The sequence below is a fragment of the Podarcis pityusensis genome, assembly GCF_964106645.2.
Source record: "Podarcis pityusensis genome assembly, chromosome: 11".
In the NCBI taxonomy this organism is placed as follows: Eukaryota; Metazoa; Chordata; class Lepidosauria; order Squamata; family Lacertidae; genus Podarcis; species Podarcis pityusensis.
In genome coordinates, this window is record NC_138036.1 from 59,020,072 (window position 1) to 59,092,160 (window position 72,089).

The 72,089-nt window shown below is 42.0% G+C and overlaps 1 long non-coding RNA gene across 1 annotated transcript; it reads left to right on the forward strand.

Annotated features, from left to right (window-relative positions):
* Nucleotides 1–10,893: 10,893 nt before the first annotated feature.
* LOC308458562 lies at nucleotides 10,894–34,755 on the forward strand. The gene is made up of 3 exons (XR_013977559.1): nucleotides 10,894–10,915; nucleotides 30,388–30,561; nucleotides 34,571–34,755. It is a non-coding gene; the product is annotated as an uncharacterized lncRNA (long non-coding RNA).
* Nucleotides 34,756–72,089: the final 37,334 nt, after the last annotated feature.

Below are 72,089 nucleotides of genomic sequence, written 5' to 3' on the forward strand. Positions count from 1 at the left end.
CAGCTGCAAAAGGAGGGAGAAGAGGAGGCAAAGTGGGCTGGGTTGTCTCCTCATGTTGGGAACGAGCACAAGGCAAAGCTCCCTGTATTTATTATATGGCTCTTCTGCTGGCTTGTCACAATTAGTTAGAAGTTGGTGTATCAGTCTTGCTTCTCTGAACAAATTCCATGCAGTTCAAGATGGTGTCCACCTTGAATCATCTTCCACACCTTTCTTCATGGATCTCAGGATTAGCAGTTTCTTGAATCATTCCACTGGCTCCTCTAGATGTACTACAAATGAATATAAGGTGCTTCTCTTATTCTTTGCTTGCATGAAACCCAATTGTTCCGTGAATGAGTATGTCCAAAAGCAAATCTGTCAAAGGCTACACAAGCAATTTTCTCCCAAGGACATTCTAATAATAAAGAAGGTACAAATGCTGTAGAACTATATTAACTCATATACCTGAACTGGATTGGGTTCACTGTAATCTAATGATTCACACGGAATAGGTCCAATGGGAGCTGATACCTATGGCCAAAATGTCACAAGGCTAAAAGCAATATTTTGATCTGATCAACTGCTCTGCTCTGCCTATTTGAAATCATGAATACTTGAATCTTTGCCCACTATAAAATGGTATCCTATCCACATCGTGATAGATATGTACTAGGTGTGTCAATATCTCCATGAGAAATATCTCTCTATTGATTCCCCCATTCTGGGAAGATTAGCACAAGGTCACAAATATATATTCTAGGTATCTTTCAGAGTGGATTTTTCAAGAATAACATGTATTCTTGTAAGAAGGCATGACTGTGTGTTGTCACCATCTTAAAACTGCCAACCTCAGTAAAGCATCACCTGGTCATTACTGTCACTTAAAAAAAAGGGGGGGTTCAGAGAAAGTGCTAGGGGCAGGACATTGCTACAACAAATGTCAATACTGGTTGCTGCATAACAGGGCTGAGGAACTGGTGGCACTCCAGATGGTTCTGGACTACAAATCCCATCATCCCTGACTATGATGGAGTCCAATAACATCTGAAATTTTCTCACCCCTGTTGTAAGAGTATTCCATTATACAAAAGACCTGTTCATTGTCCCATATAAGTTATTTGCTCATTGCCCAAAATACTTTGTTCTTGTCCAAAATAGTTGGTAAGCTGGTATATACATCTAAGAATATCTAAACTTCATAGCACCCTTCCTTTTTGAAGTTTCGTTTATGGAAACCTACACAGATGTAATGAAACAGCCTGTAGCACCTTCTCTTGTTCCAAAGTCCTTCTTTATTATTAAGAAGCAAGGAGACACCTTATTGCTTGCTCCTACATATTGTAATCAAATCCCCATGGTGCCATCAACCAGCAGCCTATTGTTGGAATCCAACCTTTATATTAAAAAAGCTAGAGATTATAATATGAAATTTGACTGATTTTCCTGGGAAGAAATCCTATGTCATAAAAAATGTCCTTTCTCTAATCAAAATATCACCTGAATGAAGTCATCATGTTTAGCCTGATTACATTTTCCCCCTCCATATATGTGCAGCTGCATTTGCCTCTCCATAAATGTCATTTGATTATGAGAAAATAAACAGGAAGGGACTCCGAGGGAGTCAGTACAGGCCCTGCTTGTTTACCTGCTGCAGCTTTCTTAGCTGAAGAACAAATGTCATGCAAATGGTGCACTAGCAATCAGCTGCCAATCACAGAGGCTTGGCATTCTTGATGATTTGCTAAATCATTTAAAGAGACATGCTTTACTAAATGAAAAAATATCAGCAGCAAGGGCCTGTGTTTAAACACAGGGCTGAGTTATTATCCCAGTAGGCTGGAATGAAATGAAGACATCTTCCAATTAAAGCTTGCAGATGAACCCAGACACCCCCTCTCCCCCCCCCCCCCATAAAGACAGGCAGACTATGATTGGGAGAGAATAGCGACAGAGGCTTTCATTACAAGCTGATTATGGTGATATAATTCCCAGCGCTGTGTGTCTGCGGGCCCAACTTCACATTTGAAGGTTTTTAATATAATTTCCTTAGGGTGAAATGCTGAAGATTTATTAAACTTTATGAAGGGCTTACAGATCCAATTTAAGAGGACATATCATAGGGCAAAACTGACAGATGATAAAATACATTCCAAGGGCTTTTTAAAAATATATTTTTTAAAAAAGCAAGGAAGGGAAGTTTCAGTTGGAAACTGTTCTTGGGAGAATTTCTTATTTTATTGATTTTTTTTTCAAAGGATTGGTGAATTTGGAGATTAAAAAACTAATCATTTGCCAAAACATTTAGAAAGGGCTTCTTACACTGGTGCAGGTCTACAGCTTATTAAAAAAGTACAGGTATTTGAGAACTCAACTTATTTTATTTAAAATGAGACAGAAATAAGGCAGGGAAGAACCTGTTCCTATACCCCTCATCTTTACCATCAGAATTATTGTCATATGTTGTACACTGTTCTAAATTATGAATTATTGTTATGGATTCAAATAATTTAGTTTGCAGTCTTATGCATGCTTTCTCTCTTTTTCACGTGAATAGGTGCATCTTAATTCAATGAGACATACTAGAAAGTAAACAGCATTTGGCCTACATTTGCATGGTTTCTTTTGACTGCAAAGTCATTGAGATGTTATAAACCCTGCATGTGATAAATACATTTCAGTGAACGTCCACAGTTTGGCGAGTGTTGACATTCATATGAATGCTGACACTCTCAAAGGAATTTTTTGAATGTCAGAAAACATATATCTATTTCTCCATTTCTCAGACATACAACAGTGAACGCTGACAAACGGCAATCATATTTAGGTGACTGTCAACATTCATCAATGCATTTCTAAGTTCTTAGAAATTTATAAAAAAATTGTCCAGAATGTAGCATTCATATATGAATAGCTACATTCAACAGATTACAGCTATTCACTATACCGTGCATCCTTATTAATATACACCATCATTAATAAATTTGTTTTAGAGCAAGCTGGATCCGAAGGACTTTCCTTTGATGCAGGAGCTTTGATGGAAGTCCCTCTAGATTCAACCTAGTGTGTTCTTATGGCTAATCCACATTAAGAGGAGCTGACAATAGCATGAAAAAGACAGATTACTTGATAGCTAGCATACACTTTATGTAGGGCTGCCCTTATATCTGGTGCAGAAGCTGCAACTAGCGCAGAATGCAGAGAGCTGGTTGTTGGCAACATGATATTCCTTTGTTGAAAGAACTGCACTGGTTGTCAATTTGCTGCTGGCTCAGGTTCAGGGTTATTGTGTTAATTCACAAAGCCCTAAACAACTTGGGTCAAAATTATCTTAAGGGCCATCTGATTCCTCATGGCCCTACTTGATCAGTGAGATCCTCTGGCAGGACACTTCTGGTGGTTCCCCATGCCCCTGAACTTTGATTTGCCTTTACTAGCAACCGAGCTTTAAATGTGGCGGGATCTGCCCTGTGGAACTGTCTACCAGGAGAGATTTGGCAGGAATCATTTCTGCCTTCTTTTTAGACATCTCCTAAAAATTATGTTATTCAGACAGGCCTTTGCACTGTGCATTCCTTTTCATCAACCTGTATTTTGTATGCTACATACTGCCTTGGTGCATTGTTATGGACGTGTGGTGTTTAAATATTTAAATAAATTCAACAGAAGTTGGAGACACACTAAATAAGTTCAGCTTGTACTAGTAGTCAAGGTGGGTTTTTTCCCCCTAGGGCAGGGGAAAATAAAGTGAAGAAAGGGCACCAGCCACTCAAAATACTCAAAATGAAAGGAAACATCCCAACAGATCTGTGGATAGGTTGCAGTGGTAAATTTCTATACAAAGATGTCAAATACAAACTCTAACTGTAATCACACTATATATTGATTCCAAGCACACAATCTCTGTTAACCCATCTCAACAGCCCAGTGTGAAAAAAATAAAATAGCCTACATATTTTATCTATGTATCATGCCCATAAGAAGTGCTAAGGTGCCCTGTTAAAAGATCGGTCCTGATTTTAAAAAGTCCTGCTGGAGATGTGATCAAATGAAAACACATTTTCATATATGGTGAAACATATGAAACACCATATTCCTATATGGTGGCATTGCCTGTTTGAGCAAACATATTCTGGCCTTGGAGCACCAAGGATGGACAGTCACAGATGTTTCCACAGCTGTATTGAGGAGGCCTTTGTGTTCGGACCTTCTACTTCTCCATCTCCACAGGCAGAGGAGGAAATCTGCAGAATCTTGTGATACCCCTCCCCTTGGAGACACCCCCCCCCAAGGATCATGGGATTGAAGCTTAACCTGTCTAATTCTTTTACATTTTTTAATTGGTCTTGTTCATATTTCTCCATCCATTCATCCATCCATCTACACACTATCTGAACTCTTCTTGATCAGAATTGCACTAAAATTTCTGCTTGGGAGATTCAGGTCATGCAACAGAGTTAAATTTCCCTCCTGCACCTGTATCATAAATTTGGGAACAGTTAGTGCCCCAAACCGGAACAGAGCCTCCTTCCAAGTTTTAGTTCTAAAGTTTTAGTCATTCTTATTTAATTCTTGGTGCTGTTTGAAGTTATACAGAGCTGCATTTATTCTACAGCAAAGTCAAAAGGGCTCACTCTTTTGGCAATGCTGAAATGCCCATTATGATGTTTCTTTCAATAATTCCTTTAAAATGGTCATTTCCATTGTTCTGAATTGTCATAATTCTGAACTGGCTTTGTTTCGATCAATGGCATCCATGTTAAGCCAAATTCAATTGCATATATAAACCTTATAAGGCTGTGAAGTTATTGATATACTGATGTGGTGTCATTAATTGAGTAGGATCATCTAAGTGAATAAAACAGAAATTAAAAAAGTAATGACACTGAATAGGATTTTTTTAAGGTGAATATTTTTGCAACTCCTGCTCATACAACCAATCTGGGTAGACTGGCAGGGTGGAGAGAAGCAAACTTTAAGTGTATTTAATCAGTTTCATAAACCTCAACCTTTTGTGTGTTCAGTTAGCTGTGTGTATTGACTCTACCCTATAGCTCTGTGTAAGGTCCAAAATTGCACTGAAATGGCTACGTGTACAATTTGTACACAGTTTGTTCACATGGCAAATCAAATGTAGGGATTGAAGCTTGCTATACGGTCAGTCCCCCTGCCTCCCCCATGTGTATTCAGACCGGCCATATGAACTATGAAAGTATTCTGGGGAAATGGTGTTTACCTCATCAAATAGCTATTTCTGGCAAGAAACAGAAATAGAGAATATTCATGCAGACCTAACAGATGCTTTCCAGGAAAGCAAATCTATGCAGTTCACAATGCACTCATCTGAACAGGATCTTTTTAAAGCACATTTGCCTCTTCTGAATGAGCCTATATGTTGTATTACCCTTAATAACAGATTAACCAATTTAAGATTTGGCCAACACACTTTTAATAATCAGTCATAAATGTCATGCTGGGGTGACCCTTGGTTATATGCCACCCTTTGCGAGGCTATTTGACACCCCCTCACCAGCCCTCACAGCACCATCTTAAGCCTGCCTTTGGGAAGGAGGGGCAAAGCTCTGGCAGGGTCCTAGAGCCCTCCTACCTCCTTCTCAAAGCCGGGCAAGTGCTTGCCAGGATTTGAGAAGGCACCACTCTTGTGCGTCCAGTGTGACTACACCACTCACACTACCCTAAATCCGCCCCTGTGCCTTGCCTTTTCTGCACAGGACACCACAGATTCCATAATACACTAGGTGGAATGCAGAGAACCAATCTAGACACCAAAATCTGGGTTAAAATGTATATGCCACTGTATTTACTTTTTTCTGGGGGTGTGCACATGCCCCAATATTCTTCTTGTATCTGTATCTATGCACATTTCTTAAAAAAATACAATCTGTTTTGGAGTCACTTTGTGCCTTCTCCAATTTGATCTGTGTTACAGCCTCTGAACTGTCCCTTGCAGGCCTCCTACAAGGTAAAGCTGTCCAAAATGCTACCTGAATAAAAAATTAAAAAAGGTTGTTCTAGGTATAAGCTTTGATGTGCATGCACAAAAGAAGTGTGCATGCACATGAAAGCTTATACCTAGAGCAACTTTAGTTGGTCTCTAATGTGCTACTGGACTATTTTTTAATTTTTTATTTTGACTGCATCAGACCAACATGGCTACCTACCTGAATCCAAAATGCTACCTGTGGAGCTCTGAAGAGCTGGGGTATGTCTTTTATTAAGGCAGAGTAACATAGGATTTCTTTTTCCAAAAAAAACTTAAATGAAGGAAAGGTGGAGCCTCATGGCACCAGCAGAAATCTTTGCAAGGGCTTCTGCTAGCAGAAGTAGTTAGAGTTGAATAGTGCCCAAGATGTGTCTATCAGCACATCTGCTCTTTTGAAATCAAACTGAGTGCAAGGCTCCAAGACCAACTATTGTCTCACAAAAACAAAAAACTAACAAAAAATAGAGTAGCAGCTGGAATTATGATTTCCAGGTGTACAAAAAGAGGATGGTTGTACTATTCTCAACGTTGTGGGTGCTCAACAATAATTGGATTTGTTTTGGTACTGATTGGAAAGTCGCACAAGAGTTTCAGGCTCTCAATTCCTAAGTGGTAGAGTGCTGTCTTGACTGAAATAGGAAGTAGAGTCAGGGTGGTGTAATGGTTCTAGGGGTTGCTCATGCGTAAGCCGGTGCTTATCTCCCCGGCTGGGTGCAAACACCTGGCTGGGTTGCCTAAGTGAACCTTTTCTGTCCGGACAGCCACTCACCCGTGGCTGACTCAATCACTGGCAGAATCCGTCAGTGGGCGTTTCTTAAACTTCTTCCAGCAAAGAAGCTCTTTGACGCCTAGTCTCCTCCTACTCTCTCTGCGCGAAAACCTTCTGCGCAAGGAGGGCGTGGGCAATGGAGGACCTCTACTCTCCCCACTGGTCCCCGGCAAGGAGTCATGGGACCGCCTCGCCGCTTCCCCCATCTGCCCCCCTTCTCCACTGGTGCTACGCTGATTCTCTTCCCCAGAAGATGGGCTGCTTCTCCCAATCCCTGGACGCTCTCTGGAATCCCTCGGGCTTTTGCTCTCTCCCTCCGGCACTGATGGCAGTTCCCTGACAGGTGGCTCATCCCATTTCTCCACAGGAGGCGAAATAGGAAGATGCCATCCTCATGGCTTTCTGCTGCTGCCCTTGCTGCCTCTGCTGAAGCCATGATTACCAGGTCACATGGTTGTGGTGACTGGGTTCTGGAGAGACCTCACAGAGGCCTCTGGAAGCTTCACACAGCTATCCTGATACCCTGGAAAGCAAGATCTCTTGAGGGACCTTGCTAAAACCCAGAAGCCATCACAACTGGTTCTCCTTGCTTGCAGAGGGATCTTGCTTGCTTGCAGAGGGATTGCTTGCATTCGGCTGACCCTGCTGACTGTTCCCAGGCCAGGAACCTGTACTTCATATCAATAAAGGGTGATGATGGAAACTACAAATAAGGTTGTAATCTTATGCACATTTACCTGAAGTTAAGTACATGCTCAACCTACTGCTGCTTTTATATGCTTACAAATGTGTGTTTCAGCCACTATAGCATTTCTGTTTCTCATCATCATATTTTATTGAATTAGGTAAAAAAAAATTGCCCATAACACAAAAACCTAATAACCAATAATCATCACAAGTGGGTTGAAAAATACAAACAAGCCAAGGAGAGGGCAACAAAGACTGCAGAAGACAGCATTTCCAGGAGGAGTCATGTGAGATCCTCATCATCTCACACCTCTCACTTGTCTGCTTATATACTGCCAATTTTCCAGCAACCCCTTAAAATAATAGACATTTAAATTTGCAACTTTTGTGTGTGTTCCCTGTGGGGTTGCAATTGGTATAATAAAACTACTTAAGTTGTCTTGGGAAGAAAATGTTAGAATGCAGTACCAGGATTAAACAGAATTGATTTTCCTATGGTGTAAATATATGATACAAGAGAACGAGGCTGTTCGAGTGAGTATTCAAATGCTGGCAAACGATCGTGATTGTAATCTTGCTCCAGTTCATCCAGCAGGCTCGTTAAGAAAAATGGCAAATTAGAAACAATATAGCTAATCTGGCAAAAAAAATAAAAAATTCCAGCTGCTCCAAGTTTATATACCTTTGTAGAAATATTTTGGCATGGTATTATTAATCTGCGGGACTCGTGCTCGATATGATTAGCAAATTCAGGAGGGTGCCTGAATATTTCTCCAAATATTCTGTAAAAGGGAGCATAGTTGGCAAGGAAAAAGAAGCCTTGAAGGAGTAGTGGTTCGTTAGTTGCTGTCTTTCCTATTAGGACTTCTATTGAATTTTTCTGTATGCTACAGATCACAATATAGTGAGCCTTTAGATTTAATGTGGACGTTACTAAGTCAAACTAGTGGTCTATCGAGACCAGTGCTGTTGACTTTATTTGCAAGTTCTTCACAATAGACTTTCCTAACCACGCTGCTATCTAAGAGTCTTTTGGCTGCGTACAGAAATAAACCCCTCTGGAAATCAGTGTGCATTTTCTTATTTCCTTTCCCTGTAGGCTTTTGGGTTTTTGGTTTTGGTTTTTTTAAAGATTTTTTCTCTAAAATGATATTTATTAAAGTTTCAGAAAAGATTACAAAAATAAGAAGAAAAAAAAAGGAAAAAAGAAAATACAAAATACAGAAAAATAAAAACAATTAAAAACAAATCAATCTTTCCATGTCTTGTCTTTCATTTACTTGTTTCCCTGACCTCCTCACACCTCCTTTTTTTGTATTCCAGTTCAGTTAGTTAATTCAGCAAATCCTTTCCCTCTTTGTTTTTATCTTAATCCTTTATCTTAATATATTATAACTTTAGATTCTGACCTATTAACAATCCATTTTTACATACTCCTTTGTAACATTGCTGCTAAAACCACTTAACTTCATTCCGACATCATTCTAACATTCATTAATTTTGCAATATTTCTGTAAATAGTCTTTAAATTTCTTCCAGTCTTCTTCCACCGACTCTTCTCCCTGGTCTCGGATTCTGCCAGTCATTTCCGCCAGTTCCATATAGTCCATCAATGTTTTTTTTAAAAGATTTTTTCAGGTGGCCTTCAGTTATTTTAAAGTTTATTCAGCACTTTCAAAACAATATTTAAAGCATTGTTTTGTGCAGGAGGAATGACTTCATGATTGCCACAGATGCAGGCCAATCAGCACTTTGGACAGGTGACTGGAGAGAAGGGAGGAACATGGATTTGTGATTGTCACCAGAGCTAGCCAATCAGTGTCCTGCACAGCTGATTTCTACCAGAATAGGAAGATTATGTTTGTTTCTGAGCCTGAGTCACCTCCTTGATTTGGAAGCTCATCTGTAAGTCCAAAAATAGGCGACTGCAGATACACTTGCTACACCATATACATAGATCAGTAATAAATACAGTGTTACCTTGGTTTGCAACCATTTTGGATTACAACTGTTTTGGATTACAACCATGTCAAACCCGGAAGTGTGTGTCCCTATTTTTGGATTACAACTTCCTCCCCTTTTTTGGGAGGCCCCATTGGCGAAAGCGAGCCTTGGCTTACAACCTGTTTTGGTCTACAACTGGACCTCCGGAATGGATTATGGTTGTAAACCAAGGTACCACTGTACTGGAGATGGTGCATATTGAATGCTCTGAATCCAAAGCATACCACTGAGCTATGCAGGAACAGCTCACCAGATGGGGTGGAGCTGCTATGTTAGCTTCCCAGCAGGTGGGTCAGGGGCAAGATGACCAGGAGGCCAATGTTCTGCATCAGCATTGGCAGAGCCAGTGCTACCAGTCTTTGCATTCCACTGACCTCCCAGCCATCTCCCCAGTGATCCACCTGCCAGGAAGCTAGGGAAAAGCAAAGGGTCAGCAGCTAGGGTACTATTTGAGGTAAGATTAACAGTACACACTTAAGAAGAATGTACTGCCAAGAAGAAGGTGGTATTTGTCTACATATTCGCCATGCAGCTATTGTTCAAAATTTGCACTCAAATTTTGCAATGCAGTTCCCAAAACTCATACAACAATGCATGTATCGGGGTAAATTGTGCATAAAAATGCATATAGTAGTAAAAATAACATATAAAGCTCCATTATATTATGGATAAGTGCTTACAAAAATGTGTGTTGAGTTACATACGCTTCAGGTTACAGACTCCGCTAACCCAGAAATAGTACCTCGGGTTAAGAACTTTGCTTCAGGATGAGAACACAAATCATGCTCCGGCAGCGCAGCGGCAGCAGGAGGCCCCATTAGCTAAAGTGGTGCTTCAGGTTAAGAACAGTTTCAGGTTAAGAATGGACCTCCAGAAAGAATTAAGTACATAACCAGAGGTACCACTGTAATGTATGCCTTCTCTCATACTTACTCTGTGTATTATCCCTGATCCCTTGCTTGACTTGTTAATTATTGAAACATGCCTCTTCTTCTTCACAGAGATTTCACTGTGAACTCACTTGTTTATTACCCTGCCATTTTGGTTGGGATGGTTAGCTTGGCTTGATCTCTGGTTCCTGACCTCGTAGTCCTTACAAATTCTGTGCACTGTGCACTTTGGTCGGCTTTTTTTTTCTCTACAAGACCTCGTTCTGCCAGTGTTCACTGCCAACCCCTGATCCTGCCACGCCTATTCACACCTGGTGCCTGAAAAGGCAGCGAGACAAAGCAAACAGGAGTCTGACACTGCAGGGCGTATCCGATTGCCAGCCCAAAAGAAAAGAAAAGAAATGTATTCCAACTGAAAATGCTGCACAGCTTAGGCGCAGTAAAAACTTTCCTGCATGCCTCTGATAAGTGCAACATTGCCTGTTTTGTATTGCAAAATCATGCTGCACAAGATTTCTCTTCTTTTCCACCCACACTCAAAGAGCTCCAGCTGGGCACAAGATTCTCCAGAGCTTTCAGAAGGTAAGTGGAGCTACAGATGGAACTCCTCATGACCAGAAGTGCCTTCCACACACACACAGTGGGACCTCTGGATCCAGGCCTACGGACGCTGCACAGAGAATAATGTATTGCCCTATTCAGCTAACAAGTTTCTGTATGATCTCTGCAGCTTCAGCTTTATCAGTGACCATAGACAGAACCCAATCAGAGAAACTTTGCATAGAAGATACGCAGGGAGCACAGTGCTCGTATAAGTTGCCTGATGATGATTGCCCTGTGACTGAGACTGGCTGTCAAATGAGAAGTAATTTACTTTTAGCATTAGGAAGGCTGGCAGTGAAACTGAGATCACAAGAACTGTTCACAGGCTCTTAGTCACAGCAGCTTAGTTTCATCTTTCACAGTCTTTGGAAAGTATGAAAAATGATAAATCTAAGCCCCAATGGTCTGATCTACAGATATAGATATATTGTGTGGGTAGGGGCGGGGGCAGGCAGATTTAAAATGGATTTCTGCTCCCAAGGTTATAAATTTTAAAGCTGCGATGCTACGTTCAGACCATGAATAGCTTTGGTTTAAGGCTAAAGCTCTGATATGATGATTCTGAGTTATCTGTAAGACTAAATTATTAAGGACTTACTTTTTGCTCTGGGCAAAGATAGCAGAACTGAGTAAAACAATGTGTGCATCTCATACCAAAGAAGACATGTTTCCCAATCTGAAGACCAGGAAAAAGAAGAATCCTGGTATTATTCATGGCTCCACTCCTCAACGACACCCTTTCCCTCCAGGCCAGGCCATCTTTCATCAAGCATAGGCCCAGCACAAACTCTCACAAGCTTCTGCCAAAATGTTCCAAAATTCATTTCCATGTATAAAGTGTGACACATGATGTGCACCAACCATTTATTTTTGTGCACCACGTAGTTCACCAGCCAATTAGTAGAGGTTTGTTTCTTTGTTTTAATATCCAATGATGAGATAAAATCAGAGGGTGCAAGCTCATAAGAGTTAAGCACATTTTGTTCCTATCAATTTCAAAGGATTGAGTGTGTGCTGAAATTAGAGGGACTTCAAAGGAACCTAATTGTGGCAGGATTGTGCCCATAGTTATCTGGAAAGGAATCTCTTTCTGGACATTGGTAGTGGATAACTGGACATGCCACCTTCCTTTGTCACTCTGTGTAATACAGTCTCTGTACTTGTAAGAGTCTATCACCCTGAATATAGTAAGATTTTTGGAGGGGTTTTTTTTTTGCAGACACTGAATAAAATGTCTTACCCTCTACCAATTCAATTGACAAGCCACTGCTTAATCTAGTCAAGCAGCTCACCTTCCTAGTGTATTTAGCTATCGTCTTATGGATTAGCCCCCTATAACGCACTGTATCCAAAAGCATTTTCTAAAATCCAGCTAAAATATGTCCCCAGCTTTTCTTCACTCAAGCCTTCTAGATACTTACTCAAACAGTTATTTTGGATATGTTAAACATGACCATGGTGTCTGAATTCACGTGGATTTATGTTTAATTAAATCAAATGCTTTGTGGTATGCCCTCAGACTCTCCTCCTTATCAGTTCTTTTTAAAAGCCTTAAAAAAAATAAAAATAAGACCTCATTGTATTTGTGGGGAAAATGGATTATCACATAGCTAGGTTTAGATGAGGGATCTTCTCAATCAAAAATACATTAGTGTCAAAATGGTTGAATTTTTCTTTAGGGTTACACTGTATCACTTTTAACATCATAAGAAAAATAAGTATTTGCAGTTCTGAGTAAGGCCAATACATTTTGCTGACTAAGGTGAAGGGCAAGGTGAGCTGACTGAACTTTAAGTTGAATCTTACACAGGCAAAGGGACAGTAAGCAGAGCACACAATATGGTACACATATAGTAGCTCTTTCCTCCAAACAGTGGGAAATAGCTTGGAAGTTCCAGAGGAATGGCCAAAGGTTTCTGGTTCTGCTCCCAGAATCCTGACATGGCCACACTCCCCTCCTTAATGGCAGGACCTGTGCTGGTTCTGAGGCATGTCACCTTAGAAAGTAATAAACCATGGCTTAGTGCAAATACGTGAACTTGCTGGCTTCTGAGGAGGATATTACAACACCTTTGTTCCTTTCGAGACTTTTAAAGTCAGGGCACCACAGCAGCTAAGCTCAGGCACGGCTTAGCATGTGATCCAAACCTGGGATCACGGTTAAGGCCTCTTAAGTGTGGCCTTATCCTTATGGATCATCCTTATCCATGATCTGTAGTCAAGCTTATTTTTAGGGGAGAAATATGATGAACATCTCTTCCCAAAATATTTCTTGCTTGAGGGAAATAATAATGAGAAAAAATTACACTGCAGTCTTATATAAGTTTACTTACTTTCTGCTTACATGTCTGCTCAGCAGTAAGTTTAACTGAGTTCAACTAGACTTCTTCCTGTCAGGTAAGCGTGTTTAGGATTGCAGCCTTAACTCATCAATTTTAGGATGCATCCTTCTATCTGCCCATCAGCCTTGTATGTTTGTAATATATTACTGAAGGGAAACATCTGTTAAGAAGCATTTATATTATCAAAAGGATAAGACTTTTGCTCAATGAAACACTTGATTTATATCAAAATAAAAAAATCCTTCCAGTAGCACCTTTAAGACCAACTAAGTTAGTTCTTGGTATGAGCTTTCGTGTGCAAGCACACTTCTTCAGATACCTGAAGAAGTGTGCTTGCACACGAAAGCTCATACCAAGAACTAACTTAGTTGGTCTTAAAGGTGCTACTGGAAGGATTTTTTTATTTTGATTATGGCAGACCAACACGGCTACCTATCTGCAACTTGATTTATATCATTCACTTTGTTTGCATCAGTTCATGCCTGAAACTTCACCTGTTATATTTTACAGTTTCTGTAGCTAATGCCGGCATGTAACAGTTTGTTGCAACAGAATTTGACTAACTCCTCCCTTTATTAAACCCAGTTCATTATATTCTTGATCTGGTTGTTGCATTTTTATGGCAAGATAAAAGACATCCTAGAAAGGAACTATGTGTGCCTGAAAAGTTGTATTTATTTATTTTTAAAGAATTATGCACTGCCTTTTAGGGTAGCTGTTATCCCCAAAAGATTCAATACAGTCTGTAGAATAATAACAACCTAAGTTCCAAACCATTACAAAATAATAATAATAATAATAATAATAATAATAATGTGTGTGTGTGTGAGAGAGAGAGATGAGAAATAAAGGTAATAAAAACCAAAACAAGAAACCTAAATAATCTAGCATAATCAAACCATTTTAAAACCAGTGAATCAATCAATCAATCAATCAATCAATCAATCAATCAATATTGCATTCAAAGACCAAACAACAGAATTAACAGCAACACATCTGCACCAAGGGGTGGGGGAAGCAGTAGACAAAACTGAAAATTCCCTATAAACTTATTTACATTAAAAATAGCACTCCTTCAGCTAAAATCTATGATCCAGAGTTTAAAATCAGTATTCGTTCACCGTCCATCGCTGTCACTGCAGCCTGTCTTGTCCTCGTTGCCTTAAAGCAGAATTTCGCAACAGGCCTGGTGAGATTCAAAACTTTGTCAGAAAGAAGGTATTTAACATAAGTTTCCTCTAAGCAGCCTGGTAGTTTCCTTAATAACGGTTGAATTAGCTCTCTTCAGGTATCATGATAAAGCAGGCAATATAGAAGAACGTGCCGAATGGATTCAAACCAATTTAAAACCAGCTTTACATTTTTAACCCTCTAAGAACACCTTTCTGCTGGGGACACTGTAGAGGAAATGTGGGGACTCTGTGGTATTCCAGATTCTGCTGGCCTCCAGCTCCCACAAGTCCAGACAGCATAGCCACCTACTAGACTCAGCCAATTTGCTCTGAACTAATTTTAAGATGTACTTTAACTAACTGATTGCCTGTTCTTATGTTCTTTGTATACTGTCTTAGTTTCATGACGTTAGCCGCCCCGAGCCCAGCTCTGGCCGGGGAGGGCAAGGTACAAATAAAAAAAAAATTTATTTATTTATTTATTTGGCTAGTTCAAATTAGTCAGGGGGGACATAATTCAGATACGCATGGCTGGTCAGACAGATGCAAGCTCCTGGTCCACATCTTCAGGCCACATTAGCTGAAACTGGTTCCATAAAACTGGACCAGATGGCGTATCAAACACCTCATATGGATTAACAGAATATCAAAAGAGCAGCATAGAAGTACTGTGCAGCCTTTATAAAATGGGATATAATCAACAGAAGGTGAGGAAGAAGAGAGGCTCACAGCTGCGGTTCCCACTCTGAGCCTCTACACATTGATCAGGCCAAAGAATGACAGCCGGGTTTAAAAGGTAAGGTAAAGGTATCCCTGACCATTAAATTCAGTCGCGGATGACTCTGGGGTTGCGGCGCTCATCTCGCTCTATAGGCCGAGGGAGCCGGCATTTGTCCGCAGACAGCTTCCAGATCACTAATTCATAAAAGTATTTGAATACCACAATTTCAGTTTAAAAAATCAAAGTGGTTTACAACATGTATTATAAAAACCACACAAAAATTAAATCACCAGCTGACTATTACGGAATATGTTTTTCTTAATTGTCTGCATAAGTCGGGCATCAAATGAAAGTTTTCAGCAAACATCTGGAGGTTAATATAGAGAGCACCTGGTAAATCTCTATTGAAAGAACATTCTGCAGGAGTTGGCCAATACCGCTGAGGGAGCAGTTTCAAGTTGAAGTCAGATGAGCCTCACCAACTTGGAAGACAGCCAAGGAAGCTCCTATACAGTGCTCCCCCCCCCCAGAAATATAGATGCCAGTACTCACCATGAAGTTGTTAAAGTAAGTGCCACACGTTTTAACAACAGCAAAAAGATGTGCTGGTACTGAGTACCCCTGAGTACCCCTGAAGAAAACACTGCCCCTACAGATGATCTCAGTGAATGAGATGGGGTATAAGGGTTCAGGCCATCCCTAAGGTATCTTGGACCTAAATTGTCCAAGGACCTTGAACCTGGCTTGGTAGTAGTCCGTTGAGGGAAAGGAAGTGGCAGAAATGGTTGAAAATCTGAGGCCTGGTCCCCTCCAGTTTTGCAGCTAAATTATTGTAGAGGAAATTAAAATGCGCCTTAAAATGTTTATGAAGTGTGCTGTGAGGTAGGAGAAGTTTCCATCGGTCTCATTGTACACAGTACATTCTCTTTGGAAATGTGAGTGCTGTACACGACTCTAATCCAATCTTATGTGCATAGTCCACTGTCAGAAAACGAGCAAATTCACCAGCCGTTTGATTTATGGATAGAAAAGAATGGGAAATACAAATTCCAGGCTCCCAAGCTGCTTGTGGGTATGAGAGACAGGGTCTTTTCAGTTGTAACACCTTGCTGTGAGAAGCAATCCAGAGGGAAGCTCACCATGGTCTGATTAGTGCTTTGTGTGTTTGTTTGTTTTTGCATAGTATGTGGTTTTACAGAAGGATTTTGATGGTTGCTGTAGTTCTGTTGTGTTTTGTTATTGTTGTGCTTATGTAATCCAATTTATTTGTAATGAAGCAGTCCAACTAAGACTCAAAAGAGACCTGTTGAAATGGATGGACTTAAATGTGAGATATATCCAGCCTCATGGTGTAATGGTTAAGAGTGTGGTGTAGTGGTTAAGAGCAGTGGGCTCATAATCTGGGGAACCGGGTTCGCGTCTCCGCTCCTCCACATGCAGCTGCTGGGTGAACTTGGGCCAGTCACACTTCTCTGAAGTCTCTCAGCCCCACTCACGTCACAGAGTGTTTGTTGTGGGGGAGGAAGGGAAAGGAGAATGTTAGCCGCTTTGAGACTCCTTAAGGGGAGTAAAAGGCGGGATATCAAGTCCAAACTCCTCCTCCTTCATGCAACCAACATGCTTAACTCTAAATGATTCATGAAGGCTGCCCTGCCTGGCTTAGATAGGTCATACCCCTTCACTTGGGGAGAAAATGTTACCAAACTCTTTGTTCTCTCCTTTCTTTCCACCATGTGAACCAATTAGTAAGAATGTCTAAGCTAGATGCACTAAACTTAGATCATGTGCCTTTAGCAAGCCATCTTTGTTTTCATTTTAATTATATTTATTGAAATTTTCAGGTATACATTTCCATCATTGAATGTCCACCAAAATTATCATACATCCATCAACTTCCCTTTCCCCCCTTCCATGGTTCTTTAAATTTTCCCATAGTTTCTGCATATTCTAGGGGAAAAAATCCAAAATCCATTAAATTTAACCCCCCTCCCAATTATCTCTCTCTATAGAATGTTATACTGTTGAATTTACTTTAATCCTGCTAGCGTTTTCACTTGCTTACAGTTATTTTCCAAATATTTCCAAAGCCATCTGTGTTTCTATACATTTTTGAAAATAAGTTGTATTGCCTGTTTATTCTTGCTGCTGTGTGCACATGAATCTGAACTTTGAAGAGTTTGTAAGTAAACCATTTTAACTTGTCAAACATGTGGTCTCTTTATATGCTAAAGGGGAAGTGGGAAGCTTTGGGAGAAACTTGGAAGACAAAATTTTAAAGACTAACAGCCTACATTTCCATGCTTTACTTTGCTGTATGTTTATATAAATTCAAATCTGATTTGTTTTAATAATTCAGATGTTTCAGCTACAGTTTTAGGGTGGCAGCCTCCCAAAATTTCTCCATCCTGTTAGCATATGTCAAAATAGGGACAGGGTAAAATAGGAACCCACCAACTATTGGGGAAGAATTCTCCAACCATTTTGGGATGGCTGAGAAAGAAAAGTCTGAGAAAATTTAGCTTTGTTAATACTGACTGAAGCTACAATTAGTATTCTCCAGATTGTGTGTGTTAGTGTGAAATTATTCAACAGTTTCGAGAGATCTCCCCAAATATTTTTTTACACCCCCCCCCCAATACTTTCATTATAAAATTCAATCCAGCCCCAAATTTTCAGCAAATTCTTTTGTGGCTTTGTTTGTTTTTTTAACTTACCTTAAGAAATGCTTTTAATCTTTCAGCAGTACAGTAAAGAAGTGGTTCAGGTTTTTCCTTTTGCTGATAGTGTTATTAAGGAGAATTCAGATAATGTGCACGCAATCTCATTTAACTACAGAGATTGTTCTAAAAAGATACCTCTTTGAATTAGTTGCTGTTACAGGTGCAATGTGATGCTAATTCTCTTCAACAAAACAGAACTGTGTAAGGGGTCTTTTAAAGTTCTGTCTCATTCAAAGCACTGAGGTAACATCCAAAGTGTACCAGTTATTGCTGGCCTCATCAAGTGCAGTTTATATAATCCATATCTTTGTGACAGGAATGTTGTTGAGAGAGAAAGTGGAGTAGCCAGTAGGAGGAGAAAATGCAGAACAAAGAAAGGAAAGAAATTATTGGATGCACTATCCTATGGATGTTTTAGATTTAGAGTTGCTCATGGCAATCTGTCCTGAATATTATTTGTCTATCACTGTCACCTTGCTTGGTTCATCTAGACCAGAAATTTCCAACTTCAGCAATTCAGATAAGAATATAAAAAGAGACCTTCTGACCAAAGGTTCTTCTAGCCCAGCCTTCCTTAACCTGGTGCCCCCTCCACCCTGGTTTAGGATTACAGTTTACATCAGCCACAGGTAGCATGAATAATAGTCAGGGATGATAGGGGTTGTGATCCAACAAATTCTGGAAGACACTAGGACGATCTAGTCCAAAATTATTGGAAGGATGATCCAGTCCAAAATTATTTTTATTATTGCAATTCTCTATCCATCATCTCCAAAGGCAGCACCTCCACATAGAGAGCATTTCAGAAATCCAATCTGCAAACTACCAGAATATGGAGTACAGTGACCAAATCAACTCTGTCCAACAGGGGCTATAGCTAGTGAACCACCAGTCAAAGATGATCAAAGGCACCCCTGGACACTGAGGTGAGCAGAGCCTCCAGGAATAGTGTTGAATCTAGGACCCCAGACCTGCTCCTTCCAGGGGAGAGCAATTCCATCATCTCCCCACCTCCCAGACATGAGAACCTTGGACACGTAACATCTCTGTCTTTTCAGGATTCAGCTTCAGTTTATTGGGCCTCATCCAACCCTACACCACCTCCAAGCGCTTATCAGGCACCTCTCCTGATTCTGTTGGAACAGAGACAGAGCTGGGTGTCATTTGCATATAGATGATACTTCACTTCAGATCTCCAAATGACAACTCACAGGGGCTTCATATAGATGTTATGAAGACTTAGGTTACATTCAGACAAGCATCATTTCATGCAATTGGCTATTCACAAACAAAGAAGTGGTGCACTCGAAACTGTGTTCTGACACCATAGCTCCTGCTTCAGACTCCAGTTCTCCATTCAAGAGGAGCAGCGTGGTTGATCTGAGCACCAATCTTACTCTGAATCCTGTTGCTTGTCACCGTCTCATCCCTTCTTCTTTCACTATTGGAACATTGGAGCATTTTCTTTTCTTTTGTTGTACTTACATTTGCATGATGCACCCAGGCACAAATTCATCACAGAAATCTTGCTAATCTCTTCTGTTCAGGTAGAAGAGCACAGAATCAGAAACAGAACAGTTTGTCGGTAAAATCCAAGGACTACTAGAGGGAAATGGGATGATTAATCATTAGCATTTTCAATGATTGAACTTTCAGTAAAAAAGAGAGCAGGCAGAAGCAAATGGGCTGCACTGATTTTAACATCACTTTCCTTTCCAAAAGGAATGCCAAGCGACAGAAAACAATCGCCTGAGTTGTTTCCCTGGAACAATTCAGGTGATTTAAGTTCCAAATGTAGCTAAGTGCTTTGCGGGATTAATGTGTTAGTGAATGAAAGAGCTAACATCTGGTGTAGTGCCTCAGCAGTGTGCCATTGTATAGTCCTGGAGTAGGTTTGGGATCCCTCCAGATGTATGCAATCAGGGGAAGAAATCAAGGGATTTCAGTTTAGTCTGTGTAGAGAAAGATTTTGGGAAGTGCTTAATTTGTTTTCTCAATAACAGAGCTTGCTGACAACTCAGAGCAATTAGAGAAGTGACCCGGAGGGTTCATATGCATAATCACTGATCATTAATGCAGGACAAGCATATCCTGGTGCAGAGAGCGGGTCCAGCCTGGATGATTTTCAGAAGGCATTAAGTATAACAATATGGCTTAGTCTGGTTAAAGGCCCAGGGCACTCCTCTGTTGGGGCCAGATGGAAACTTTTAAGCAAAAATAGTCCCTGTGCAGACATCAAAGGCCTTACCTTGAGAAATGAAAGTCAGATTGTGTAAGTGTAGCCAAAATGTTCGGGGGGACACATGGCCGGTAAGATGGAATGCATCTTATAAAGGGAGAAGCAGGCATAAAATGGCAATAAAATGAAGTCACATAATATCACCTTCAAGTGCTTCTTTTGTATTTAAGGAATACCACTAGGAAACCTTAGATCCAGATCCAAAGATGTAGATTTTAAATCCCCTACCTATGCACACACACACACACACACACACACACACACACAGAGCAAGAGAGAGGGGGCGTGTTGAGTTGAATTAATATGCTGGATTGGACTGTGCAAACCCTGCCCGCACCTTATTGCATCCCTTTGGACAATAGAACTGGTGTCACTCTTTAGAGTAGTAAATAGTTAAGCCTTTAAACTCCCACCCCACCCCCACACTAATATTTCTAACAATTCCAGTGGTGGAGGACCATTTTAGGCTGTTACACTCTAAAGAAGTCTGAGGGGGTCACAGTTACTGGACTATAAGAGCAAATCTCATCCAAGGTAATTCAGCCAAATGTTGACTTTATTCCATACAAATGTGTCAAAGAAACAGCTCCTAACATTTGTGTCACTCATCACCATTCAGGTGGCCAATTCAAAATCAAACATGTCTGAATTTCAGTCGCATTGTGAGATAATGTTGTTGTTTTTCCAGGTGGAGAATTCAAGATCAAAACAATTTATTTTAACAGTATCTCCACTTTCCTAGACAATGTGCAAAGATTCATAGTAGCTCCCTTTGCTTGTTACTCACCCAACAAAGGCTCCACGTACAGACGCAGAATCAGCAGGGCTGTGCTGGCCCTGCCCAAGGTCAGGAAACTTCCCCCATGCCTGATATCCACACACTGAGCATGGATGTCTGCAAAGGGGAAGCCTGTGTACGTAGCTCTCGGCACATGCAGGCTTCCACAAAACTAGGGACCATACTTGCCAATAGAGTTCTCTGCACATGGGTTTCCCTTTTACAGTCCTCCATGCTCCACGTGTGAGTAATGCATGGGCAGGGGCTAATGACATACTGGAAGTGCCACTCTGGCTGGGCTCTAGACACATCAAAAATGTGATTCAGTTAAACAGATTGTAAACGTGTTTACAACTGGGAAATCCCATTGGCGAAAGACGGGACTCCACAGCACCATCAGGTACCACAGTGTTATAAAGCATATAAAGCGCTTTATCTTCATGAATGTAGCTGAGTCCTCAGGATGACAGCTTGGAAAAGAAGGAGCCAAATGACCAACCATCACCTGGTTCAATCCCTGTCATTTCCAGGTAGAGCTGAGAGATGCCTGAACCCTTGGAGAGTTTCTGCCAGTAAGTGTGGATGGAACTGAGCTAAGAGGACGCATGGTCTGGCTTTGTATAAGCAGCTTCCTCTGCTGGTATTTTTTGCAAATGCAATTGCTGCTCCCAGGGCATACCACATGGAATACTGGACTGTATCTTCCTTGTCTATACCATGATTTTCTGCCACATGCCATAAAAGGTAAAGGTAAATGGACCCCTGACCATTAGGTCCAGTCGTGGCCGACTCTGGGGTTGCGGCGCTCATCTCGCTTTATTGGCCGAGGGAGCCGGCGTACAGCTTCTGGGTCATGTGGCCAGCATGACTAAGCCACTTCTGGTGAACCAGAGCAGTGCATGGAAACGCTGTTTACCTTCCCGCTGGAACGGTACCTATTTATCTACTTGCACTTTGACATGCTTTCAAACTGCTAGGTTGGCAGGAGCTGGGACTGAGCAATAGGAGCTCACCCTGTCGCGGGGATTTGAACCGCCGACCTTCTGATCGGCAAGTCCTAGGCTCTATGGTTTAACCCACAGCGCCACCCGCATCCCTAGGCCACATGCCATAGGGAAGTACAATAATAAGTTGGGAGCACTTAAGTCACATGTTCTTTATTACACATATACTTCAGCGTGTTTCTTTATCACACAACTCTGTGCCAAATATCATTGTTGAAATTGTGTGGAATGTCACTTTTTGAAATCTCTGGCCAATACCTCTGACTCTGCATTAACACATGTGCTTCACCACATGGCCTTCATGTTCTGCTTATGGACTTCCTGCAGGCACCTGGCTACCCAACAGGTGAAGCAGGATGTTGGAGGAACTAGATGGCCTTTGGTTGACCCAACAGGGTTCTGACATCTTTATTTGCTAATGAAATGTACTGTGCTATCTCACTCTAAATTTAAATTGCATCTTCCAGAATCAAATTTTAGTTCTATTACACTGTGTCATAAAGCAACCTGTTTATCACTGCCATAGCCACGTTTCTCCAAAAATAAGAAGGTCCACTGTGGTATATTTTACCATCCATGATGTCCGTAATGGCTGACCTTTACTCATGATTCATTATTATTATTTTAATTGATACATCTTTAGGTAGAGTTGTTCATCTAAAAGCATCATCTCAAACTGCATTGCTTAAAAGTGGAAGTAGCTAGTATATTGAGTAGCAAACCTCCCAAACACTCCCCTTGTTGGATTTTAGTAACACATAAGGTGGGAGGCATTTTAAACATGTTTTTAAAAATTCTATACCCCATCCCTTAATATTTAATTATTGATAGACTGTAAAACTTTAAGATTTTAGCCAATTTAAGCTTTTCTTTGTGTGGAAATGGGCTCAGATGAACAAAGGACTGTAATGACCTTCTACAAAATGTCTATACTTTATTGGAATCAAATTCAGAGAAGACAGCACAGCACAATAAATCATCCCCATGTATTTTATTGGTTGGGGTGGGGGTGGGGGGTAGAGAGAAAGGCAAGATTTGCCTGGAATCAAGTAAATAGGTTTTAGCCAGTAAAAATTCACCTTGCCTGTATATTGTCCTAGGAGAGACAATCTCATTTACATTTATTAGAAGTAATGATGTAGTGTCCTGCAGATAATTAACACAATAAAATGCTGCTAATTTCACAGTGTCATTATAAAATTTGCCAGTTTAAATTAGAAAGTGATTAACCCTCTGAGTGAGGCAGTGACATTTCCATTCCCAGTCTGTGAATTAAATTCCCCCCTCAACCACCACTCTGAAAGTTCGCCTAGTTTATAGCCATTTCCAATGTCCTTTCATTTTACATGCTCTCTCTGACCGGTAAGATGGGGGGGGGGGTCTTAGCTGCAATAACAAAATCCGTGACTATTTCAGATATTAAGCCAGGTTCATACCCTGAAGCATGCACGACTCAGTTATCAGAGGATAAAGACATCTTTTTAGAAAGGAGAAATGGTAATCCCAGATAAGCAAAAGTTCACTAGGTAATGAACTTCTTGTTGGTGCATGTAAAACGAGAAGTTTTTCCTGTTAATGAGGTGGTTCCAAGGTGAGTTTCCGTAAGGACAGCAAATCCTTAACCTTTTTTGCCTGGCCACTACTTTATCCATTTATTGTCCCTATCTCTTCCCCAGCCAAGCTTAATTAATATCTTTTTAAAAAGGAATAAACTCATTAAAAGAATAGATTTATAGCATAGTAATTTAAAGAATCTAACTCAAGTGAAATCCTCTTCAAGAATGTTTAATGAGGGAATGATACCACAAAAGCCTGAGATAATGATAGAATAGTCCAACCTGTTAAAACAGCTATTAATTTAATGTCGCTAATGCACAGATTTACAATGCTGGCAAAAAACTATTCTTAACTACTCTTCTCCCTTCCCCTACCTCACAATTACAAAGCTGGAAAGGCATTCCCAGATAATTATGCTGCCCACTGGCTCCATGTATAGCTGGTACGTTAGGACACAGCTTATCTATCATAATGCTTAATTCAGCCCTGATTCTCAACACACAGAAAAGAAATGGTTACATTTAAAAGAAATGTAGGAAAAATAAATTATATTTTTAAAAGTGACATCAAATGTGACTGCTCTTTGGAGGTACATCAATTAAATGCTTCCTACCATTAGACCCTCTAACAACAACTGTAGCACTGATTCAGTTCACATGTAACACATGGCAAACCATGGTTTAGTGTGAATGTGCAAGGGCACAAGCTCCCAAGGAGGAGATTGGTCCTCCTCACACCCAGCAATAAAAGACAATGGGAGGGGGTTCACCACAGCAATATATCTGTCCAAATTACAAATACCTAAATACAGACGGTCATTTACTCTCGCCAGGTTCAACATGCTGCCATCTGCCTTATTGCAGGGCAGATTTGAGGGTAAACCATACACGGAACAAGTCTGCCCCTACGACCTGATGGAGGTAGAAACTGTGTCTCATGTCTTGTTACGCTGCTTTTTCTACGGGGATATACGCTTGGTATTTATTACCCCTGTTATACAAAAATCTCCAAACGGGTCCAAACTTCAACGTCTAAAACTCCTGGTAGAGGACAAGGATCCAGAGATCATGCTAAGGGTGGCCAAATTCTGTGTGACTGCCATAAAACTTAGGGAACAAGCTGTACTACCAAAATGATTAAGGTTTTAAATGGCAATTTTAGGTTATATTTTAGTGATTAAGATTTAACTTATATATTTTTAACTGCTGCTATATCTGTATTCTGCCTGTTATACCCAATTGCAATTCAATGTATCCCTATTGTGTTTTATGATTTTCCTGATATTGTTAGTGAGCCGGAACTTGTCTGTGACCGTAATAATAAATTCATTCATTCGTCCTCCTCTGGTCCTCCTGCTGCTGTGCTGTAGTGAACTAAGCCATTGTATGGCTTAGCACAGCATCTGAATCTAAGGCCATAGTTCACTTCTTCCAGACAAACCAGGTGCTGTAACAAATCTTGTTTACAGCTCATAGTTTGTCTGGCACAGGACAAACCATGAGTTTGGACAACATGCTGAAAGAAATCATGGCTTGGCCCACGGCAACATAGAAGCAGCAGGACCAGAAGAGGGAGCACGTGGCCATGATCTCCTCTCTGCATACTTATATTAAACCATGGTTCGCCTAGTATTATGTCTAAACCTTGTAACCATCAACACTGTATCCCATTTTTTAGTTAATTAAGGCAGAAAGCTACCTGTCTGTAACAATAAGATGGCAAGGGGGGAAATTCACATATGAGTGATTCAGCAGCTCAATGCCTAATGATTTGTAGACCTTTTATCAATACAATCTGTGGGACAAAGTAAAGGAATTGTGGTTGGTATGACAGCTGAGAGGGATCAACCTCTCATCAGTGGATGACGCTGTGGTGTAAACCACTGAGCCTTGGGCTTGCTGATCAGAAAGTCGGCGGTTCGAATCCCCGCAATGGACTGAGCTCCCATTGCTCGGTCCCAGCTCCTGCCAACCTAGCAGTTCGAAAGCATGCCAAAAAGTGCAAGTAGATAAATAGGTACCGCTCTGGCGGGAAGGTAAAAGGCGCTTCCGTGCGCTGTTCTGGTTCGCCAGAAGCAGCTTAGTCATGCTAGCCACGTGACCAGGAAAAAACTGCCAGTAAGCGAGATGAGCACAACCCCAGAATCGTTCACGACTGGACTTAACTGTCAGGGGTCCTTTACCTTTACCTTTACCTTTACCTTTTGCCGAGAAATGACCCTTCTGTACTGACAGGGATTTTGTAGGGGTACATTGTGTGCTGAGTGCATTGTGTACCACCCTAGGGTTGCATACAACATGCAGTTGTCACACACTCACACACCACCACCATCGTGAAAATGATATTGCTGCTTTCTAAAGTCATCCCCAAAATTCTTACGATAGTTTACTCTCACTGACTACCCTTTGCCAGTTTATGAGGTTTTCAAATTTAGTGTTCATTCTGCAAATGAGCTAGTTCAAAATACTCAGATTTATACCAATCTAATCAAAATGAAAACAGTCATCAAGTAACATAGTGTGTTGGAAGAAGACCCCTGCCTCTTTCTCCCAGTTTCCATCATGATGGCATGGTGGAGTACCACAGTTTTGCAGTAGGCACAGTGGGTCTGGCTGCCTGGGAGAGCATCTCTTGTGCCCTTGTCCCAATGATGGGGTCCTGTTGCAAATTTTAAAAGGCACTATCTTGGTGGTGATTTGCTAGTAACTGTAAATTGATGGAATATAGATCTAAATTAGTGTTTGTAAGGTGGGGAATCACAGAGGTTGTCCAGGCCTCTATGGATGTCACTATAATTTGCATTTAGGATAACGTAACCGGCAAGAGGGAGTACCTATGAATTATCTGTAGAATCAGAGAGCTGCCTCAGAGGGGTACCTGCTTTTCTTTTAATATGTGCCAGTGTCAAATCTTTATTACGGTCATAGGCCAGCATAAGGTAAAATCACCTACATACATAATATGTGGCACAAGGAGGTACACATTTTATATTTGAAAACCCCCTTTCTTGTGCTTTTATCTGATTTTTAAAAAGGACAGATTGTTATTTCTCTCTTGGAGCATGTTAATGTGAATCTGCAGCCGTTTTCTATATTGCCAGTATTTCGTCTTGCATCTCATTTATTCAGCCTGTCATTCAGGATCCCCCCCTTTCCAACTCTGAGTTATTTCTGTTAATACAAAGAAATATGTGATAGCTAAATTTTCCCATTACTTGTGCTGCAATTTTCTTCTGCATAACACCTCTGGTACCTGTGGGGATTTTCTTTTTTCTTTTTAAAGAAAAAAATCTAGTATAACATTTTAGCTGTTTACAAAGTGCCTTTCCAAATAGATCCCAACAATGTATTCTTCCTTAGAGAAGCAAGTCCCTTGAGAATAGTGTTAAGTGTTCTGCCTTGAAATTTTGAAAGTAATATGATTACGGAGTACCATGTTCCCAAAGTTAACTCTATTTTAATACCAAAAGAGAATAAAGCTGTCAGTATATGATCTTCTCAGTAAGTTTCCCTGAGAATGGAGAGACACCTTGAACATTATTAAAACCTAGCAGTTTATCATCTTCTTAAGAATTACCCAATTCAACAGGAAGCCCTGCCCCTGGTAGGACTGATTGGTGATAGGTGACTAAGGTCATTTGCTGATTGGGAGGAAGAGAGGAACCAGGAAAGACAGTTAGATCTGCAACAAAATGTTATAGTGTGAGTTGCTCCTGTTCAGGAATTTAGCAGCCTGTCCATGGAATACTGTTTCCAGTTTCCATTTGGTCTGTCAGAATTATGTGTCTATTGAGCATTCTCTGTCTTCATTGGATTGATTTGGGGAGGGGGTGGGAGGTCGTGTGTGTGTGTTGTCTATCATCTATCTATCTATCTATCTATCTATCTATCTATCTATCATCATCATCTATATCTGCAACTTTGAGGCTCCCCTAAGTCTACTGATGTCTCCTCCTTGTGTGTGTGTGTATGGGTCAGGATTTGGCTACAAAAGAATCCACACAGAGTGTGCTATTAGCATATAGGATCTAATCACAATATCTTTTTAATTTGTTGGCTGCTTTAAAAAAAAACAACAAGAAGAGCAAATGTCACATCATGTTAAAAGCACCATAAAGGACCACCATTTTCAGATTTCTTTCTAAAGTCAACAGGGGTGGAGACTAGGGTATGAATTCAAAGTAGTGCTAAGGAGATCACTTCATCCGCACAAGCATTTCTGCTTGCCTGGTGGAATAATCTCCCCTGTGCACTGTTCTGGGGGTTCTCTGCAAGCTTTTCCTGATTCGGGTGCCACCCATTGTTGATTAAAGTGGGGTTCGCTCAGGAGTTTGTTTCCTTTGGGTGGGTTGTGTATTTCCTGTAGGAAGGCTATGTGGGGTTTCATGGCATTTACATATGAGGTGATTGTTAGAATTCCTGCTCCATGATTGCAGTCATGGGATTTTTGTCTTTCACATGACGGTGTATGTTTTGACTCCAGAGAGTGGGAAGTGATGGAGACAGGATGTTTGTGTTACTGTGTTCATTGAAGTGGGACTATTGTCCTTTGTTCTTTTTCTCTTTGCTGTCTGATGCTAGAGAGAGAGGGAGCCATGTTGCAGGGCTCCGTGTGTGTTCATATGTAAATAAAGTAGATTAGCCAAAATGCTGAGTTGCTGAGGTCTGTCACGCATGATGCGCAAACTCTGTGGATCCCTATGTGTGCCACTGTCTGTTGGCATCAGTCCCTGTGATGTTCGGGATGAAGAAAGTTTTTGAAGCTCACGAACGATCAACCAGGAGGAAGGGAACATGCCAGTCGAGCATGTGTCTCTGCTAGGGTCCTACTCGAGTGTAGGCTGAACTCCTGACAATGATGTGTTTTCTCTTGATAGGGCTTCCCAGCCCCCTCACATTTAGTGTGATTGCTATTAAGCTAGCCATTTTGCGTGTCTATTCTGTGTGGTGATTCTCTGCCAACCTCTCTGGGCTGCCCCATGTCTTTCTGTGTGTAATGTCTTTTGGACTTAGCGTGTTTGCTGACATAAAGTGTGGTGGGTGGGAGGGCTGGGGTTAGAGTTGGGTTGAGAGGTGGGGGATAGATTGCAGAAAGTAGCATATATTTGGTTAAACAGGGGTTTGTTTAGGGTAACTTGGACCATTTGGCTTCTAACTAGTTGGTCCTGAGTCTTGACTGGCATGGGGGGGGGGGCTTGTTTAAGAACAGGCTGCCCCTGCCCCCATTGCTTGTGATAGGGAAGGGTCAGTGAGACAATGCTGAGTGTTTTTGTAGCACTCGGGTTCTGGTCTGAATATGGCAACCATTGAGAAACCACAGCAAAGCCCGCAAATCTGAAAGGAAAAGGTTAAAAAGAAAAACACAAGAGCGACAGAAATGCCTAAAGGGAGGGCTGGGTGGGGGACTCTCCCGGCCGACTGGGCTGCTAACATGGGCTCATGATTGTGGATGAGTATGCAGATAACCCACATGCTACCTTCCATGGAGACGATATTGGAGAAAGGGAATTACAGTCTTGAGATGTCAATGCGAGAGGAAGGAGTAGGAAGTATTCAAACCATAAGGTTCCTGGCTTTGAAACTTATCCCAACAATATCCAGATAAGCTCCAATAGACAAGAGGGGAAGACTCAAGAACAGCAGGCAAGAAGTGACATTACAGGGAACTAAGCAGGGGGCCTTCTCGGCAGTGGCACCCGCCCTGTGGAATGCCCTCCCATCAGATGTCAAGGAGAGAAAGAGCTACACAAAGGCAGCTCTTTTATTGGGAAGATTTTAATTTTTGACGTTTTATTACCTTTTTATATATGCTGAAAGCTAGGGAAACCTAGCCAGATGGGTGGGGTATAAATAATAAAATTATTGCTGTTATTGCTATTGCTATTGCTATTATAGCCAGCCCTTGTCATGTTTGCTGGTATTCAACATATATTTTTGCCTCCTCACTTGCTAGTCAAATTCCAAACTATAATTTAGGTTTGTGTTTCAAGCCGAGCAGAAAAAATACATATTGAGGCATCACAGTTAGCGTGAGATAACAGAGAGCTGGGAAATTCCTCAGACTGTTCCTTTTGCTGCTGTTCCCAGTAGTAATTGCAATAGAAAACATTGTATTTAAATCCAGCAACCTTGAAATGAATGTAAAGTTTTTTCCCCCTCCTCCATAAAATTTTATAACACTTGTCCAATTCTTTTCATGTCATGAAGGGAAAGGAAGTTTATAAATTTAGCTTGTGAGCTTGCAAATCAGAAATTAGGGCTCAGTGTGGCATGTGCAGATGGTGCCATGGCTGTGTGGAAAGATGGTTCCAGCTCTATACAAGATGGTTTCTTTGTCCTCTAGCCCCATTCCCAATTCAAAATATTTATTATTGGGTAAGGAATTAGGGGCTGGCCAAAGAGCAGATGAGAAGGAAAGACTAGGGAGGATGAAACAGGTAACTTGATTGTTCACACAGAAAATGTGAGGTTATTCAACACTGCTCATGAGGCTGAAGGCCCATCTGGTCCAACATCCTGTTCGCACAGTGGCCAGCAAGATGTCCATAGGAGGCCCTCAAACAGGAGATGAGCACAGCAGCTCCCTTCCCTTCTCTTCTTGTGACTTTCAGCATCTGATACTCAGATGAATTCTGCGTCCAACAGTCACTTAAAGAAAGACATCATGGCTACTAGTCATTTATAGCCTAATCCTCTATTAATTTATCTAATCCTCTTGTAAAGTTATCCAAGTTAGTGGCTGTTACTTCATTTCTGCATTTTTACTTCATGTTTTTAATTGTCTGCATGTTCTTTTGTTATTTTTTCAGCTTCTCTCATCTCATTTTTATGTGGTTTATTGTGATATTAAATGTGATACTGCTTATTTATTATGTATTAAGCAGAATATAAAGGATATCTTCTATTCCTTGCCTTGTAGAGTGACCCTGCCCTAGCTTCAAACATTGGATGTAACTGGACTTTGTTCTTCACTGCCTCCATATCTTGAATTGAGCCAAGAAAGCCCTGGTCAACATCATTGGGTCCTGAGCTGGTGGTTTCAATGAGGACATCAGGACCTGAGAAGAGATGTCCTACTCCAGGTTTCCCTCAAGTCAGTAAGCCAAAAGGGAAAGGCACAAGCCACATGGGAGGGGTGTGACCTGAGGAGAGGCATGAGGACCAGACAGAGAGGATTTGAGGGCTACATTTGGTCTCCAGGCCTGAGGTACTCTACTCCTGCCCTAAGTAGTATGAAGTCAATGCTTGCTCTACTGAGTAGGCCCATTGAAGTTAATGAAGCTAAGGTACTCAGAACCATTAACTTCAAAGAATCTACTGGATGTGGATACATCTCTATCTGTCTCATGAGGGCTTCTGGATACCAGCAATTTTTCTCTTGTAGGACAACGTTGTGACAAGTCTACCGTTTCATGACACCCAGGGGTGAAACTAGGTTTTCTTTCACTCTGGTCCAAGACTCAGTTTGGCAGCCCCATTCGTGTTTGTGTACATATCTGAGGAATTTTGGAGGGTTTGGACGCTGCTTGAGGGGGAAATTGTGTGGCAGGTGCTGCCCTGGATATTTCCACCTGCTCCTGGATCTGATGGGGTGCTTCAGAAGGGGGCAGCTCTTTACTGAAAGCAAGACAACCTGAGACACCACTGGCAGTGGCTGTAGTTTGAGCTTGCTTTACCCCTTTCCCCTCCCAATCCTTTTTCCTTGTATGTTATGTCTTTTTTAAAAAGACCATATTGGCAAAGATGCCAAAATGGATGCAGGGCAGTTGAGCATCTCTTGGCCCTCAAGGAACAACCATTTGTTGGCAGAAAGGCTTCAGGGGAGATTGTGCAATGGCAAACATGCAGGTGTTGGGTCCCCACTTTGCAGCTGGACTGCATGGATCCAGGCCCCTGATGAAGGGTCCTAGGAAAGGAGCTTGGGGGGTGGTGGTTTCTTTGCCCCTCCCCCCTTCCCCAATTTGTCCTCTCTGGCCACCTGCCCCCCCCCCGCTTGCTATTCCGATTTTCCTTCCTTCAATATGAAGCAGTGGGAGGGGGGTTGTCCACTGTCACCCCTCCTCCGCTTTTAAAACCTCCCATTTCCCGAGGGGCTTATGTAGCTTGCTTTGACCCATAGAGCTACGGTTGCATCCTTGCATCCTGCTCTTAGGGCTCAGTTAGGAAATTGCCCCCCTCCCCATTTACTGGGGGAGTTGCTGAAGGAGGATCAGGATTAAAAGTTGGGGTGAGTGGAGAGAAAGTATCCCCCTCACTGCTCCCCTGTAGAGCAGCTCCCCCTCCTGCTGCCTTCAGGATTTGTGTTGCAGGATCCCAGTGCGGACATCTCCTCCTCAGTGGGGGTGGGAGGCTTCACCTAAAGCCCACAGCAAAATGGCTGGCAGGCTAGGAGCGTCAATGGCACGCCCTGGAGGCTTCACCTGGGGCAAAAATACTGGCTAGCTCCCCGCTTGCTCCAGCTCTGTGACACCTTCACCTTAAAGATAATGAAATCCTTTCAAAAATTACATGAGAAACACGTGTGTTTTATGGTGGTGGTTGTTTTTGCTAACCCCCTCCCTGCTGCTTTCAACAATGCTAACTTTCTCCAGCTGTTTGTGAGGTTTTCTCATGTTGTTGGCTTTCTTCATTTAAGCTGTTCTTTTGTATCCTTGCATTGCAAGAAGCTTAATGATACTTGGAAAGCTTCCATGCAGAGTGTCAGAGATAGACGTTTTACATCCTGGGTCTCAACACACTAATGAAAATATCATTCAGATTCTTTGTGAACAGTATTTTAAATTAGTCATAAAGAACATGGCAGTGAGTGTTGAAAAGCGAGAACCCTTTGCAAAAATCCACAGATCGCTAATTGCTTTGCCTTCTCCATTATAGGTGAGAACTTCAGTGCTTGCATATATTTTACTAAATACTTCATCTCAATCCCTTCATTAGTATCTTGTGAAGATTTTGTTCATTCTTTTATTCCTCTCTTCATAAATTTACCAACAAAGGATGCTAACTAATACTTTGAAATATTATAGCTATTATTTCTCTCCCTCTGGTGAGGAGCTTTGCCTTTTCATTTTAGGATGGTGGAAATTAATACCTAAGGGTTTATTATAAGTTATCATGAGTCTCCCCTTAAAATAGGAAACATTTAGAACGGCCTTATCTTTAATCCTGATGAGGACAGGAAGAGAGTTGCAGGCTTGCATGATTTGCCTCAAATGCAGAAAATGACAGCACAGGTACAGATCTTTACAGTAGTGGTTTAAGCTTCACAAGTACTTGGTTTAAGTCTACGTACTTTGGAAAGGATGGTATACATCATCAAACTGGAAGTATCTAACTAGGTCGAAAATTTAGATGTAATGAAAGGAAAGAAACAAGCAGAGATATTAGAAAGCAACTAGTATAAGCTATGAGACAGTAACAGGGAGAATAAAAACATTATAAAATATAACAATTGTGTTCTTTCAATAGCCAGAGCAACTGGAATATTCTGAACATTTTGTTGTAGTTGGAGGAAGAGTAGTGAGGGTGGGAATATGGACCCTCTAGCTCAGTATCGGGGACGCGGGTGGCACTGTGGCTTAAACCATAGAGCCTAGGACTTGCCGATCAGAAGGTCGGTGGTTTGAATCCCCACGACGGGGTGAGCTCCCGTTGCTCGGTCCCTGCTCCTGCCAACCTAGCAGTTCGAAAGCACGTCAAAGTGCAAGTAGATAAATAGGTACCGCTCCGGCGGGAAGGTAAACGGCGTTTCCATGCGCTGCTCTGGTTTGCCAGAAGCGGCATAGTCATGCTGGCCACATGACCCGGAAGCTGTACGCCGGCTCCCTCGGCCAATAAAGCGAGATGAGCGCCGCAACCCAAGAGTCGGTCACGACTGGACCTAATGGTCAGGGGTCCCTTTACCTTTACCCTTCAGCTCAGTATCACCAACACTGACTGGAAGCAGTTCTCCAAGCTTTCAGTCTTTCCAAGTCCTACCCAGAGACCCCAAGGGTTGTGTCTAGGAACCTTTGCATGCAAAAGATTTGTTCTACAACTGGTCCTTCCTCAAATAGGAGTGGAGGCGGAAACAGCAGCAGCAGCACAATAGCATCAACATTTCTTTTCTTTATCAAATTACAGCAAAATCACAACCACATTCCAAATCGAAGGAAGGTCTTTATTGCTTTGTGCAATATTTAGGGCCGGTGTCACACCATACTGCTTGCATATGTGCTTGTGGCGCTCTATTTGTTGCACAGGAGCAGCTCAAAGATAAGAATTCACCTATTGTGCCTTTCTTCTATATGGCATCAACACACAGCCAAATTGGCAATGTTTCTGTTGAAGTCCTTAAATGCCCCTCATATGATATGAGATTGGCTGTGATCTTGCCCAGTAGAGAAAGCAGATGCTAAAAAAAAGTGGTGATTTTCTCATGCATTTAATAAACCTTCAATTGCTTTTCTTTTGCTCAGGCAGTTTGAAAAAGTTTAATTTTGTTGATCACCTTACCTCTTTCAGTGACTGAGATGGCAAAAATATTTCGCCCACAATGGGTTTGATAAGAGACACTATCAGCTTTTTCAAATATTTACAAATAGAAGAAGTGCCATTGTTAGTGAAAGGGAAAAGAGGATGAAATAAAAAATTGAAGCTTTGGAAGATTAAGGGGCATTAAAAAAAACCCTCAGACTGCTAACTAATCATTTATTCAGAAATTCAGTGGACATATATTGATAGTTAATTAGAACCAACATATCTAAGGGGAGATGAAAATCCATCCGAAATACAACATGCACAAAATACAAAACGTCTTGACCTCTGCTGCCACTGAATCAAATAACATGTTAATTACAAAAGGATGAACACCCCCTAGAGATAGCGGCAAACATAGACTGCCAATAGGATGTGATAACATCCAATACAATCAAGTAGCATTTTGGATGAGCACAGAATTATACATAAGGATAGGAGGATTATAGGGCAAGACATTTCTGAATGAAGTAAACAGAAAATCCCAGGATGCTGTTCGAGTTAAATTTGAGGCTATGAAAGATTCAGTTGTGGTGAATAAACACACTAATAATAGAATAAATACACTAATATATGGACCTCACTTTTAGTTCTAGGGCAGTGGCGGAGCGTATACCTGAAGGAGCATCTCCACCCCCATCGTTCTGCCCGGACACTGAGGTCCAGCTCCGAGGGCCTTCTGGCAGTTCCCTCACTGCGAGACGCAAAGTTACAGGGAGCTTCACCTGCTGTCTTCATTATACACCTTTAGGGACCAACAAAAACATTCCTCTTTAACCTAGCCTTTGGCTGCTTAACATCCAATGTCCTTTTAAAATGTGTTGTGGGGGGGTTGGTTGTTTTTGTTTTGATTATGTATTTTGTGGTTTTATGTTGTGATTTTATCTTGTGAGCCGCCCTGAGACCTGCGGGTATAGGGTGGTATACAAATAATAATAATAACCAAATCCAAATGTTTCAAAAACGAAACACCATTGAACAATGGCAAGCCATGATACCGAAGTTGTATGGTTTAGTGGGTAGAAGAGAGGGGCCATCGTTCAGTGGTGGAGCATGCTCCACGTGTACAAATCACACATTCAATCCTAACATCTCCAGTATTTGTGTTGGGAAAGAGCTCTGCATAAGCAGATAGCCTCTCTGCCTGCTGAAGCAGACCAGGGGTAGCCAACTGCTGCATTAAAACTCCCATCCTTCCAATGCTGCTAAATGGCAATTTGTATCATTCCTCACTATTCACCATGCTAGCTGGAGCTTATAGACGTGCAACAACATCTGGAGGACAGTGCATTGGCTACACCCGGAGTAAGCAATACTGCTGAGTAGTACTCTTCAGACCTTCCCTCTGAATATATGTAGGAGAGGTAGGGTCACTGGCCCCAGCCACACCCTCCATGCATCTGCTGTCCCTGCTGCCTGATTGCTGCAAGTTCTGTGCTATATTATGGATGCCAGTCTATGTGGAGACACACTTTAGTATGCTCGGAAATATACATAGAAGCCCACTTCAGAGCTTCTGCTGGGTACGTCTGTTGGGCATGGCCAGATTGCATGTTCCAGCAGCACCACCTGGAGAGAAGATTGAACGGAGCTTGTTTGAGGCTAGTTCACATGATCACACTTCACATGCTGCTTACTGAGGTCTGACTCTTGCATTCCAAAATAGTATACTATTTTAAAAACAGAAACAAGGCAACTCATTTCAGAAATCAATAAAATTGTGTTTTATTACTTTTAAGTTGTTGTTATTATTATGGTGCCTATTGATTCCTGAACTTCAACATTCAATTTGGTGATAAAAAACAATTTGCACTTTAGTTCAAAAACTAGAAATGGGCGGGAGATTGTATTGGTTTCACTTAAAGGTAAAGAAAATATTTAATGATTGTAGGGTTGCCATATTTCAAACAGTGAAAATCTGGCCAGAAAAGTTGTTGAGCTTTTTTGACACTGCCAACATGGGTTGCCATATGTCCAGATTTTCATGAACATTCAAGCAGTTTTCCACCTAGACACTGCTTCCGACTGCAGTATTTTGGGTATGTCCAGGAAATGCCAGACGTATGGCAACCCTAATCTTGGTGACACCTGTTTCGCAGTGATAGGTTGCTTGCAATTGACAGTACTCATGCTGGTGAGGTCATTACAATGATTAAGGCAAAAACAAGTCATTTCCGTTCAATGACTGCATCAATGAATCAACTGCATTAATTGTTGTTTCTCACCATATGGAAAAGACCTACTTTGCTATGCTGTCAGTCAACTGAGCTAACAAAATTGTTTGATCCTTGAATTCCCTTCCCCTCCTCAGGACCGCCCTAGTACTTTCCAGAAGTCCTTATAACTCGTTGGCTAAAGAGATGTGTCAAGCTTTTATCGAACTGCATCACTGCAATTTATTCTTATTGGGGTCTTAAAATCTGGAATGAAACTCTTTTGCCTTGAGATAATAGTGGAGTGAATTATATTTGTCTTTTATCATTTACCGTACCTTTTAGCTGTGTGCTATTTTCGAGACACCGTGCTTTTCTCTTTTTTTGCATGATGCAGTATGATATCACGTAAATAAACTGCTCAATTAATTCTTTTCTTTACTCCCCCGTTCTTTCTTTCGATAGCTCAGAATAGTAAAGCACAGCACAAAATCTGAGGGAACAGTCATCTAGTCTCTTCTGTTAAAAGAACTCAGTTCCCAGTTCAAAATTTCAACATCATTTCCTGGGAAAGGAGTCAATATATCTTTCTCTTCATGGAGTCCATAAAACCTCCTCCTTCTTTGGCTCAACTGCTCGCAAACACTACATCCTAGGAATCCATGCAGGTTGTTAAATTCTTGCTTTTGTTGATTGAGAAGGCTTGGAAGAAAATGTGCTCACACACTAGCTCTATCCAGCTGTTATCCTTCATGTGATATTAATTGTGATATTAAAGGTGTGAAGAAGAGAGCATGTTCTACGTGCATAGAAATGTATTGTGATTTATATTCTATACTCTACTGGGGAAAATGGGGCAGTGCCCCATTAACTGCAGTCTGCCCACAGTCAGACCCCACCTGCCTCCCTTCTTTCTCACATCTAGCCCAGGGTGTGGCGCTGTCTCTCTGCTTCTGCCTCCTAAATCTCAGTTTTGCCTTTGTAGAATTCAGCAGGGAGGAGGATGGAAACAAAACTAGAAATAACTGGCTCTACCTGTCACCTTCTGTTTGGGCTCCCTCACTGGCGTAGCAAACCCTGCTGGTGCCTTGGGCAGAGTATACCCCACCAACACCCGATATCACCCAAGGTTGAGCTTTTTTCGGGTGCCCAAGCCAAGCACCCAGGAGGGACAGTGGCTCCAGTGCCCTGCAGCCCTCGTGGCGCCTGGTGCGCTTCCCTCCCGCCCCTACCTTCCTACACTACTGGGCTCCCTGCCTCCCAACCTAACCGTCCCAGTTGGCACCAGCCAGCAGAACCATGAACAATCTGGCGTGCAAATCTTGGGGGCAAGCCTATGCATTTAAGCAGGTTCCCCATTGTAAGACCTTCCTTTGTACTACCATGGTGCTACCTTCCTTTTACATTGGACAGTGATGTGGGGTGGGGAGCTGGCTGGGGACACAACATCTGAGGCAAGCTCCGTACACTTGGCCTCACTCTCTGTTCCTCTCATATGGAGAGTACTACCTGAATAAGGCCATGAATACCTTAATGCTACTAAAATACATTATGACCAATTTGTCTGCTTAAAGTTGTGTAAAAATTTCATCACCAGAGGAAGGATTATTGATTTCAAGCCATCTTCATTAGGTATAAGAAATACTGTACTATACTGTTCAAAAGAAACCCCACAATTATGTCACTGGTTGTGTTTATTCATAGAGGAAGGCGGCCTGCCTGTTTCTTCAGCCAGACAACAAAGCACAGCTGCTATTATCTCACACAAATATTAGCATGCTTGATTTTTATTTTCTTGAATTAGCTGAAGGAATGTGTCTATTTAATAGCTGCCTTTTTAAAAAGGGTGATGGAAGAGGCAGAAACAAATTAGTTTAAAGGCTATACAAATCTATTCCTTTGAACTTCAGAAAAATCTAGAATCGAAATTTTCTGAGTTCTCTTCAGGACAAAGCTAACCTTACTAAATGAATGATGAACCTGCTTGAAATAGTTCCTTCAGGCAGCAGATGCCATAAGGTGTGCCGTTTTCCTGTCTGCAGCTGCCATCTCTGTGTTGTCTTCTTATTTAAGGAAAGAGGATTAGAAATGAACTATTCTTTGAATTGATTCCAACGTAATGCCCCCAAGTCCTTCAAACTCGGTTACAGACTATTGGTGAAGTGCTGTTGACTCACACACAATGCATGTTGACCTAGGCAAATTAAGGTTTAAGCAAACCACAATTTGCTTGGCTTGGAAGACAGAAGGAAGGAAGGAAGGAAGGAAGGAAGGAAGGAAGGAAGGAAGGAAGGGGAGAGGGAGCTCATGAGCAGAGGAGGAAGGGGGAGAACTCACAGCATATTTCTGGCCCTCCAAATTATGGTTTGGAATTATCTGTGAACCAAACCATGGTACTTCGCAAACATTTTGAAAAGTTTGAGAAGGAAGACCAGCACACAAGACTTCAATGCCATTGTAAGCAAGAAGTACGGTATTTTGCGTGTGACAGGCCTGTATCATTCTTTCCTTAGCAACTTTGACCATTTAGAACACGGGTGTCAAACACAAGGCCCGCGGGCCGAATCCGGCCCACCAGACCTCGTCATGTGGCCCGTGTAGCCGCCGCCGGCCGCCAGCCTTCACCTTTTATTCTCGCTTTTTTTTTTTGACACAAGAAAGCTGCCTCTTCAGCGCATGCGCGGCAGCCTACAAGCCAGAGAACGTCTGCCCTCTAGCGGCGCCGCAGCCCCCGATGAATTTGAGTTTGACGCCCCTGATTTAGAACATGGGAGCAGAGACAGGGTGATATGTTTGTTAGAAGTAGGTGAACTATATGCACAGAAAATCTAACAAGAATAAAAGTAGATGTGGACTGGCAAATTTAAGATTAAGAGAGAACTGTGTCACAGGGTGTAAAGATAATGTTCCATTGTCCTCTATTCTGAACCAGAAGCTGATTAAAGGCAAGAGAAAGCAAAGTCAACTACCAGTATGTACGTCAACAAAGTAGACTCATGGACCAGTAAGTAGGACATGGCTAGGGAATCTAGGATTAAATACCCACAGTAACCATAGATTTGCTGGGCCATCTTGAGTCCATTGCCGCTGGCTTCGTTTCAAGTATTGTAAAACTGTAATAAGAAGTGGGCCCAGCAAAGAAACATTGCTTGTGTTTGTTTGAGGGGGACCTTCAGAACTTCCCTTCCTCAGACAGGATGATTTCCCATAGTGGGAAAGCCTCCCCGTATGACGTGAGCTTTGAAAGCATGGATCAGACTGGCTGAGTTTCAGCTGATCTACATTTTCAAAGGCTTCCTCCTCAAACCTTCCCCTCATCTGATCTGTATGTAAGCTTACATGCAGTCTGAATTTCCTAATTTTGGGGGCTTGATTTGCACTGTTTCTTCCCACACTGCAAATCTTGGGTTTCCTTCAAGTCTGCTGATACCTCGTGTGTGCATGCGTTTGCGTGTGTGTGTGTGCATGCATGTGTGCATGCGTGTGTGTGGTGCCACTTAGCTACATCAGCTTCTGCACTCAGGCTCTGAACTTCGGAAACAGAGGAAGTGATAGTTCTCTGCCTCACAGGGCTGTTGATAGAGACCACAAAGCACTTTGCATATTACAAGCTTTATAGAGACTTTAGATAATTATAAAATGGGTGGTGGATGTTTGCTGTCCTTAGGCCATATTAAAACAACATACAAGGGAGAGTAACACTGATTTCGACATGCAGGCATCCATGACCATTTGCACCTCTAGCCCAGAAGATGAGAAGCACAGATATTGGATAGCAAAATATGATGGGAATATAAGTATCTGTCAGAATTTGCAACCTTCTTGTCTCATGGATGAGCGGAGATGACAAGTAGCAATATTGAGTTGCCTCTTCCTCTTTCCCCCTGTTGAAATCAAGAACAAACCATAATTTGTTTGATAGGTTATCTGTCAATTGCTGTACATTTCTCTGTGAGGCAATAACTGAACAGTAATTGGTCTAGCAGGATACTAGCATTTGATTTCCATGTCCCTCAACAACTATATGTTGTTGAAAATCTTATTCAAATGTAACAATTATTTTTCAAGTGCCTCAGCTTAATAGTACATTAAACACTACATTTTCAATAGTTGTTTCAGTGTGTGTGATAGGGGGAAATAGATCTCTGCTTATTATATTAATATTATAGACTTTTGGACTCTAAAAACCAGTCCTATTGCCAAAGGCTAAGCCAGGCTTCCTCAACCTCAGCCCTCCAGATGTTTTCAGACTACAATTCCCATCATCCCTGACCACTGGTCCTGCTAGCTAGGGATCATGGGAGTTGTAGGCCAAAAACATCTGGAGGGCCGAGATTGAGGAAGCCTGGTCTCAGGCTAAGCTTTGCACTGGCCTTGTATTCTGTACAGTTCTTTTAAAGCTCTGTTTTGAAGTTTCTTGTCAGATGTTTCTGCTAGAACACTGGCCCAAAATGCTAATGCAATTTCTAAAATGCCATTTCCATTCCCTTACTCTGGACCAAACTAAAAGTTGTACTAAATGCATCATTCCAAGTGTTGTGGGTTTTGTACACACATACATAAACATTGTGTGAGGTAGGGGAGAAGGGAGATTTGGAGGCTAAAGCATGCAGGGATGGGATTAAGTCTTTCTTCCCCCGCCACAGTCCTGATCAATGTCTCCCCACACACTGAAGCTGCTATTTCCTGAGGGGGGTGGGGAACTTCCACTGAGGCCAGGAAGTACCACAAGTACCACAACTCAAATGAAAAGGGTCACATTTACACCATACTTATAAAGCACTTTTATATCACTTTAACAATCATGACTTCCCCCAAAGGATCCTGGGAACTGTAATTTGTTCTGAGAGTTTTTAGGAGTTCCCTCACAGAGCTACAATCACAGAGCTACAATTTCCAGCACCTTTAACAAATTACAGTAGCAAATGTTGTTTATTGTGGTAAAAAGTGACAGCACTTTAGTGATGTGTTCCACATTCTATCTGTTTTGGCCTTGGTGAACATGTGCTCTGTAAACTGCTAGTTGTTAATTCTGATTTCAAACAGATATTTTGAATTATTTGTGATGCCAGTCAGCATCTAATGATCTCTTGACAGTAGTAAATTTATCTACAGTTATTTCTTTATATGTATTGTTAGATGAATGCTTGCAACAGGGTGAGCATCCATTGCTCTTTCACAACTTCTGCCAACCTAGTAGTTTGAAAGCACACCAGTGCAAGTAGATAAATAGGTACCACTGAGATGGGAAGATAAACGATGTTTCAGTGTGCTCTGGCACTTGCCACGGTGCCCCGTTCCACCAGAAGCAATTTAGTCATGCTGGTTACATGATCCGAAAAGCTGTCTGCGGGCAAACACCTTGGCCTGAAGTGAGATGAGAACCACACCCCATAGTTGCCTTTGACTGGACTTAACCGTACAGGGATATCCACCACAATCTTGCCAGCTAAGAGGCAGACCTTGCTCCTTGTTTTCAGAGAGTGGGTTAGAAAAAAGACTGTATGGCTGGGACCCACAGATGCAGCAGCACTCTTGAGGACTCTCCCTCATGCCCACAAAGCCTCTGAGATCTTCTATTGTCATCCTATGCAAAAATCAGGAAGATCTACAGCTTGGATTCATTTTTTCATCCTGTTGGAAAGCACAAGATTGGCCATTCCCCCTTCTCAGGTGGGCAGCAGTTGCAGACCTTCGCCCCATCCGGCATCCCCAGCAGCAGAAGCCCACGTGTTGGCTGTTCATTCAGGGAATTCCCTGCCTGGTAGAAGTACCAAGGAGGATTTCCCAGCAGAAAGTCAAGATAAAATGGGCCAATCAGAGACCTCGCTGGAGGGGCAGTGCCTTGCTGCTTGGCTGAACATTGGCTGCGGGCCATGCCCAGGCAGGTGGCAATGCACAAGAACAGTGATCTTTACTGAGCAGTCTATCAATACAAGCTTTGATTTGATTTGATTGAGTGAGGAATGTGTGTTTTTATTCTACTGGATTCAATTTTTGCCCCAAGGAAAAGTAAAGACACTATGTGAGTATGAGTGTGTACACCTACTTTCTCTTTAACTGCCTAGGATGGGGAAAGAACCTAGGAAGGAGGATAAGAAGTAAGCAGAAGGCTCCCTCCATGGCACCCTCTCAAAATTCAAAATGTTCTGTCGAGCCTCCAAAACATGGCAGCCCCTGATCTTTGGTGCCTCTATAATTTAAAATATTGTGCTCCCTAACCCAAGTTATAGCAAAGTTAAATCAATGTATTTGCAAGAGTGGTATTTGTATATGCCAGAATCTATTTTCAGATTGTTTCAGATATTGTGGTGATCCAGCATGAATAATGTTTTTTTCTACTGATTTCTCCATAGCATCTATAAAAAACCTATTCTTTTCTTTATTGACATTCCATCTTCTGTTTACCACTCATTTTTGTTCAGGCAGGAACATAACCCTGTCTTTAACACCTACAGTTGCCAGGATACTTGATGGATGTTAACTAATAAATTGTTTTGTATCTTCTCTGCTCACCATGATAGTTCAAAATGTGGTGGGTCATGCATGTCCAACTTGTACTTGGACAATTAGTGTCTCTGACTGAATGGTTTGGCTTACGTTCTGTGGGAAAACATATTGAAATTCGTAGAGTTACCAAAATATTCTGGGCAACCAACCACACAAAAAGCCTGGGAATACCTCCAACAGAGGCAGCTCTTAGCTCTGAGGTTGTCCAGTAAGCTGGAGAAAATGCATCTCATAAATGTAATGAAATACAAATTTTAAATACCAAGCAACCATGGTGCTGATTGCCTTAATGTAAACAGAACATTATATGAAAAGCTACCTCTAGTGACTTGGCTCTTACATAACTTATTGGAGCATATTTAACTATAGCTTAGGGATCTTGGAGAGTTCCATTGGAAATCGGAACGGAAATTGCTGAAGTTCACTTATTAGTTCCATGTCCAGAGTGGAAGTCAAGCCAATGAATAGGATTGGAATTCACTGTTGCTGTTGCTTTAAGTCTACAAATGATATGTAATAGATTATGTTCTCCTGCATTTGCATGGTGCTTCCTTTACGTTGAAATGAATGGGACAGTGTAATATACATACATTGTTTAATTAATTATGTAAATTATGTAAGCTACATAATTTTGCTGCAGCAGACGATGAGAGGAATAACATTTTTTTTTTGGCAGAAGATAAGCTGCAGAGGAACAGAAACAGTGTTGCATGCAATCAGTACAGGTAGGAATGGCAAACAATACCTTCTTACATCTTTACTACGGCTTGGCTCCTAAGATGCTTTTCCCATTCACAGAAGGAGCAAATGCCCCCATCTGTAACCTCCCACACCATTCCTAAGGGGGGGGGGGGAGGGCAGAGGGCATTGAAAGGCAAAGGAGACGTAGGAAAACCCCACAACTGAAAACTCTGTTCCAGTTGCAGAAAAAAGTTAGTATCCACTAAACCATTCAAGTTTACTCCATATCTCAACATCTAGAAATGGGTGAGGCAACAACGAGGTCACCATGGTGCAGACACAGCAGTGGGAGCACTGGGTTGATTCCGCTAGTGGATATGAACCAGCCTCATTTCCCAGCCTCATTGCCACATTGCAGCTCCACCTCCCAGTAAACGGCATCATGACTGACTAGAGCAGTGCCAGATTTACGTATAAGCTAAACCAGCTATAGCTTAGGGCCCCACTCTCTTGGGGGCCCCAAAAAAAATTAAAGTAAAAAAAAACCGGGATGTACATTTCCAAAATATAAGATAAACAAACAAATAAAATAAAACCAGTGTGATAAAATACATATTTTGTTATCTGCAAATGGCTTTAGATACCTATTAGGTCTATAAATTACCATATAGTATATAAAAAAATTCCTTCCTGTAGCACCTTAAAGACCAACTAAGTTAGTTCTTGGTATAAGCTTTCGTGTGCATGCACACTTCTTCAGATACACTGAAACAGAAGTTACCAGATCCTTCTATATATTGAGAAGGTGGGGAGGGGTATTACTTAGAAGGGTGGTGGGAATCGGAGATTGGCAGATAGCTGAGATGAGCCTGTTGACGACTCTTAACGACTGTAATAGGTCTTACAGGAAAAGGCAAGGGGTGAGAAGGTGAGAAATGGCTTAGTCATGTATAATGAGATAAGAATCCGATGTCTCTGTTCAGACCAGGTTTCTCCATTGTTTTAAGTTTGGTAATGAGTTGTAATTCAGCAGCTTCTCTTTCCAGTCTATTTCTGAAATTCCTTTGTAGTAAAACAGCTACTTTGAGATCTTGTATAGAATGTCCTGAGAGATTGAAGTGTTCTCCTACTGGTTTCTCTGTTTTGTGATTCTTGATGTCAGATTTATGTCCGTTTATTCTTTGGCGTAAGGTTTGGCCTGTTTGTCCAATATAGAGTATATTCAATATAGAGTATGTCCAATATAGTATATATTCAACGAAGACAGGAGTGCCTGGCGTGCTCTGGTCCATGGGGTCACGAAGAGTCGGACACGACTAAACGACTAAACAACAACAACAACAACAATATATTCAACACAAAAAACAGCAGCAATTTGTTGTTGACAAAGGACAGCTGGACATATAAAGGGCCCCATTATCTTCAGTAGCTCAGGGCCTCATCAAACCTAAATCCGGCCCTGGACTAGAGTAGTGGTGGCCCACCGTGTCATCTGCTACTGGCTGTTTTGCTGTTAGTGTGCTGCCAACGTTTTCTGTTGCTGTTATGGGGAGCTGATTTGCATATTTTTAATGAATTGCATGTGATTACATGTGAATGCATCTATTATAATCTATTTTTGTTTGTGTTTTTAAATATGCAGTAAGGCACTTGCATACCTTTTTTGTGAAACAAGCAACTAAAAATTTGTATCACACAGACCTTCCCACTCCGTGCTAGCTGGTCAAGAGTGGAGTTGGTAGTGACAGGGAAGTTGGAGGAAGGTTTGATGTGTGTTCGCCTGCACCCTCTAGTCACTGTATGTGTTCTTTGAACAGTTGACTAGGTCTTAGGTCTGAACAAAAAAGAATCTGTTTCACACTGATAATTATATGCAGCCTCTCAAACCAAGGACCTCTTTATTTTATTCTGTCATCATACTTCTTTTTGCTGTAAAATATGGCTGCTGTATCCAGTAGTTGAGCTTTTAGTATGATAAATTGCTAGGTTCTTAATAATACCTTTTCTTTCAACACCGAGAAATACAGTATTATTATTATTATTATCATCATCAGAGTATCTGCACTTCTGTTTGGTTTGGAACATAAGTATCTCTCACAAATGCAGGCGTATGAAAAACAACATTTTCATACAGCTCTAATCCAATTATTTTTCCACCATAGATGTATAACTGGTGAGTTTTATTCTGACAGCTCTTTGAAACGCATGTCAAATATTTCATTTCTCAACCAACACTATATGTGAGATACTATATCATATCCTTTTCAATGTGAGGTTACACAAATAGAATTATGGATGGCATATCTGCATACTTTAGCAATATTGAAAGGGAGAAAACAGGTTTTGTTATATTTGCCAAAAGCAAAGTTTTAAGTTTGGTGGCCATGGCACTGCTGAGTGAACAGGACATTAATCGACAATGAGCATGCAGTTTGCCCAAAATGTAATGGCCACAGAGTCTTATTTTATGCTGGATCACTTCAGATAACTACATTCCATTTGTCGCCACCTCTCAGTGATTGCAAAAAACAAATGCCTGCAGGGATCAAAATGATTGTCTGAGTTCATCCATATTAAAGTTGCTAGAAAAGATGCATCTTTCAGTCAGATAATTGTTGGAATCAGAAGTTAGAGTTCATACTTGATTTCATTGATGAGAACAAGAAGCTTAATTTTTCTAGTCATTGCCTTGACACAATTAGTTCAGCCATTGGGGCAATACTGAGGCAATTCTAAGCAAATTATTCCCCATGTGAAACTGATGTAGTAAAAGTCAAGATGTGTCAATGAGCATAGCCAGGATTTATTTTAGGGAGAGCAGGCTTTATGTTTTTTTTTGGGGGGGGGGCAGGCAGAACTGATTTATCTGTGACACAATTGGTCAGTTAGTTCAGTATTTTTATTTATTTACTTGATTGCTGTCTGTACTTTCTGAATATTCTTTCCCTCTGACCTGTTTACAATCTCCCCACCCCTTTGCACGTGTGAAGAAGTGGACTCTAGTTGTTGTTGCTAATCTTTAAGGTGCCACAGTACTTTTTGTTGCTTTAGCTGCAACACAGGCTGACACAGCTATCCCTGACCTTCTCAGGAACTGGAAAAACAGTGCTACAGAAAGAGGCATAGTGTGGGTCCCTCCCATGTGATCCTGGGCTTGTAACATTACTATACATTACTTTACAAGCCTATTGCAGAAGCTGCAATGCTATCAAGGCAAGGAACCTGTGCCCCCTCTCCCCCAGCTCTTGTTGGATTACACCTACAACCTCCATCATTCCTGGCCATTGCTCATGCCAACAGGCTGATGGGAGATGGAGTCCAACAGCCACAAGTTCCCCAGCCCTTACTTGCATGAACTATACAAGCTTTGTTCAAGTACATCCTGGATCAATGCCCCAATGTCACCCATTCTTTACTTAAGTCACAGAGTTAATGGTGGGGTAGATCCAGGCTTGTCCAGACAATAGTCATGCTTACAGCAGACTCATTGTTTATACTGGCTCTATTTTAAACATGACTAAGTCTGGATCCAACCTATATTGCAAGGTGAGTGGTCTGTGGCCCTCCAGTTGTTGCTGGACTCCAGCTCCCATCAGCACAGTCAGCATGGCTAATGGCCGGGGATGGAGGGATGGCTTCCTCATCCGTGTATTAAGGGAATGCACAGCCTCCTATTACCTGCTTTCAGTTGTGAGCTGTTAATTGAAGACCCCCACCAGACCTACTTTAGACTCCCCCCCCTCTTTAAACTGTCTCTTGCTTCCCTTTATACTACCTATGTTGTTGAGCCCAGTTCTGTAAAGGGGAATATGGATTATCAGTTCCCTCCTTTATCAAGTCCCCTCCATTTCTCTTATCTTAAGGATAACTGCTTCTTATTCTAAAAGCCTTGACATGAAAATGTGCTGCTATTTCACGATAGCTTTCCATATTATAGGCTCCCAAGGTGTATAAATATCTCGGGGCGAGTAGGGAAGTGCGTAATATAGACATTAATTAAATCAGTACAGACAGCAGAAACAATCTCTCTGTTATCATGCTGTAGTTGTGTGTGTGTGTGTGTGTGTGTGTGTGTGCTTGCGTGCGCGATATATATATATATAATCACATCACACAACACTGCACCTTCCATCTCCAGGCTGAAAGTTGCATTTCTCTGTAATGACAGGTTGAAAAGTACTCAGCTATTCTTTGAATCATTTGTAGAAACCAGCAGGATAAGACATTAACAAGCTTAAAAGGTATTACCTGTCTAGCCCTACCAGGAGGTTTATGCTGACTGTAGGGGTTTCACATATCTCTTGTACTTTCATGAGGGAATTAGTTAAAATTGCCATAGTGGAAAGTATTTGATTTAGATTAATCTCGCTTTCCCAAGCAGTGGAGACTCATTACTCTGATTGGCTGTTCTACCCAGTACTGTCCTTAATGCTCCAACTATACACTCAAGGAAAAAACCTTCAGTTCAAAGCTCTCACTGGATAAGTAAAATGGATCATCATTATCTTTGCAAGAAAGCCCCTTAAAAGCCTAGACAAATAAACTGAAGATAGATGGATGATAGATAGATAGATAGATAGATAGATAGATAGATAGATAATAGATAATATGGAACATTCAGAATTAAGTCAAAGCTCACTCATTCTCATCACCGCATTTGTCCAGTGGGACAGTTGTTAATTGACCTTTTCTAATCTAAAAAGCAGCTTGCTCAACAGTCATTATCATGTGGAGTGCTTGTTCGGTATCACTGTTTGTACTGGGCAAACAGGAGAGGCGTGACCAGCAAATACTGGGGGTTTTAAGACAGCGATCTGTTTATGTATTTTTCTGCCTAAAACATTCATATTTAGTACCACCAGATCAGGGCAGAACTACCCCAAATCAGCAGACCTCTCTGTAATGTATGCATTACCAATTAAACAGCTGGCATGTGGCCCCTCAAAGAGAAACAGCTATGACCCAGGAGGCCAGCTCCTGGAGAACAGCTGGCTCAGAGGTGTGGCCTGCAGTTAGTTTCCATTCAATGCAGACTCCCAAGCCTCCTCAAGAGTAAAGCTTAATTCACCTTGGCTCATAATGTGTTCATACATAAACAGCAGAACAGAATACACCCTCCACAGAGGTTGGACCACTTAACCGTAATGTCATCACATGATGCTTTCATACCCTCCAAGTGCCACGACAATCATGGAAAAACATGAGCTATCATGGATTTGTCTCTAATGTTCTGAATTGTGTTTGACTCTACACTTTTCTATCTCTGTGGTCACTTGACTCTACACTTTTCTAACTCCATGGTCACTTTTCGATCTCTATGAGCTCCATAGACCACAGAGACAAGTGAAACCGGCCTAGCATCTGTGGGGAGAATGGAGTCCCTGGCGCCTTCTCCCCAGTACCTCCTCCCTGTCTCAGGATACCTGCGCTTTGAGCCTAGTGGCTGCAAAGCAACCCTCTTCCACCTCCAGCTGCTCAACAGCAAAGCACACTCCATGTCCTTGCTTGCCTTGGGGAGTTCCTCTCCAAAAGCCACTGCAGCAGCGGCTGCTTATGGCCAGGGTGTGTTGGTGGTTTGGATGAATAGAGGAAAGTCTCCCCCACTGCTCTCTCCATCTGCCATGTGTGGGGCACCTAGAAACAAACTCCTTTCCAATGGCACAAACCCTACTTTCAATTGTCACAGAGCACAAAGCTCTGGGACAAGCCGCTGTTATGGACTGTTTACCTTCTTTGTCCATTTATTTGCACTCAATTGCAATTAGCTGCTCACGTGCCGCCTACTTGCTACAGCTTGGCTTCCCTGCCCGGAGCTGAAGGGATGCACACTGACAGGTTTAGGAGGGAGCAGCAGTAGGGCTTACTTCCGAGTAAGTGCGCAGGGCTTCTGTGGGGGGCAAGCAGGCAGGCAGTGTCATTGTGGTGGTGATTGTGTATGGGGGGGAGGGAACCTGGCAAGAAATGTCCCCATTTCTTCTTGGGGAATGTTGGAGCGTACAGTATGTGCTTTTCCTTGCTTCCTGTATCAGATGGTTGCTACTGATGGGAGCAGAAAAAGCACAATTCGAACCACTCTGAGACCTGTGGATATAGGGCGGTATATAAATTTAATAATAATAATAATAATAATAATACTTGATAATGGTGTCCTAACATTGATATGTGGGCCTAGCCATTAAAGGAAAAGAGGGAGAAAACTTGCTGCCTTTTTTGTGGCAATTCTGTTTTGATGAGAACATCTTGTTCTTCCAGCACTCAGGTGCCCCAAGGCAGTGTCCCAGTCTGTCTTGCAAGTCCAACATACACAACAGGTTAGCATGCTGTTTTTAATAAACCCCAACCCATGCATTCCCCCCTTTTTTTTACAGGAATAGCATTTTCCTAGGATGGGACTGTCGGGCACTAACTCTTGCTATCCCACTTAATCTTGCTACCAGATCAAATCAATTCTTAAGCCATCAGCACAATGTGATGATGATGATTGACTTTAGGCTGATGTTAGAGTCTACATGGTACAGTACTATTGGAACATAAGAAGCTTCTTATGAGTCAGACAATATAGCCTGACAAAGCAGTAAAAATATTTGGGAATAAGGAGTATCCTCGTGTCCATGTCCATTGCCTTATACCAGCAGTGTTCAAAGAAGAAGGAGCAATATGTAATCTCAGATACAGAAATTTCATACACACATAATGGCTAAATTATGCAGTAAACAAATTAATCTCAGCTGCTAAATGTACAAGAATTGGTGCTAAATTTAAACATGCTTGTGACTTACAAATATTAATTATTTAATTAATCCCTACACTGGAAGCACATGGCTAATTCAAGAGAGAAAATTACATTTTCAATGCTGCTATATATGGAGTCTTGACCACAATCAATTAGCACTCTGCTTGCAGGTTACACAGGGCATATTATTCAGCAGGTATGGATTTCCTAAATTGGATTGATTGATTGATTAATTAATTGATATTTATTAAGTGTCAGCTGCAACTTTGCTCTTTACATAAAAGTAGTAGGTAAAAAATGGCACCCATTTGTGCCAGGATAAACCAAAGGCCTTGATGAGAGATACTACTTTCACCAGGGGTGACACAACCCCTTTTGCCAATTGTGGTGTAACAGGAAGTATCACATTGTCCTGCTGATACAACCTCCTCTGCTGGCACCATATACCCTGCCCCATCAGCCACTGACAGAGAAGTGGCACCACCATCGGTGCCAATTTTGGCCAAGATTATGCCAAGTTTGGGTGGCATCTTACCCAAAATCACGTTGAGATTAAGATCATGTGATTTTGGGTGAGAACTTTCCCAAAATGGCTGCAATCTTGCCCAGAATGGTCACTAATGGCATGTCGCTGGCGTAGGAGGCAGACCTGAAACAGTGTCCTCACTTGCATCATAGCTGGTCTGGCTTAGACTCTCACTTATAACTCAGTGTAGCCCAGATTATGCACATCATTTGGTAAGTTTTGTACATTGTCTTTGCACTGTAGTGTTTGGTTTAACTTTAGCTCACTGGCACAGACTGTCTTGAGTTTTTTGCCCAGAAACTAAGCAGCATTCTATGCTGTGCTTGTTCTCTATGTTACACCATGTTTTAGGGTGATACAGAACCCCCCAAGTGAAATTTATGACGTCTCATCTTTTTTTGAACGGACCTTGGAATTACATTTCACCCCAGCAGGAACTTCTGAACAAACGTAGTGTATTCATTTTGCTTTTCGTATTTGGACATTAGCCTATGTTCTAACACCAGTTTACAAAATCTGAAAGTCAAAATACAATGATAGTATAAAAATGCACTGAAAGCAATTCAACAGCAGTAAAAAAAAAAAAAAAAAAGATTTAAAAATAGTTGGCAATTTAAAAACAAACTAAGCCAGCTAAATTAGCCACTTAAAAATGGATCAGCTGTCACATCTGAGAAGAGATTGTGTGGCCGAGGGAGAGTAAGAAGGGGAGGGCAGAGAGGCCCAGAGGCCTGTCCTCAACTCTACCTTTCAGCAACTGTACAAGGTAACTCAGTAATATTCTTATGTTATACATATGGAGAAGCAAGGGCTCCATCTCCTAGGGGCCAAGCCCTTTTGTGCTCCCTGAATATTTATTGGGAGGAGGCCACCCCCCAGTGTCCAAAAGTGGTAGAGGAGCCAAGCGCGGAGCAGAGTACAGCCTCAGGCTGTCTCCATCTCCTCCCCCTCCTTCTCCTGCCACAGAGGGGAAGGAGGCAGGATGCAGCCCCAGACTGGTGGTGGCAGCAGCAGCAGCAGTGGGAGAAAGCTCTGCCCCCCGGCTCCTCCAACGTCCTGACACCACATGTACAACATTCGGACGTCTCGTGCCATCAGCCCCCCATTCTTCTTCGGAAGCTGGTGCCTCTGTGGGAAGTGAGGCAAAGAGAGCATGGATTGCCTAAGGCCACCTAGGGATTTCACGACAGAAGCCAGGATTGGGGACTTCCTGGTTCACAGTTCATGGGCCCTATGGCTTTCAGTTTCACTGTGTAACTTCCTTTTTTGTGAAATTTGGCAGCAACTCTAGCATGATATGCATTACGTGGGACAGTTTCTGTGTAGTTAGTAAGTGGCAAGTTTTGCCTTGGACAGAGTGCTGGACTAGGTGACCAGCTGATCAACTTTGATCTACCTGTCTGGAAAACACAAGTCACACGCACCATGCAACAACTACTAGTGGATGAATTGCCATTGATGCTTTAAAATTTAAGCCAAAGAAACTGCTCTGGATGCTTTTGAAATCATGTGCAACAAATTAGACCATATTCAGTTGTTTACACACACATAATTAGCAGTTTAATTTCCTCAGTGACTAAAGTAGCCCTGTGCTTTGAAGCAGGCGCTCAGAGGGAGCTGTTTGGTTTGAGCGTCAGTTTTAGCTCTGCACTGCCCTCTGCTGTTATGGGAAGCATTTAGTTGGTCCAGTTCAACATCAAAGCACCAACATTGCAAACGGGAAAGTAGCTGATGGATGGCTGACCAGAGTAGTGTGTGTGTGTGTGTGTGTGTGTGTGTGTGTGTGTGTGCACGCGCGCAAACCCAACAGCATTAATTCATTCAATACCACATTTAAGAAGATTCCAATTCACCTGTCCTCAAAGCCAGCAAACAATTGAATATGCACCTCATGATACCAGCCTTTTCCCCTCTCTCCTTCAGCTACCAGCTATGTGTCATTAGCAAATCACCCTTGGAACATGTTTCCCTTTCACACCATTTAGTGCAATTATAGATTATGTTGTGTGCCTGTATATGAACCGTGGAGCTGAGGGAAATAATGTTGCACAAAGCAGCATCTATCACGCCTGAAGCAATATGATTACTCATGGCGTGCCTCACTCTTGTGAAATCCAATTTCAGCTTTTTATCATATGTTACCCTTAAAAACATCCTTTAGCTGCGGGGAACAAGGCTGTCAGCTGCAAGTGAGTCGCACCTCTTCCGAGGACACCACACACTAATAATCAGATCTCAAGGTTTTGTCCAGAAGACTCTCGCTAATTAACCGAGAAGGTGACTGACCTCTTTAACAGGCTCCTTATCCTGCCTCTCTCACTGCTGTCATTTGTGAAATGCCCTTTGTATTGTATGTTGATCAGGAAGCATCTTTCCACTAGTATAGTAAAGGGTCATGAGAAGAGATTTTTGCCTCAGAATTACTCATAAGAGATGGAGACCTGTCTGGCTTAGACTGAGATGCATCCGTTGCTGTGAGGGAAAACAGCAAAAACATTGTTGAGCAAAGACTGGGAAGATTTTTTTTTTAAATGCAACTGAAAGTGCATAGGGAGGGATTTTAAATGGTCAGAATAGAGATTAATTGCAGTATCAACCTCCTGTGCAGCACTTAATATCCTATCACTCATTCGAGGCCAAGCTAGACATGGCATTTGCCCTGGCTAGCGTGCAAGATTTTTCTTTTTAAAAATATTGATGCTAATAGGGAGCTTTTCTCTCACTGCAAATAGCAGAGTGCAGGGACAGTTATGATCAGGATCATAATACCTCCCCTCCCCACACCAGCTAATTCTTAAATGATAAATACATACCAGACATCATGTCTAGTTTAGTTCTTGGGCGTGTTGTAATGTGGGGTGATACGATGCAATGGTATTAAGGATCAGTCTGCGCTGCTTAATCTCCTGGTGGCCATCTCATACTTTCAAGTTATCATTTGATGCTGAAGTTATGCAAAACATGCATTTTTCAATTTGTTCTGAGCCCTTCTTTATACCTGGCACTAGAACATCCTGTAAGCATACCTGTAAAGCACAAAACTCAAAGATCTAAATTCCTCTGTGACTGGAAACATGTGGATAGATTCTACTTCTTATTAGTGCACACTATAAATCATGCCTCATAAATGTGGGTGCACATGCGCCCACAGAGGTCTTCCCTGGTGCTCCCTGGGTCTCCTCCCCCCACCTCAATGATGCATTCTATTGTACCCAATAGAATAGCTTGTGATAGGTACATGGTGCACACAACATTATTTTCCTGGTTTACAGATGTGTCCATGAACCCAAAACAGGTTGCTAACACCTGGTACAGGTGCCATGCTAAGACAAAGCCGCAGATACCACAGGACAAAAGCCCTGCAGGTCAGGCATTGATTTCTCTACCACCTCATACCCGCCAAGTGTCCCTATTTTCCAGTGACAGTCCCAGAAGCCATCGCAGATTCTTATTTCAGTCTGGAATGTCCCTATTTCCCCCGTCAGTGCTGCTGCCACCGAGCTCAGGGAGGAGGCGCTTGTTCTGAGCAACCGCGGCAGCAGCGGTGGCTGCAAAGAAACATCCCGCTGCCTCTCCATGGCCTCTCCACGGCTGTCCTTACTGACCTCCTTCCTTGTAGCAGCTGCTGGAGAACAGGCAAGGAGCGCCACCCGCCACCCACAGCGCCACCCGCGTCCCTTGTTGTTGAATAAGACGCCCCTATTTTCATTGGAGAAATGTTGGAGAGTATGCATTCTCTGCCATCACTGTGTCCACAAGAGCTTCGCTCTGACACCTGCAGCAGCCTGCTGTATCAGATTAGTGATGCACTTTAGCGCCAATCAGCTGATCTGCTCCTATAGCAAGCCCTGTGGTTGTGCTATGGTGTACCTGATTAGGAACAGCAAAATGCAGCCAATCTTAGCAGGGCTTGCTGTCAGCTGGCTGGTGTTCACAACTAGCCCTGCCTGCCCAAGCTCCTGATGAACACGGTTTGTGGAAAATCTCCTCACAGGCCAAATCAGGTCTGCTGCTGAGCTCAGTTTGACCAACAGACCATTTTTATTTTTATTTGACAAAATTTGTATTCTGGTTAACTATAAATAAAACCTCCAAGCAGTTTACAAAGAATATAGAATATACATTTTGAAAGCCATGTCAAAATGTCAGCTACACTGCTCAGGTGACATTAGGAGTCAGCCTGCTGCATTTTGGGCCCACCATCTATTACACCATGGTCTGTGGACCTCACTGCCTTGACTACATTCAAACCTATTTCATACAGGCATCAATGCTGGAGGTCTGAAGGACTTATTTTACCTTTTTGTTTTCAGATTTGTGTACTAAGGGTTACTTTATCTTCAGTATGAGCTGACAGTGATGACGATGACGATGATGATCACTCGTTTTTCTTCTTCAATTTTCTTTTATCTTTTCTTATTTATTTCATCTTTTTGCTTATTTCAAATAAATAATAATAATTTTTAAAATGTGCCAACCCTCAGAAGGTGCTCATGGCATTTGTTAGCATGGCACGATGCTGTTGGGAGAATTTGATTGCAAAACTTAGGTACAATTTGTACCTTGAGCAGAAGCACGGTTCTCTAATTTGTGAGAGTTTTTGGTAAAGCAGGGGGTTCTGAGTTTTTGAGAGCATGCCTCCAGTTAAAGCCAACAGGAGACGCACATATGAAACCTGGATAAAATGCCACTTTGAAGGCTGTTAAGGGAAATTAGCACAGCAGCTATTTCTCTTTACTGTAATCATGGTTATATCTGAATATTGCGCCTAGTATGCACTTGTGTTTCAATTTAGGGAGCAATACCCTGACATTTGGCAGCAGGACAAGTAGAATGATCAAATCAAAATGGAATGCAAAACAGGTAAATGGAAAAGGTTGATTTTATTATGCCTAAGCTAGCTACTTATCTACTATCTTTATTCACTTGTCCTTTTTATTGTTTAAATGTGTAGGTAATTCTAGAGAAAGTAAGGCATCTATCATGAATCTTCCAGTCTTACAGGTTAACTTCAGAAGGTTCCTCCTAGGCTCCAGCCTACCTGAAAAACTGTGTTAAATGAATTCAGAACAGCTGCATGAAAGGCTGGTCTTTCAAAACTGAAAGCAACGTCACACATCACTTTCACCTGGTAAAAATCAGTGGTAATGATTCCTGTAAATTAAAAAAACAAAAAGTATTGTGGTGCAAACAAATCTGTTATGGACTCATCTTTCATGGACTGCAGTCCACTTAATCAGATTCATGATATGTTATCCTGAATAACAGGTATATATCGGGATGCGGGTGGCACTGTGGGTTAAACCACAGAGCCTAGGACTTGCCGATCAGAAGGTCGGCGGTTCGAATCCCCGTGACGGGGTGAGCTCCTGTTGCTCGGTCCCTGCTCTTGCCATCCTAGCAGTTTGAAAGCACGTCAAAGTGCAAGTAGATAAATAGGTACCGCTCCAGTGGGAAGGTAAACGGCATTTCCGTGTGCTGCTCTGGTTCGCCAGAAGTGGCTTAGTAATGCTGGCCACATGACCCGGAAGCTGTATGCCGGCTCCCTCGGCCAGTAAAGCGAGATGAGCGCCACAACCCCAGAGTCGATCCTGACTGGACCTAATGGTTAGGGGTGCCTTTACCTTTTTTATTCAACAACAACAACAATTTTATTATTTATACCCTGTCCATCTGACTGGGTTGCTCCAGCCACTCTAGGTGGCTTCCAACATATATAAAAATATAATAAAAAAATTAAACATTTAAAAAAAAAACCTTCTGTATACAGGGCTACCTTCAGTTGTCTTCTAAAGCTTGGCTTGGGAGTTGTATAACTCCATAGCCTCCAACATTTCTCTGATGAAAATAGGGACGTCGTAAGGAAAAGCGGGACATTCCAGGATCAAATCAGAAACCAGTATAGCTTCTGTAAATTCAGGACTGTCCCTGGAAAATAGGGACACTTGGAGAGTCTGGAGAATGTACACTTTCTTTGCTGCTATCACTGCCAAATGGGTGGGTGAAATAATGTACCCTCATCTATGTTCATCAGGTTCAGACAAATATTTATGTCATTGGCAATCTAGAGTTTTAAGGCAACTTAAGCAACAGCAAGGGCACTCAGGAGCCATCATGTTGGTGATTCTGTACAGCTCAACATTGAGTCTTTGTCCAACTGGCACACCAGTAAAATCAACAGAAGATGCTTCATGCCATGACGGCAGTGAGCACCCCCAGACTGGCCTTGGTCAAAGTTTATCCAGTCCAAGTTCTACTATAGAATAAGGGCATGTCCAGATGGCAGGATTCAAAAGGCATGATTGAGGTCAATTATTCACATTACACCACACAGAAATAGTACTGATTTCCATGGAAGATGAGGGAATTGCATGGTTCAGTATGAATGATTGAGCAGTCTGCATGAAATAAACCTTCTCTCCTTTTTTGCATGTATTATTTCTTCAACATTTGGGTTAGTGAAAAAGAGCTTAGGCCACTTCAAGACTGTTTTAAGAGTGCAATTTAGGGAGATGAGTGTGCTCCCATGAACCGCTACCCTGTCAGGAAATATCATGTCAGAATGTTTTATACAAAGTAACTAACCTAGATAAAATTGTATGCAATTAGAGGACCTGAAATATGAAGTCGTCATTTTACTAGATCATATTGTATACTGCAACCCTTCGCACCCCTTTTCCTTCATGAGCACTGAAAGAAATAATGGTTTCTTAGCTAGCCCTGTGCATAAGAACTTTGCTGGATCAGACCAAAATTCCATCTAGCCCCAAAGTGGCCAGCCAGATGCTTATGGGAAGCCCAAAAGCAGCTTCCTAAATCCTCTCATTTCTGGATCCCTCTCACTTCTTATTCCTTCTTCTACTAGTCATCTTTGACTGGGCCCAAGAGCTGCCATGATGGCTTCTAATCTAGTTTGCTGGCTTGCTGTGCATTGGTTTCTCAGAGCCCTCTGCTATCGAGTAGGAATGTGCATGGGCCCCAACATTAATCTTATATCTATGTTATTTTAATTTTTTTGAGCTATTTCTGAATTGCTCTGTGATTTCTGCACTTCAAATTGTGTTCCACATTTTGTATAAAAGAAGAACTGTATTTCTGGGTAATCTAAAAATGGCTACAACATTTCTCCTTTTGGCCAAAGTGGATGAAATGGACAGGCACAGGATCCTGCAGAGCGGATCAAGCCTACCAGTTGTGAGCATCCAGGGTGTTCATGGCACCATTAATGTTCGATTCACATTTCTGCAGTGGTGGAGAGAGGGCAAAGTCCTCTTGTGTGAGTGGACTTCATTCCCTGTGCACATATCCCACTTAGCACTCCCTTAAATTCCACACAAAATACTTATGAAGTTTCATAGAATCATAATTCTATGAAATACATAGAAATATAAATATACTGTTTATTTATTTATTTAATAAAATTTATACACTGCTTGATTGTTAAAAAACTGAAAACTGTTTACAAAAAGTTAGAACAAGAAAATCAAGAAAAAATCACAACCATAGTTTTAAAAATACAAAAGTTAAAATACTAAAACATATTAAAATTACCTCAACTTTCTACGCATCTGGGTAGACTTGTCAAAACAAATATGTTTTTAGCAGGTGCCGAAAAGGGTACAGTAAAGGCACCTCCTTGATCGCAATAGGCAATGAATTCCAAAGTGCAGGTGCTGCCACACTAAATTATGGAGTTCTTACAAATGCAGGACAGGTATTTTGTGGCACCAGTAGTAGTGCTGATTCAGCCAATCAACGCAGTCAAGTGGGCACATGTGGGGTAAAGTGATCTTATAGGTAAATGGGTCCCATAATGTAGTTGCCAGGGGGCCGAAAGGCACTCTCCCAATGCTACGTTTTGGACTTCGTCCTGAACATAGGATTGGGGACAGTGCCCCCAACTCCCATATTCCAGAGCTGGTCCAGGAGGATACCGTGCTCAATGGTATCAAATGCCAATGAGATACCAAAAAGCAGAAGCAGGGTCACACTTTCCCTGTCCCGCTCTCTGCAGAGGTCATCTATCAAGGTAACCAATGGTGACTCAGTTTCATGGCCAGGCCTGAACCCAGATTGGAATGGAACTAAATAATCTGTGTTCTCCAAGAATGCCTGCAGCTGCCCCACCATGGCCCTCTTCTTCCCAAAGGGTGTATCGGCAGCTAGCCGATAGCTGTTCTAATCCAAAAGGTCCAGAGCTGGGTTCTGTAGGAACGGTCACACCACTGCCACTTTCAATGCAGGAAGAACCATCTCTGCACGCAGCAAAGCCTTAACCACACTCTGGACCAACCAGCCAGTCCTCCTCTACTAGATTTGATAAGCCAGGAGGGTCAGAGGCTGAGGGAGCACGTTCTCATAGAATCATAGGTTCACAGAGTTGGATGGGACCCTGAGGATCATCTAATCCAACCCCCTGCAATGCAGGAACATGCAGCTGTCCCTGACTACTGCAATGCGCTCTACATGGGACTACCTTTGAAGGTGACTTGGAAACCACAACTAATCCAGATTGCAGCAGCTAGACTGGTGACTGGGAGTGGCTGCCAGGATCATATAACACCAGTCCTAAAGGATCTTCACTGGCTCCCAGTACGTTTCCAAGCACAATTCAAAGTGTTGGTGCTGACATTTAAAGCTCTAAAAGGTCTTGGCCCAGTATACCCGAAGGAGCGTCTCCACCCCATCTGGACGCTGTCCATTGGAGGAGGCCCTCAGTCTGGACGCTGAGGGCCTCCTCCAATGGTCTTCTGCTAGTTCCCTCACTGCGAGAAGTGGAGTTACAGGGAAGCAGATGTCAAGGAGATAAAGAACTCCTTGAACTTTTAGAAGACATCTGAAGGCAGCCCTGTATCGGGAAATTTTTAATGTTTGATGTTTTAATATGTTTTTATATATGCTGTAAGCCATCCAGAATGGCTGGGGAAACCCAGCCAGATGGGCTGGGTATAAATAATAAAATTATTATTATTAGTATTATTATTAGTATTAAACCTGTGGCCTTGGTGTTGCCACAGCACACTGTCCACATCAGCTGATTGCATAAGGTGATTTAAAATCATTTGTATACTATTTTTATTCATCAAATACCAAAGTGGTTCACAACAATCAAAATACAGTAATTGCAATAATACAATAAGAAATTCAAAGAATTCAGTAATAATTCCATAGCAAACTGTAGGCTCTGGAGTACTGGTATTAGTACATTTGGGCCAAAAGGTAAGTCTTGAATTGATTGTGAAAGCATGCAACTATTAGTGCCTGCCTAAAAAAAAAGGAGGCTGTTCCATAGGGTAGGCCTTTATCATGAAGATGGCCAGTTGATGCCAAGCCATTAGACTATAATGTAGTCCTTGAAGAAGAAACTTTGCTTTCAAATATTTAAGAAGAAATTGCCCGCTTGTGATACAGCAACTCTCGGGTTTTACCAGCCTGTGAAAGCTAACAGACAAATTTACAATCGCTGAGTACCAGTTACGTAAAATCAGCAGGACTATATTAGCCAGCAAGATCCTGATTAGGTCTCATTTACTGTTTTGGGTGATTTATGATCAGATCAGCTAGAACTGTCAGAGGAGATTTGAAAACGACCTTCAGTGGTGAGGGAGGAAGAAGGTAAAATTTCCATAAAGCAACTGCTCTGGCCTCACTAGGCAAGACGGCAAGGAACAGGAAGGAAAGAAGCATACATCTGTCAAAAGTCTCTCTATGATACATACACATGGTATGCACACATTCATGAGCAGGGGTCAGAGTTCATCTTGCAATGAGTAGTTTTGCTATACCAGGATTTCTAGTCAGCCACCACTGGATTAGCTTGACAATCAGATATCCCTTTTTAAAAGGAGCACCATTTATGCTCACGAGGGCTGAAAGACTGTGAGAGCCCTGCAAAGTGGAGGCCTCTATTTATCCAAAGGTCAAGGATGATTGTAAGCAGGTGGTCCAATTACGCTATCTCTCGCCATATAGATGCAGGGGGAAGAGAATGGAGGGAAGCAGACATTTTTCTCAGAGGCTGCTAAAAGTAGAATTTCAGCCTTTCTTTCTGAAGGGAGAAGGAGAACCATTTTGAATCACATAGTGAGGAGCATTTCTGAAGCAAGGTTTTTGCAGCTTCACCCAATGCAAAGTGTATCTTTAAAGCGACTGGTGAACGTGGGTGTGTCTGTTCAACCACATTTCCCTTTCCAACCACACTGCAAGTTAAAATCCATTTTCAATTGATAATTACAATCTTCCAAAGATTTGTAGCTTTTTGAGGGTGCTGATCATTATTTATTAGAAATCCTAATCTTCTTCACAGAAGTCTGGAGGACATTAATTGATTTAATCAGAAAGAAAAAAAGGCCACATTCATATTTAATTTGAATTTTTAAAATATTAATTAAAATAATTCTTAATTAACCTATTTCTAATTTTAAAAACAATTCTTTCGTATTTCTTGTCTGCAGTTATTTTTGTTCAGATTTATTCTGCTTTTATCTATCTATCTATCATCTATCTTTGTATTTCATTGCATCTTGACATGTGGAAGAAGCTGATACAATGTGTCAAAAGTTTGGTAGGAGGTGTGATGGACTACATGGAATTGGCGGAAATGACTGGCAGAATCCGAGACCAGGGAGAAGAGTCGGTGGAAGAAGATTGGAAGAAATTTAAAGACTATTTACAGAAATATTGCAAAATTAATGAATGTTAGAATGAAGTTGGAATGAAGCTAGGTGGTTTAAGCAGTAATGCCATAAATGTGTATGTGAAAAAGGATTGATAACAGATGAAAATTTAAAGTTATACTATATTAAGTTAAAGGATTATGAGGAAACAAAGAGGGAAAGAAATTGCTGACTTAACTAATTGAACTGGAATACAAAAAAGGGAGGTATGAGGAGGTCAGGGAAACAAGGATATGAATCTAAGCTATGGAAAGATTGATTTATTTTTCTTTTTTTCTTTTTAAGTGTCTTTTATTCTGTATTTAGTATTTAGTATTTTGTACTTTTCTTGTATTTTTACTTCTTGTTTTTGTGTAATTCTTTTTTCTGAAATTTCAATAAATATCATATATAAAAAAAAAAGTTTGGTAGGAGGTGGAAGACACTCAGGGCCAAATTGCACATCATGTTCATAGATAATTTGCCTTTGAGTGTCAGTCTGAGGCCCAAATCTAGATTGAGACCCAGCTGCAAGGGGTGGGAGGACATTAAGATAGTTCTTTCCAGTATTAAAGACAAACCTTACAATAATCCAACATGTATCTGTCTCAGTCTTTGCATTGATTTAAATGCACCTTGTCTTAATCACACATTAAATAATCAAACATTAAATAACAATAACTCCCCCCCCAACATTTTTATTTGTTTTTAGCATTTTATAATCTACATGTTTCAAAACTGGAATTAATAAATGCTTTTGTTGTTCAAAAAGTAACCACTAGATTTTTAAAAAACATAAAAAACGTATGATCTAGTTGAGATTCCAACTCTACAATTCTATGTTTCCATGATGTTATGATTCAAGCCACTTGTGACTATGGCCATATTCTCTGTACACAAGTTAAATTTTATAGCATCTTTTCTATTTCTAAAAATTAACTGTTTCCTGGCAGTTTGAAACCATTTGCATCCATGTTTCATTCAAACAGTGAAATAACTGACAGTATTTAGAGATTACTGACCACCATAACTTTTAACCTATAAATGCTGGTATTGCCTGCATTTCCCAGATTTTGAATACTTGTGGACTGATGCTGTGTGTGTTCTTTTGTCTGCCGCTGGCACGTTCTCAGTAAAATTCTTGTACGTGACATTTTCTGCCCTGCTCAGTGAAAAGTTGGAAAGAGTGCAGCTGTATAAAGCAATGGCTAGCAGATTTTTTTATGGACAAAATTTATGGAGTAATGTATCTACTTTTAGCATGACTATTGTTAAACCTGGAGATCAAGCAAAGTGACACTGAGTATATTGCTTTATCAATTGGATTCGTTCAAGTGAAAAATGCTGATTATGCCATGTCTATCCCCTGGGCGCAGAAACACTGCTTTGCTACTTGAACGGTCGATACATAAAAGTCAAATTCATTATAATTTGTAGCTTTTTTTTCTTGAAGAAGAACACAGTTCTCGGTACATCAATATCAACTCTTAAATCCACATAGGATAGAGAAGGTACAGCACCGTAATTCAATCTCTTTACACTTAATACGGTCAGGAAGGAAGAATGAAAACAGTCTCTTGTAAAATGATGGGGAAACCAGGATGCAATCATTCTGATGGAGCTGTGCAAAGGAGTCATTTTACACCATTTGTTACCAGGGCAACAAATATAGTGAGTCCCATACATCTAACAGGTGACATTTTAGCTTAGAAATTGCTTCTTTGGTACTCCCCCCCCCCGCCCCGTCTATGAAAAACAATATTACCAGCATTTTCACTTGTCATATGCTATAGGGCAACACATTCCTGCTGACAGGCCTATAATGGAAAAATAGAGTAGTTAAACAGTATTGCAGTCTAACTTTTAAGATACATGCTAATCTGGTTTTTAAAGAAAGTCTTCAGACATTTTCAAACACCTTGGAGACTCAAGTGACTGGGAATTCTTATGTGGGTGTGTTTGGATGGGCCGACAGATGCATTTAGTTACAACTAAACCTTCTCTGTTCTCTTTGATTTAGCTCCAGCCTTCTAGATTCCTTTGTAGATAAACACGTCACAGTACCCATGTTCCACTGATTGACACATGCAAATAGACAAGTGCTAGGAAAGTCATGCACACATCTTGGTTCAATTGATAAAGGTCAAATAAATGTCTGCTCTCTATGCAATAATTTTGTCCATGCTTTGTCTGTTGATAGAGGTGACTCATTTCATTGATACATATCCTATAAATTTTGTAGAAAAACTTAAAATAATGTGTCTGTGGGGGAGATGTACTTGGTCTGAATGGGTAAGCCCCATACCTGTATAAGATATAGCTTTAGCTTTAAGCACTGTTACTTTTCCTACTTCACCCTTCTGGTCTGATGGACTTCATATTTCATACTGAATTCCACAGGTATAAGATGAGTACTTTAGTATGAACAGGGGTGCAGCTAGCTGCTCTGGCACCTGGAGCGGCAAGGGCGGGGAGGGCCACTCGGGCCCTGCAGTAAGTGCCGCCCCCCATGGTGTGCCATTTTGTCACCCCCCTCAAAGATGACATCCGGGCTGACCGCACCCCCCCTTCCTGTGCCCCTGAGTATGAACAACCCAGTCTTCCTAAACGGACTGTCCTGCCTGTAGGAAAAAATAAAGGAATTCTGCCCTAAGCATCAGTGTACTGAATGTTTTGTGCTTCAGACATGCCTCTGAATGTTTTTGATTACAAGCATGTGGGGCAGGGATCTACATAAAATGATTTCATTGATGTTCAAAGATCACAAATAGATGACACTTGATGTGTTCTTGTACACACACAGTTTAAGATGATGGATGGGGAGGCAGGTAGATACAACTACAAGAACATCTTTTGCCTCTGTGCCAAAACATGCTCAAAAATCCATAATTGAATTTGCGGTATGTTTGGTGTTTTGTTTTTACTTTAAAACAGCCATAGGATAAATTCCATTTTTGACCAGGCCAATACTATAGGTGGCTGTTTAGTCTTTTCACCCCATAGCATTTCCCCATGTCAGATCACCTGCTAAGCTGCTATTAGGTCAAACTTTATAATGGGATGGTGGTGACAGGACTATGTAGCATAACTGCACTGGGAAAACCTCTCCTTCAGTTCTGCTATCAAAATCCAAGTATCCCACCCACAGCAACAAAAAAACACATAATTCACCAAAGGGTTTTGAAGACTATGTATGGGAAGTGCACTATAAAACGTTGCATGGGAGATGACCAAATGTTCCATGCATTCGGCACAGAAAATTACCACCAGGTCTTTGGCAGCTTTTACTGTTGCCTTTAAATGCCTCCTTATGCTAAAACAGACATGAGGACATTGTGGCCCACCTGCCCTCTTCTTTAGGTCTCTGTACTCTTCTGAAGCCACACCCCTCCCCTGAATAGCTCAGTTTTCAACCTTATGTACCAGTCAGGGAAGTTTACCCTCCCTAACCAGCACATCTTGATGGGGATGAAGACTGGGTCCTCAGCTGATCAGCCGTGGAGTGGAGAAGGCCTGTCCTTCACACCTATTGTGCCATATTGGGGATAAAAACACCCACAACTCTTCAGCCGATCTGCCCCAACCAGATAAGGGATGCAGCCTTCATTCCTGCTGTAGCATTCAGGGTGGGTTTGCCCCCCTCCCCAGGTCCCCTCCCCTCGTGCCACATTGGAGCTGAAAACTGGTTAGTATTAATGATATCCACTGGAGTATATAGGCTGAGCTGCCTGCCTGCTTGCCCTAACTGATGCTTTTCCTAGTGGAGCTGACTGTGAAAAGGCAACTAGCAAATCAGATAGAGCGTCCAAGCTAACAGCAAGCAAGCATCATGGCTTCCAGGCACCAGTTTAGGAGAAAGTAAAGACCAGGAAGGGGCTCAAGAGGCTGACACCACTGCTGCTCCAATAGCATGATGGAGCTTGAGGCAGCAACCTCTTACTACCTAATGATAGGGCCTGTAAGAGAGAGGGGGGTGGGGATTACAAAGGAGGAAAACATCTACAGAGGGTAGTTCTGAAAGTAAATTGCATGATAGGCAGGAAATCAAAGAACATTTTGCTACAACTATAGGAAGAAAAGAAACAGCACATATAACAAACCCTCCAAGTGTCCCTATTTTCCAGGGGTGTCCCTGATTTAGTGACACTGTCCTGGTTTCTGATCTGATCCTAGAATGTCACACTTTTCCTTAGGCTGTCCCTATTTTCATTGGAGAAATGGTGGAGGGTATGGAGTAATCTGACTCCCCGAGCTGTCTGAAGACAATCCTGTATCGGGAAGTTTTCTAAATTTTAAATATTTTATTATGTTTTTATATATGTTGGAAGTTGCCCAGAGTGGCTGGGGCAACCCAGTAATATGTTTGGGGTATAAATAGTAAAATTATAGTTATGGAATGGAAAGTCCCTATTTTCATTGGGAAAATGTTGGAGGGTATGCATATAATGCAGCTGAGATTAGAGTCTTCTGTCTTTAGGCAATATTGAAAGCCATCAGTATTAGTTACTGAACATGATGTGTCTGGCAATGCCATGGTCATGATATGGAGTATTAGAGAAAGGATGGCACAACACATTTCAGAGACAAAAGGAGCTACCTATTTCAGTGACAAAGTAAACAGGTAGAATTAAACTGAAGTACAAAAAGGAACAAGGTTCAAGGTTAAATTAGTACACAGACTGAAGATGAAGGTGCTAAGTGACACATCAGAGACCACCAATTGTGAATAATGGATGGCATTTGAAGTGTGCTTTGGTAGAGTTTCAACCAGTGAGCGCTCTCTCTTTTTGAAGTGGAATCATATCGAAAGGAATTATTTGTTTGAAATTACACCTATCCTCAGTTTTAACAGATTATTCAGTGGTAGCTCCCCCTCCCCCCTTCAGAGGTTTCTTAAGGCATTTAGTGAGGACTAGAGGTGTATTGGAGCAGGGATGGGCAGAGATGAAGAGCCACTGCTTATTTCACAGCAGACACGATGATGTTAGAGTCACCACTGAAGGGGATAACACCAAAGGGGCTCATCCCTTTGGGGGTGGAATGAGGGTGTGGGCCAACCCCCTTGTGGGAAAAGTATTGCTTTAATGTGGAGGGTGTTTTTAACTTGAGTTTTAAATGCGGGTGGGTGTTGTTTTATTTGAAAAATGTGCCTGGAAGAAGGGGAGCCGAGGAGAGCAGAGGGGCCCCAATTGCAGTTGTTCAGGCCAGGGAGAGCTTTGATGTGGGAGGCAGGGCAGGCTCAGTAAGGGGCACACGACATAGGATGTTGGTGACTGTGCTGTGTGCCAGCCCTTCCTCCGGAATTGTGGTTGTCCTATCAGCCAGACCTCAGGTTTTGTGGGGGCTGTTGCTAAATGGCAGATCAGCTGTGAATAAGGATCCTCTCATCCATGGCCTGATTGTGGGTGAAGATGCCTGCATCACTGAGACCTGAGTGTTGGTCTCACCCAGCTGTGCCCACCTGGGTACCTGGTGCAGCATCGGGCCAGACTTGAGGGTTGGGGAGGGGGAGTTGCTGTGGACTATAGAGATATTCTCTCTCTCTCTCTCTCCAGGCTCTCTGTCCAGTTTTTGTGGGGGATCTGGAGTGTGTCATCTCCTGGAGTGAGGCAATTGAAACAGATTTGGGATTCTGCTGATTTACCACCTGCCTCACTGCCCAGCAGTCTCCGTGCCTGAGCTGACTGAACTGGTCTCAGAGGCAGCGTTGGAGACTCCCAGACTATTGCGACTGGCTGTGGGGTGGCTCAGGACTTCATGGTTGCCATGACAACCATGGGGCTGTCCCAACATGTCAACAGCCCAACACATGTGGAAGGTCACACCCACACTCTGGACCTTATTTTCTTGACTGGGCAGGAAGAGGGCGACCTGAAAGTGGGGGATTATTGACATAAGTCCATTGTCATGGTCAGATTACTACTTGTTGAGATTTAGGCTTTCAGCATCTTTTCCCCATTAGGTTGGTCCACCCTCAGAGACTGATGGAGCCAATGGCTTCCAGACAGCTCTGGGAGATTTCTTGGCTGATTTGACCAGTGCTCCTGTCAAAGCCCTGGTCGACCTCTGGAACCTCTGCCTCAATAATGGACTGGATGAGAGCCAACAAACTGAAGCTCAATCCAGATAAGACTGAGACACTGTAAGTGACTAGTTCCCTAGACCAGATGGGTGGGATTTCGCCTGCTCTTGATGGGGTTACACTTCCTCTGAAGGAGCAGGTACATAGCTTGGGGGTACTCCTGGTTTCTCTGCTGTCGCTTGAGGCTCAGGTGGCCTCGATGGTTCAGACTGCCTTCTAACAGCTTTGACTGGTAGTCTACCTACACCCCTATCTGGACAGGCATAGCCTGACTTCCGTTGTCTATGCCCTGGTAACCTCTAGGTTGGATTACTGCAATGTGTTAGATGTAGGACTGCCTCTGAAGATGGTTCAGAAGCTTCAGCTGGTGCAGAATTCAGTGGCCTGGTTGCTCACAAGATGGTTTTGAGCATATTACTCTGATCCTGGCCTGACTGCACTGGCTGCCAATTAGTTTCCGGGCCCCATTCTAAGTGCTGGTTTTGACCTATAAAGTCTTAAATGGTTCAGGACTGCAACACCTGAAGTACCGCCTCTCCCTCTATAAACTATCCTGGACTCTGCGTTCATCATCTGAGGCCCTTCTTTGTGTGCCTCCTCCACATGAGGTCTGGATGGTGGTAACACAAGAAAGGGCCTTCTTTGTAGTGGCTCCGTTTGTTGAATGCTTTTCCCAGGGAGGTTCGCCTGGCATTCCTCTTCAACAAGGCCTTGGGCTGATTAATATTCTACAGCCTTTGAAATGTGTGTGTGGAAAGGGGGGGGTCTAATGTTTTGCTGTTTAGTTTTACTTATTTACTTGTTTTTATCCTGTATTTTATTCTGTGAATCGTTCTGAGATCTTATGATGGTGGTACATACCGTATTTTTCGTCCCATAGGACGCTCCGTCCCATAGGACGCACCTAGTTTTTTGGGCGGGAAATAAAGGGAAAAAAAATTCCCTTTATTTCCCCCCCAAAACCAGGTCGGGGAACAGCGGTATGGCGGCGCTCCACCTCCCCGCTGTCCCCCGAGCTTGTGGGGCTGGCCGATGTCTGCCCGGTGCGAGGGGCGCTCTGCTTCAGGGCGCCTTGCGCGCCGGGCGGCAGGCTGTTATCCGCAGCGTGGGGCTCCCCACGCTGCGGATGTCTGCCCTGCGCGAGGGGCGCTCTGCTTCAGGGCGCCCCACGCGCCGGCGGCAGGCTGCTATCCGCAGCCTGGGGAGCCCTGTGGGAACTCCCGCGGGCTCCCCAGGCTTGCTGATAGCTTCCTGAAGCCTGGAGAGCAAGAGGGGTCGGTGCGCACTGACCCCTCTCGCTCTCAAGGCTTCAGCGAAAGCCTGTATTCGCCCCATAGGACGCACACAGATTTCCCCTTCATTTTTGGAGGGGGAAAAGTGCGTCCTATAGGGTGAAAAATACGGTAAATCTAATACATAAAATAAAATAATCACAACAATAAATTTGATAACAGACAACTTAAACAAAAACAAAAACCACAGGAGCAACCAGAAAACAAACCACAAGAACAGAATAATTATGTTCCAATTTAAGCACATATTCTTTATTGGTTTTCCTTGCAATATTCCAATTTTCACAGGCCTGTTGTGCCCTACTGTAGTCACACCTAACTTCTCTTTCCTAGCAATCTAGTTCCCAGAAGAAAAGTCATTCCCTCCCCACCACTGTCCTCAGCATAATAGAATATGATTCTACAGTATTTTAGGAAGAATAATAAATCTTACAAGCCAAACCTCTTGCATTCTCTCTGAGAGTCTATTATTCTGGATTGTCTGTGAGTTACAGTTGAGTCTCTAATGGTTGCCCTATTTGCCTACACAGGGACCACACTATTATTACTTAACTCTGCATGTTGAAAAGTGGCTCAGGATACATCACCAACAGTACAAAGGATGCTAGATAGAACTATAATCTATTGTACAATGGAAGGACTTGCACAATAAGGCACTTTTCTTAGGAATTACACTTTTTATCTCCAGATGCACAATAACTAAGGCTGGCGTTACAATAATATGATTTCAATTGCATTCACACTGAACCCAAAGAAAGACTTTCACCATTTTGTCCTGCAACTGCTGATGTACAAATGCTGAAGGAGAAAAAGTAGTTATAATGGACAATTTAAAAGGAGTAAGTTATTACTCTGAGCAGGAAGATCCAATGTTATTCAAACCTTTGTTTCACACAAATGAAGAAACTGATTCACCTTCATGTGCGTTTACTGAAATGAATGAAAACCATAAATCAGCACTGAGGTGCACTAGCCATGAAGTCAGCTTTTTCTATTCATCCCATATTGCTTGTCTGAGGAGGGTTCAACAAGATCTTTCACTGTCATGAAGGAGTGGTTTACAAGGCACAAGGTAGCTCTTCCTAGTGAGATATGGGCATTTGCTAGAAGAGGCAGCGCATCTATGGTTCTAGTTGTTTTGTATACCTCCAATGAGACCAAGAAACAGAAAGGACATTTCACCCTCACATTAATCACTGAGAGGGATTCTATGCACCATTCAAATTGTGTTGGGAGCAGGGATGGGTGAATTTGTTAGGTTTGGTTTCCCTCCATTTCTCATTTTTCCACTCCAGTTCCCCACATTTCTGCCATGATTTGCAATATATATTTTTTTAAATCCTCATGAAAATTCACCAGCATTTTAGTGAGAATTTCACACAAATGTTTTTGTTAGCAGTTTTGACTAATATACTCCACACATTTCTGCAGGCAGGTTTCCATAATATGTTTTTTATGTTATTTTCAAGAATGCACGCATTTTTATGCACACTTTCCCCCAATATATGGATTTTTGTACACATTGGTCCCTTGAAGAACCACATCACAAAATTCAGAGATTTGTGAATTCCAAAGGACAGCAATGTTTCAGTTCAAATATTGGTTCAAAATAAGTGAATTGGGTAGTTTCCCCCTGAATGAAAACAAAATGCACAGGATAGAGAAGAGCCCCATTGAGTTAGTGTGGGCTTGCACTAGTGGAACTAGTTACTCGAACGAGAGGACCTTAACCACAGATTCCTAAGAAGTGGGGTGTTATTGCAGAAGTACTGATGAGATAATTCTGTGCCCGATTTCCATTGGGAAGAAGGGTCTTGTGCATCTGAATCATCCTAAATCCTGCTATCTTAGTGAGAGATCTTAATCAAAGAGAGAAATGGCACTAAGCAATATTTATTTTCTGACGAAAAGTTTTTGGTCATTTTTTTATTATTATTCCCTGAAATTCACCAATGGCCTCTCATTTTCTTTTCTTAACAGAGTCAGCAATTATGCCTCATTTGAGCTCCCCTTCTGAGAGAACTTCTGTGTATGGATTTGGGAGGATAAGATATAGCAAGTTTGTAAGTATTGTTTAGAAAGAATAGTGTGAAGCTAGTATTCACATGAGAGAAAATGTATTGATCCTCTTCCCCTGAATAACGCTTTGTCTTATTTATACTCTGATGTGCACTGTCAGTTCCACTAGTTTAGGCAATTATTTGGGTCTTTGATTCTGAGCAAACAGCTGTGTGTGTGCATGAACTATGAATTAGAAGTTACAGAACAGTTTCTCAAGCAGAAGAAATAGTGACCATTGTGTGGAGACTTCCTGACACTATACAGTATAGACACTGTCCAGATTTGATCCAATGTTTGTGGAATTAACCAGAATCTTTTGACAGACATCTTTGATAGAGCACCATCCACTAAGAAGTGTATGACTCTGAATACTTTTAAGTAACTTGAATGCAGGGGTAACCAACATGATGACTGTGGGTGCAACAATGTCCTTGAGGTCTTCACTTGGCACCCTCAAGACCTCTGACCCTTCTCCTCACCTCATTGGTCATTAGGTGGTGACGATGGTTACCTTGTTCTCCCTTGAAAAGCTGAAGGAGTAAGTTGGAAAAGTGACACTCCCCCCACACACTTCTTTTAGCTCTATGTGTTTTTCAAGGCTCAAATTATTTCCATTGGATCTGACTTCTACCCAGGGTCCCCTAAAAAGTGAAGAATGTGTATGTTCACTTTTTCTCTTCTTCAGAGCTTTTTTTCTAAAAAAAAATGTTTTCCTACTCATATTGAAATAGGTAAAGGTAAAGGGACCCCTGACCATTAGGTCCAGTCGTGACCGACTCTGGGGTTGCGGCGCTCATCTCGCTTTACTGGCCGAGGGAGCTGGTGTACAGCTTCTGGGTCACGTGGCCAGCATGACTAAGCCGCTTCTGGTGAACCAGAGCAGCGCACGGAAATGCCGTTTACCTTCCTGCCGGAACGGTACCTATTTATCTACTTGCCCTTTGTCGTGCTTTCAAACTGCTAGGTTGGCAGGAGCAGGGCATATTGAAATACTGCCCCTCAATGAGGCCAAACTTAGAGTCACAAAATGTTTGCGTACCCCTGCATCCCCCCCCCCCCGAGAAAAGCATTGCTCTTCTTGTCTCTCTTCAGGGGAGAACTGGTCTTAGAGACGGGCTAAAAAGTGAGTAGAGAGGGTGGTGCCACTGAACTCACTCAAAAATCTCACTCAAACGCACCCACAGACAACAGAGCTATTCTATTGCGGCCCTGCTTTGCCAAACCAAGGCAGGTTCAACACAGGTCATTTACAACAAATCACAGACACAGACACATTGCGATATAAAACTAAAAAAATCTCAGTAGTTTCACCATCATGGCAGATACCTGTCAATAGTCTGGATCTCCATAGCCAAACCAGATGCGCTCAGAGACCTCTGGAATTCTTCTGCCTTAAATAAGTATATCTACAATCCT